The sequence below is a fragment of the Amblyraja radiata genome, chromosome 18 (assembly GCF_010909765.2).
Source record: "Amblyraja radiata isolate CabotCenter1 chromosome 18, sAmbRad1.1.pri, whole genome shotgun sequence".
Classification (NCBI taxonomy): domain Eukaryota; kingdom Metazoa; phylum Chordata; class Chondrichthyes; order Rajiformes; family Rajidae; genus Amblyraja; species Amblyraja radiata.
Window position 1 is genome coordinate 25598448 of NC_045973.1, and position 70457 is coordinate 25668904.

At 53.4% G+C, this 70457-nt stretch overlaps 3 protein-coding genes across 6 annotated transcripts in view; all 3 read right to left on the reverse strand.

Moving 5' to 3' along the window:
• Nucleotides 1–3078: 3078 nt before the first annotated feature.
• qars1 (glutaminyl-tRNA synthetase 1) lies at nucleotides 3079–31003 on the reverse strand. Of its 3 annotated transcripts, none has more exons than XM_033036929.1 (24): nucleotides 30845–31003; nucleotides 26781–26928; nucleotides 26050–26159; nucleotides 24281–24356; nucleotides 22821–22885; nucleotides 22139–22192; nucleotides 20586–20646; nucleotides 17827–17898; nucleotides 16428–16513; nucleotides 15548–15634; nucleotides 14916–15015; nucleotides 14069–14147; nucleotides 13161–13269; nucleotides 12301–12431; nucleotides 11458–11550; nucleotides 9667–9804; nucleotides 9067–9154; nucleotides 8373–8516; nucleotides 7860–7964; nucleotides 6890–6982; nucleotides 5776–5903; nucleotides 5047–5113; nucleotides 4292–4417; nucleotides 3079–3658 (listed from the first exon to the last, which is right to left on the reverse strand). In XM_033036929.1, exons 1-24 carry the CDS (start codon nucleotides 30950–30952, stop codon nucleotides 3608–3610), a joined length of 2319 nt encoding a protein of 772 aa, XP_032892820.1. In that variant the 5' UTR covers nucleotides 30953–31003; the 3' UTR covers nucleotides 3079–3607. The 3 variants fall into 3 exon arrangements, with proteins under 3 accessions (XP_032892820.1, XP_032892819.1, XP_032892821.1); XM_033036928.1 differs by having other exon boundaries at nucleotides 17821–17898; nucleotides 30845–30994; XM_033036930.1 differs by lacking the exon at nucleotides 17827–17898 and having other exon boundaries at nucleotides 30845–30994.
• A 5012-nt stretch (nucleotides 31004–36015) lies between these two features.
• LOC116983250 (G-protein coupled receptor 22-like) lies at nucleotides 36016–38427 on the reverse strand. Its single transcript, XM_033036931.1, has one exon. The coding sequence runs from the start codon at nucleotides 38142–38144 to the stop codon at nucleotides 36816–36818; it is 1329 nt and encodes a 442-aa protein (XP_032892822.1). The 5' UTR covers nucleotides 38145–38427; the 3' UTR covers nucleotides 36016–36815.
• Nucleotides 38428–61527: 23100 nt separating this feature from the next.
• Nucleotides 61528–70457, reverse strand: part of slc6a8 (solute carrier family 6 member 8) — a 35346-nt gene continuing 26416 nt past the window's right edge. The window contains exons 9-15 of one of the 2 annotated variants that reach the window (XM_033036932.1): nucleotides 68761–68885; nucleotides 67061–67173; nucleotides 66465–66602; nucleotides 66060–66162; nucleotides 64631–64731; nucleotides 64024–64194; nucleotides 61528–63559 (exon numbers count right to left, since the gene is read on the reverse strand). In XM_033036932.1, the coding sequence (XP_032892823.1) occupies nucleotides 63431–63559; nucleotides 64024–64194; nucleotides 64631–64731; nucleotides 66060–66162; nucleotides 66465–66602; nucleotides 67061–67173; nucleotides 68761–68885 (880 nt within the window). In that variant the 3' untranslated portion in view covers nucleotides 61528–63430. The remainder of the gene's footprint in view (nucleotides 63560–64023; nucleotides 64195–64630; nucleotides 64732–66059; nucleotides 66163–66464; nucleotides 66603–67060; nucleotides 67174–68760; nucleotides 68886–70457) is intronic. The other variant, XM_033036933.1, reaches the window with a different exon arrangement.

The window sequence follows — 70457 nt, forward strand, 5'->3', positions numbered from 1 at the left end:
TAGGAGTTTACAGTCCGAATGGCCTCTGGGATGAAACTCCTTCTCAACCTCTCCGTTCTCACAGCATGGCAACGGAGGCGTTTGCATGACCGTAGCAGCTGGAACAGTCCGTTGCAGGGGTGGAAGGGATCTTCCATGATTTTATTGGCTCTGGAGTTGCACCTCCTGATGTATAGTTCCTGCAGGGGGGCGAGCGAAGTCCCCATAGTGTTCCCATCTCCTAGATAAAATTTGAACAATGATGAAAGTTGCGTCTCAGAAAATTTAGGACACCTGTTGCTTTCACCGTTGCATGATGAGTCTGACCATTCCAGCGTAGATCGTTCTGTAATTTGATGCCAAGGTACTTGATCTGTTTAAATTCTTCGAGGGTAGCACCAAAGATATTGTATGATGTTTCGCCTGGTTTCCGCTTTCTGGTGACTCGCATGGTTTCACATTTGGAAGGGTTGAACTGCATGCCCCATTGTTGTGACCACTCAACCATAGTATCGAGATCTTTTTGCAGAGCATCTTTATCATCAGCTGACTTAATTGGACGGTACAGCAAACAATCATCAGCGAATAGTCTGGTCGTAGTTGTGACTTTTTCATGAAAGTCATTTATGTAAAGCAAAAACAGATGTGGGCCATGTACTGTGCCCTGAGGTGTACCACTCAACACTGGATGCCAACCAGAGCTTTTTCCATTCACACACACGCACTGAAGACGTTTTGTCAGAAAACTGGAAATCCATCGTTTCGTGTTGGAACGAACACCGTAGAAGTCAAGCTTCCGAAGCAGTCTCTGGTGTGGGATGACATCAAATGCTTTAGCACAAAGTCTAGCACTACTAAATCCCGTGATGACATTGCTATCAAGGTGCTTGGCCAGGTCATTTGTCATCAGGACAAGCTGAGACTCGCATGATCTATGCCTTCTAAATGCATGTTGGTTGTCAGCAAGAATGTTATGTTTGCTAAGGTGTCTCATCAGATTACTATCGATTAAATGCTCCAACAGTTTGCAGCACATGCTTGTTAATGAAACAGGACGATAATTCGCCGGGTTGGTGGTTGAACCCTTCTGAGCAGTGATGTTAGCCTTCCTCCAATCCAGCGGAACATCACCCGAGTCAAGCGACTGTTGGAAAATGAACTGCAAAACAGGAGCCAGTTCTTCGGCCTCGATCTTGAGGGCTTGATTCTGTATCTGATCTGGTCCAATAGCTTTTGTTGTATTGGTGTTGAGCAGTAACTTCTTGACATCTTCAACCTCAATTTTAATAGCAGGCATATCAGCATTCGGGCTGGGAGGTAGATCTGGATGCTCTTGTTTAAGGAAGGACATATATGCCTTGGCATCTACCCAGACTGACTCCTGGGATGAGTGTATTAGTGTCTTAAAATTTTTACTTATTTACTGTGCAGTCCAAATCGTCTTATCTGAAAAATTCATGCTTTCTCGAGTTATTAATGAAAATGTTCAAAACTTTGAAAAAAACAGCTGTCTTTCGCTGATGACATCACAAGTGCTGCGAGTGACATCACCCCCCCCCCCCCCCCACAACTCTCCCTCCCCCCCCCCCTTTACTCAAAAGTCAGGCCATCGACTGAAGATCAAAGATTATAGCTGAAGACTCTGGCGGCCCAACTCGCAGTCCTTCTTTGGTCGACGATCGCCCACTCGCGCCTCGGCTTGGGTCCGATCCTCGGCTCAGGTCTGGTCCTCAGCTCGACCCACGCCTCCCCCCCCCCTCTTTCTCTGTCTGCTCCTCTCTCTGCCCCCTCTTTCCCTACCCCCCTCCCTCAAGGGAGGTGGTTTATTGTGTGTGTGGGGGGTGTGGTTAGTGGGTGTGGGGGTTGGTTAGTGTGTGTGTGTGTGTGTGTGTGGTTAGTGTGTGTTATTTGAGGGGACGGATCCCAATGGGTCCCACTTGGTCTAGTCTCTAGAATTATAAAACACGGATGTTGAGTGTGTGTGTGTGTGTGTGTGTGTAATCACATCTTCTTGAAAAAACGACACGCTAACGGTACATTTTTTACATATTCCTGTAGAGATTTATTTAGAGTCCGAAATTGCCTTATCTGAAAAATGAATGCTTTATTTCTCGAGTTATTAATGAGAATATTCACAAACCTGAAAAACGTTGAAAGAAACCGGCATCTTTCGCTGATGACGTCACAGTGGGTCTGCGCACTGTGTTCCACTCGCTGCGAGTGAAGAACAAGCTCTCGGGTCGGGTCTCTCATCCCCTCTCTCTCACCCCTTCTTTCTCCCCCCCCCCTCTGCCAAGCCTCTCTGCCACCCCTCCCCTCGTATTTATATAAAACAATGAGCCCAGCACCACCTTCTCCAGCCTCTCACTGACCAAGCTCATCACCATCCGTCTGTATGTGTCCATGGGATGTCTTACACTAATGTCCCTTTATAAATTACCATGTTACTGCTGAAGATAAGGTTTCTCATTCCCTTTAGAGAGAGGAGGTACCCATTTGGCCCATCGAGCTCATGCTGGTTCCAGTAGTCCTCTACGTCCTGTTCCCCGCTCCGCTGCAATGTCTCCTCTCTCACGTTCCCATTGAACCTTCTGCTTCCTCCACCAACCGCCTATGCCAGAGGCAATGTACAGTTAACCCAATACCCGCACATATCTAAAACCTCCGGGGTAACTCCGCACAGCCAGCACCTGAGGTCAGAATCGAACCGGGGTATTTGGTACCACGTGGCAGCGGCTCTACCAGCTGTACCACTGCGCACCATCGTACTACGAGTTGTGTTTCTGCAGAAACAAGGTGACTTCAGGAATGGTGCTGATAGCCCAGGGCAGGCCTGTCATAGGGGCTGGGGAATGTGCCAGTTAAAGGCTGGGGCCCCAGAGGCCTGTATTGCCTGCCCCACTGCAGGAGTCAGCACAGAGCACCAGCGACCCACGGACCCCAGCCTGGAACCCCCGCGGTGAGGGAGCCCAGTGCTCCTCATGGTTCCCGGTGGGAGGGAGTCCCCCAGCGGGGAGGGAACCCCCCACGGCCCCGGCACTGTGTGTGGCCCCTTGCCACAGCGTGTTGCAACTCTCATTCCACACAACAAGTCAGGGCTCCAAAAAGCATTGCTTTATTCTCAAAACTGACCACAGCTTGCTGCATGAACCCTAAGCTGAACAGAGGCAGTGAGAGTGGGGGGTAGAGGTGAGAGGCGAGGGAGGGGCAGGAGGAGGAGGAGAATGGGAAGGAGGTAGGCAGGACAGAGAGTGCGGGGTGGGAGGCCATGGGGGGGGCATGGTGACACAGTACAGATCTGTCAATAGAACAATGAAATATCATGAACAAAACACACAGCACACCAGGGATTGCAGTACGATCTCCACTCCTGTTGATCTGCGGCACAGCTGGTCAATGTGTGGGTCAGTTTTCCTGCTGCCAGCTCATGCACTGGGGTGACAGAGTGTGGCCCAGCGTGCCGGGGCTCCAGTTGTGTAGAGGCAGATGCATTGGGATGGTGGGGGTGTGTTCACCGCTCGAGCTCAGATTCTGCAGACGAGTTGTGATTGATGGAGCAAGCACAACCCTCGGTTCTTCCACCCCGCGTGAGACAGTCCAGGCCCGGGGTTGTTCACACCCTCTGCCCTCACATCTTTCCTGGGTCTTCCTTCAGTGTCACTGTTCTGTTAAACACCAACTGCAGAGGGGAGGGGAGGTTGGGGGAAGATGAGAGACACACACACTGGCACCAAAGTTTGGGAATGAGTCGGCCCGGTGTGGGCAAACAATATCACTCGCACACCCTCCCTCCCTCTCCTGCCATGCACAGTAGCTGCACCCTCTATACAGTACGCCACGCTCACAGGCCCAGTCTACTCCAACAGCCTCCCCCAACCACAGTGCCCCCCCACCAGGAGCACAGCACAATCAAGTGCTCATTAAGGGAGACTGCCCTGGAGGGCAGCCTTGCAGAGGTGAGGGGAGGGGACAGGAGAACGGCATTGGGCCAGGGTAGGTAGGTTCTGCCTGGTTTCCCTGCCTCAGCCTGTCATAGGAAGAAGATCCCGATCCGAAACGCCACCTATCCATGTTCTCCAGAGATGCTGCCTGACCCACTGAGTTACTCCAGAGATGCTGCCTGACCCAATGAGTTACTCTGTGTCTGTATTTGGAAGTTACCGCTACCGCTAACTCTCCCCATAAGTCTTGGTTCGCAGCGAGAGGCTTCAGTCGGTTACAGACTAGGGGAAGGTCCAAACCGACACCAACACCACTGATCGCGTGCGTCACCAGCATCCGCCGACACACCGCCTGGTAACGCCACACTCACCCGCTGCTCCGTGCTGTCGGGATCCAGAGAGAAATAACCCACGCGCTCAAACTGGAACTTGTCGAACGGCCGGGCAGCTCGCACAGAAACGTCCAGCAGAGCCGCTGGGATCAGCTGCATGGAGCTCTGGGGAGAGATGGAGGCACGGTGATACCGTGCGTGGAGTGATTAATGGAGGTGTGGGGGTGGTGGGGAGATGGATGACTGACATAGTGCACTGAGAGCTTCCCCCAGCTCCCATGGTGTCTTTCAGGGAGCGTGGGTGGAAGCCATCATGATGAGTCAAGCGATGTACTTTGAGGGGACCAGCAAGGGCAGGGCATGCACAGGGGTATTGAGGGACGTCGGTGTACAGATCCAGGGGTCAGTGGACGAGGCAGCACAGGGCGGAGGAGGGTGCAGGGCATTAGTGGGCACAGAGAGCAGGGAGATGGTGGTATAGCTTCATCAAACACTGGACTGGGTTCACCGTGACCTTGGGCTGTGCTGAGAACTCACCAGTGCCACGGTGACCAGTGCCACGGTGACCAGTGCCACGGTGACCAGTGCCACGGTGACCAGTGCCACGGTGACCAGTGCCACGGTGACCAGTGCCACGGTGACCAGTGCCACGGTGACCAGTGCCACGGTGACCAGTGCCACGGTGACCAGTGCCACGGTGACCAGTGCCACGGTGACCAGTGCCACGGTGACCAGTGCCACGGTGACCAGTGCCAGCCCCATCCGTGGCTCAGGACCTCAGGACCCACACTCACCGGGTTAATGTCGCTCAGGAAGCCACCGGGCACCTCGGCCGAGTCCTCGGGGCACTTGTGGATAAAGCTGCAACACAGTGGGTCATCATGTCAGCTGCGGCACAGAGATACCCCCCCCCCCCCAGCCCGAGACACCACCCACCCCCCACGGGAAATGAGCCCCTCCCCACGGCCGGCTCCTTGGGGCACTTGTGGAGGAAGCTGCAACACAGAGGTTCATCACGTCTGCTCCGGCACAGAGACCCCATGGTAAACAAGATACACCCACCCACCCCTGCCCTCAGTCAGATACCCGGGACAATTGCGGAGGAAGTTGCAACATACCCCAACAGGGACAGCCCCCCCCCCCCCCCCCCCATGAAAGACAACCCCACTCACCCAGGAAACAATGGGGCAGACATCTCACCTCCCACAATGGAGACAGCTCCCACTTGGCACACCCCTGCCCCTATCCGGACCGCCCTCCACACCACTCCCCGGAAACATGCCCCCCTCCCTGCCGGGAGAGCCCACACCCCAGGAGACGTGACCCCCCCCCCATCCAGCCCCCGCCCCACGCAGCCAACACCCAAGAAACATTCCCCCATCCGCCCGCCCTCGCTATCCCCACCCTGGGGAGCTTCCAGACGTGCTGCGTCAGCCTTGGCCACGGCCTCTGGCAGTAAGGCTACAGGCCCCCACCCTCAGCCCACAAACCCCCCCTAACCCAACCCCTCCAGAGCCACTCACAGCCTCTCGTACAGCCGAAGCTCACAAGTCACAGGGTTGGACACCCAGTGAATAAAAGCCTTGGGTTTCTCCACTGACTCGGATTTCTTACAAGTTGCCTCCAGTTCAGTCACCTTCCTGTCGTTATCCTGCGGGATGAAATCTACAGGTGAGTGGGATCGTGTCCAGTAACCACATCTCCCACGCTGCTGCCTCCCACACAGGTGGTGTGCCCCCTTCCCTGCCCACCCTTCCCCACCCTCCTCTCCCACAGCTAGTGCCATCCCCTCCCCCCTCCCCTGCCCACCCTTCCCCAGCCCCCCTCTCCCACACAGCTAGTGCCATCATCTCCCCCTCCCCTCCCCTGCCCACCCTTCCCCACCTCCTCCTCTCCCACACTGCTGCCTCGCAGACAGGACGTGTAGACTGAATGAGCTCCAGACTTTGGGAGACCTGCACAGCTCCATGACTCTGTGACCATTGCTGGATTTTGTTCAGAGGAAGGCTGGTGAAGATTCACCGGCCCGGCTGCTGGGGTGGAGGGAGTTACAACAAGGAATCTGGAGATTATTCTCTGGAGGTTAGAATGAGGGGAGATCCCCCTGAACCGCGGCCAGACCCTGCAGGGCGAGCTGCAGAGAGCACGGGCCCTGGGCTGAAGGTCAGTCACATTTGGGGCCGAGGGTAGAAATCTCCTCACAGAGGCTGGGGCATCTCTGCAATCCAATGCCCCGCCAGCCAGCGGCAAATCTATCCAAGCGAGGGCCGGTGACCTGGATACTGAAGGAATCAAGGGCGGGGGATAGTACACAGAGATGGGTGAGAGGGGTTGAATGGCCTGGTGCTGCTCCAAGACTATCCCTTACCCCGGAGGCAGAGCCGGATCGAGCAGCAGGAGTAGTGGTCCTACACAGAGCAGGCTGGGGGGAGGATGGACCCCACTCCCAGCTTGCAGAACATGCCCCTCTTCTCTTCTCCCCCCCCCCCCCCCCAGGAACAGTCAAATATTTCCCCACCCCCTATCCTGGGAACCATCCCCTCCTCCCAGCCCACCATCCCGGGAATGTCCCCGCTCCCACCCCCCCACCTTGGGAAGCGTCCCCACCTACCCCACCCTGCAGGGGCAGAGACCTACCCGGATCACCCGCTGCACAGACAGGACGTAGCCAGTGTGTCGCAGCCCGACCGGCTGCTCGCAAGTCAATCGCTTGTAACCCTTCTCCATCACCTGCACACAAACACACCACATCAACGCACACACTCAATGGCAGGGCTGAAGCAGATGGACACACCAGCAGACTGGGCCGGTGGAGGCTTCCCAGCAGAGGGACACAGCAGCAGACCAGGTGAGGGGAACTGCCCAGTGATCCTCAGTGCCAGCCACAGCTGACATCTCGTCTTAATCCGAACAGCCAGAGATTGAACAAGGGTCTCGACCTGAAACGTCACCCATTCTCGCCAGAAATGCTGCCTTGTCCCTCCTGTTACTCCTGCATTTTGTGTCTGACTTCCCTGTTCCTAACATCCCCATCGGCCGCACCCGCCCACACCTGCACACACAATCCCCTTTAACCCCCCCTCCTCGCCCCCCACACACAACCCCCTCTAACCCCCCACACACAATCCCATCCCCGCCCCCCCCACACAACCCCATTCCCGCCCCCCACACCCAACCCACTCTTTAACCTCCCCTCCTCGACCCCCACACACAACCCCCTCTAACCCCCCACACACAATCCCATCCCTGCCCCCCCCCCCACACCCAACCCACTCTTTAACCTCCCCTCCTCGACCCCCTCCACACAAACAGACATTCCCAAAGCAGAGTGGTAGCATGTGGCCAAGACTAGACTGATCCACCAGCCCAGAGTCCTTATTCCAGATCCTACAGCAAATAACAACCCATGATCCAGATTCCATGGCCAATCCCGACCCCAATTTGATCCTGAACAGATCCGGATCTTGACCCCATGACCGATTCTAAACTGGATATTAGTCCACGCTGAAAACCCTCCCGATCTGTATCCGATAGCGATGCTGCGGTCCATACAGAGCACCCACACAATTCCCGCACCTCGACCCGGCACAGGGCAGCTGCTACTCACCTCCCGGAAGTCCGCCTGCTCGATGTAGATGGTGCGGCTGAACGGAACCACGTGGAAACCTCTGCTCTCATCCGCTGGGAAATTGGGAACAGACACCTCCAGCGGCTGTGAGCGACAGAAAGCTTCATCAGGGGAGGTAGCACAGTGCTCACAAGTACCCTCCCCCCACCACACACGCCTGTTCTGCCCTCCTTCCCCACACACACACCACCCACGCCCGTCTGCCCCCCCCCCCCCCCCCCCCCCCCCCCCCCCCACGCCAATCTGCCCTCCCCTACACACCATCCACGCCCGTGTGGTGAAATATGGCAGCAACCAGGGATCAGCAAGGCCCCTCGCTCTGCGCCACCCTCCCCTCCCCGGGCTCTGTGTTGTCCGTGAGTGAGGACTGTGACCACAAGGGCAACAGCTCCGTGTAGTTACAGGCTATTCAGCTCTTAGCATCAACACCAGCTGTGGTTCCTTGCAGCACCGTGTACATCGAATGGCCGCCGTGGTGTTGCCGCAGATTACCTGGTTGGATGGGAAATTGGTGATGGTGACTCTCAGTGGCTCCAGGACAGCCATGGCCCGAGGTGCCGTGTCATTGAGAACATCGCGGACGCAGGACTCCAGCAGGTGAGGGGCCATCGTCGTCTGTGCGACCGTCACTCCAACCTGGGCAGCAGAGCAGAGGAGATCAGTAAACCAGGCACTGCAGAGGGGTGCCGGGAGCAGAGGTGGGAGATGGGTCCAGGGGCAGGGCTGGGAGGGCAAGGTAGCGGTGGGCACTGCAGCAAGGGGAGCCAGGAGCAGAGGTGGGAGGTGAGCACAGGGCTAGGATAAGGGCATGAGGGGCAGGGCATCACTGGCAGGGGCAGTAAGGTGGCAGGTGTGCACAGCAGTGGGTGGGTGCAGATTAAGGGAGACAGTGACCGAGTGACCCAGGTAGGGCACAGTGAAGGAGACTGGAGTGTTGTGAAGGGACACCCTGGCTGCACAGTTCCAAACCTCACCAATCAGCACATAAAACCAGCTGTGATCACCACCCTGGAGGGGAGGTGACTGGGGGTATTTAAAGAGGACCTGCCAGAGATGGGGGGCTGGGGGCAAGGACAAATCAGCGATGACAGTGAGTGCTGGGGCAGGCGGGAGGGGCAGAGCAGCACACTGACCAGTGTACCCCCCCCCCGTAGCGGGCAGGGCCATCCAGACGTGGACCCCTCACCTTGGCACAGAAGTTGTTGATGGCCTCCGAAGGGAAGCCTCTCCTGCGCAGCGCGGTCAGCGTGAAGAGGCGCGGGTCATCCCAATCCCTGTGAGAGGCAGAAGGGAAACACCGCGAGTGGCAGGAAACCACCCCTCCCCGCCCCAGGACCACACCCCGTATCCCAGCATCCCCACCCCCCCCCATACAGACACAAGGAAACCCCCCCCTCCCGCACCCCGGCTCACACCAACCCCCTGGACCACTCCCACCATCTCCACCCCCACCCCCCAACCCCGTCCCTGGGCTACACTACACATCCCCCACTGCCAACCCCCTCCCCCCACACCATGCTCCCTCCTCCCCGGCCAGACCAGGGACATCTCGGGTGGAGGAGTTACAAAGGGTGAGCTGATCATTAAATCCAACTTGGAGATTACATGTATGGCAATTTAGTATATTTATTAAAGGTTACGTTTTACTAAAATTAACACCGTGTTTGCGTTAACAAACGTTAATGGATGTTGTCCCTTGCATTGGTGGTGTGCATGCTGAGAGTAGTCGGCTCGTTGCTAACCCGTCAGGGAAACAGCAAGCGGCAGAGCAGGAGATGGGCCTTACCTGACAGCACCGGCCTCCACCAGTTTGATGATCTTCCTCTTGGACACCACAGTATACTGCAGGTTGAGGCGACCATACTCCCACTGCACGGGGCAGTACACGTCCAGGGCATTGCACAGCCAGTAGTAGGATGATCGGCTGCAGGAGGCACAGGTCAGGACCTCGCCCAGCCCGACAGCAATGGCCCCTCCCTCCCCTGCACCTCCCCCCCCCCCCACTCCCATTCTCGCACTTTACTCCCCTGTCCTCGCACCTTACTCCCGTCCCCCGGATCCTACCCCGTCCCCCGCACCCCAACCTACCTCAACCACTGTCCCCCGCACCTTACACCCATGTCCCCTTCACCCCACACGTTACACCCATGTCCCCCGCACCTTACACCCATGTCCCCCGCACCCTACACCCATGTCCCCCGCACCTTACACCCATGTCCCCCGCACCTTACACCCATGTCCCCCGCACCTTACTCCCGTCCTCACATGTGACTTCCCCGACCTCACGTTACTTCCCCATCCCAGAGGTGCTGCCAGCTTATTTAGTAACTGCTTCACTGACCTCAGCATGTCTCAAAGTGCTCGACAACAAAGATAGCTCTTTTCAAATTATTCAAATCAAGGCGTTGAGGCATCACTGTGCACATGGAAATTGCCCAAAACAGCAACGGAAGATATTGTCATGGAAACAGCCTACTTTTAATGAATATCAGTGCATCAGATAACCAACTTCACAGAAAGACTAGACATGGGAGAACAGCTAATCAAAGCCAACGTTGGCAGAGGCAAGAATCAAAGGAGATGTGTGTGTGACTGACAGAATGTTACCAGCAGGGGACTCTGTCCCTGCTATCCCCAACCTGTCTAACAAAGTCAACGTAAAAGCAAGAGATGATGTTTGAAGATGGAACAAAACATGAGGGGGAAGGCAAGTGAAGGTTTAATAAATGTGAGCGTTGAGTGGTGTGGAGAGACAGAGGGACCATGAAGTGCATGCCCACAGATCTTTAAATGCAGCAGGATTGCTCAATGTGGAAGTTAAAATGGTGGGCGGGATTCAGTCTACAGCAATTATAACAGATTTGACATCCATGTTCTCCAGGGCAACTGCCTGACCTGCTGAGTTACACCAGCATCGTTTCTCCTTTGTAAACCAGCACCAGTTCCTTGTGTCCACATGGCAGATTAGTACTGCAGACACCACAAGGTGGATCACAGATTGAGTAATGCACATAGCACTGGTCACCTCCCATACTCCAAAGACTAGCAGGTTTGTAGGTTAATTGGCTTCAGTAAATTGTCCCCAGTGTGCAGGATAGTGTTAATGTACGGGGTGATCACTGGTCAGCGTGGACTCGGTCAGTCAAAGGCTCTGTTACCACACTGTATCTCTAAAGTCTAAAGTACACCGGAGATTAGAATAGAGAGCAAACAGCGGAGACTGACTAGAAGACCAGTTATGGGGAACGTGGGGGAGATAATGTGGACAAGCTCTCCGACTTGGCCTTGATTTCCACGCAACAAGGGCTGCTACCAATCAGCGGCACATTTACCAATGTCTCAAAAATGTTAAAATGCTCATAGCACAGGCTATTTGTCAGTTTAGTAGATTGTCCTATTTCTACCACACTAATCCCACTGCTCCGCTCTCTCCCCACAGCCCTGCATCAACCCCACACTAATCCCACTCACTCCCCACAGTCCTGTATCAATCTCGAGCCAAGTCAAGCACTTTCAGTCATGCCCCATAGGGTCCAGTCATCAATGCTCTGCCTTGACAAAGCAAGGTTGGACTCACCGAGCTTGGAACTCCTTGGTGCAGAGCGAGTGTGTGATGTGCTCGATGGAGTCACACAGGCAGTGGGTGTAGTCGTACGTGGGGTAGATGCACCTGGAACAGACACAAGGGCAGTGAGGAGCGGGGGCATTGAGCGCTGGCAGTGGGGGCCAGTGTTGGGGGAAACATGGGCAGGGCAGGGCTAGGAGAGTTGGGGGTCACAGAATGCAAGGGTCTAAGTGTGGGAGAATGGGCAGTGAGGGCTGGAGCCTTTGGAGAGGGTACAAGAGTCGAGAGTGTTTTATTGTCATATGTCCCAGATAGGACAATGAAATGCTTGCTTGCTGCAGCACAACATTTTCACCAAAAAGCTGCCTGAATGAGGGTGTTTAATACAAGGAGAAATTTGACAAACTTCGATTGTTTTTTTCTGGAGCAATGGAAGCTAAGGGGTGAGCTGAGAGAATTATATAAAATTATGAGAGGCAGAGACAGGGTAGAGAGTGAGAACATTTTTCCCCGGGATGGAAAAGTCAAAGACTAGAGGGCATAGATTTAAGGTTAGCGGTGCAAAGCCTTGAGATGTGCAGAGCAAGTTTTTTTTTACACAGAGGGTGGTGGGTGCCTGGAACGTGGTGCCGGAGGCAGATGTGGTGTGTTCAGAGGCTTTTAGATAGGCACATGGATTTGCAGGGAATGGAAGGATATGGATCACGTGCAGGCAGAGGAGATTAGCTTATCTAGGCATCACGTTTGGCATGGACGTTGTGGGCCGCAGGGCCTGTGGCTGTGCTGTTCTATGTTCATAAGTAGATACTGAACATAGTGACAGGTGTGATGAGGGAGCAAGATGCTGCAAGTTACCATTGATCACCAGTTCGATGGTGAGCTGTGTATTTTATTCTGTAAGCCACTGGGTCCATTTTCCCATCTTCCATGATCAGCTTCATGCGAAGGGTCACCTCTCCTTCCGCAAACATGCCCTTCCTCATTTGCTGCAGGGAAAGACGGAGGGGAGGCTCAGTCACAGACGGAGGGGGATACGGTAACAACGCACAATCCGCATTCCCAGGTTGTCCGGTAACCGCCCCCACCCCCACTGGCATCACCCCTACCCACCCCACCCGCTAACAGCCCCCACCCCCACTGGCATCACCCCTCCCGTTAACAGCCCCCACCCCCACTGGCATCACCCCTACCCACCCCACCCGCTAACAGCCCCCACCCCCACTGGCATCACCCCTACCCACCCCTCCCGTTAACAGCCCCCACCCCCACTGGCATCACCTCTATCCACCCCACTTGGTAACAGCCCTCACCCACTATCGCCCCCTGCCCACTGCATCATGTGGCGACTCCACCACTACTCTGTGCCACTGGCTACAGGCACCTCCACTGGTATTTCCCCCCCCCTCTCCCCAGTAATCTCTGCCCCGGCAACACCCACCCCTGCCACCCGGTGCTTTGACCAGTTCCCGTCGCTGGTGCCGTGGGAGCCAGGGACGGGAAGCTCGGTGCAGACTGCAGCAACGTGAAGCGTCGGTAAATGGCGACTCTCCCCCAAGACAGGCGTACGGCGTTCCTGCACGGTTATAGGTCCTGACACCGACACACACCCCGTGTAACACACTCACACCCACGCTCCCGGCAATCGCGGGAACACTCCGAGTTTACCGGTGGACAGTGAGCCGGGAACCCGGTGCTGACGACCCTCTGCCGCTTACCTGGAAGAGCAGGAGCGAATCCTCAACGGGCCGATCCCTCCAGGGGGACGGGGGCGGGTTGTGGCCTTTGATCTCCTCCACCTTCTGGTGACAGGCGTAGGCCTGCCTCCTGCGGGAAGGGGAGGACAGGGTGTCAGGGGGCTGAGAGTACATGGCCGCACACAACACCACTGCTCTTCAGAGAAGATGCCAGAGCAGCCAAGGACTGGCTCCCGACCCCCCAGCACTGTCACTATAGCCACTGCCCCACAGCCTAACCTAACCCAGTCAATCCCAACCCCCAGCACCCTCACTACAGCCGCTGCCCCACAGCCTAACCCTAACTCAGTCAATCCCGACCTCACCAGAGCAGCCATTGCCCCACAGCACCAGGGACTAGATCTCTCCAACCCTCTGGCACATTGACTGTGGCTGGTGCTCGATTAGCCGGGCTGGGCCCATGACCGAATTGGCTGTGATCACCACCCAATATCTGGGGATGGGTTGGGATTGGCCGATTCCAGGACAGCCTGCCTGAGATCAGTCTGGGGATGTTCCTGATTGGCCTCGGGGAGTGGCCACGGGCAGCGGCCAGCATTATCTGGAGCTGTGAGTGGTGGGCAGCAGCAGCATGGGCGGCGGTGTCCACACACAGGTGATTAATAAACTGGGCCTCAGCATGGGCATAGACACAAACTGGGATACCACACGTGCCACAATGCAGTGGAGAATCCAGGGGAACGGCCGACAGGCGGTGAGCAGGGGTGGAACACACACCCTCAGCACAACTGGAAACATGTTTCAGGGAAAGCGAGCGAGAGGGGAACGTGTAGAAGGGCATGATCAGAGCACCGTGCGGCAGAGACTGGCACGATGCAAAGCGTCAGAGTTGCCTCACTGTGCTGTGCACTACGTTTCACTGCACCCACCTTTTGATGAGCTCCACTGCCCAATCATACAGATGATCAAAATAGTCCGAGGCGTGGGTGATTTTGTACGGTGTGTAGCCTGCAGAGAGTGGAGAGGGAGAGAGGGGTGAGAACGGAGAGAGGTGGGAACAGAGAGTGGAGAGAGATGGGATCAGAGGGAGTGGAGAAGGAGTGGGTGGCAGGCTTGTCATAATGGCAGCTCCTTTCCAGGGTGGAGGGGGAGAGTGGAAGCGGGCAGAGAAAGTCACACGGCAGAAACGGTGGCCACCGAGCAAGGGGAAAGCTGATCTCGGATTCAGAGACAAATTCAACGGCACAGCAGTGCAGCGGTAGAGTTGCTGTCTCACAGCGCCAGAGACCCGGGTTCGATCTTGACTACGGGTGCTGTCTGAGTGGAGGTTGTACGTTCTCCTTGTGACCGTGTGGATTCCCTCTGGGTACTCTGGTTTCCTCCCACATCTCAAAGACGTCCAGGTTTGTAGGTTAATTGGCTCAGGATAGCAGTGAACATTGTCCCCAGTGTGTAGGATAGTGCGAGTGTATGGGGTGATCGCTGGTCGTCACGGACTCGGTGGGCTGCATCTCTAAAGACTAAAGATGGTTGAGCTGAACAACTGGGACCAGCAGGAATTTTGGATCAGCAAGGGAACGTTGCAGATGCTGGGTACCCACTCAAGATTGGTGTCATCTACACTCATTCCTCTGGCCGCCTAGTGTTTGGTACCAATACAACGGGCACTGAACAAACTGTGCCAGTCTGCCCAGGGCTAAACCCACAGCCAGCACTAACACAGCCGGCCACTCCACCATCTCTTAGATACTATCCCCACAGCCAGCACCAACATACCCAGCCACTCCACCATCTCCCGGATGCCCTGGAAATACTTCTCCTCCTCCTTCTCCGGGTTGGTGTCGTCGTACCGGAGGAAGCAGATTCCGTCGTTTGCCTGCAAGGCACGTTTGTCTCCGTCAGTGACGGTCGGTCAGTAAGCGGCACCCTAACCTGCGGTCCCCGGGGCCAGTGGGAGAGGGGCGGCAGGGGCGCACAGCCAGTGTTCACGGCTCCAGAACCGGAGGAGCAGGAGCAGCGGCCATCCGCTTAGAGATGAAGCCACATGGAGCCGCAGCCCACGGCACCGTGGACTCTGGCCACTGGACAGGTGAAAGGCACTGCTCGTAGAGGAACCAGATCATCCAGATACAAGGGCACAGTGACCACTGGACATGGGGATTCACACTGATCGAGCGACCCCTGGATGGTCTTGCCCCACCGTGTCCCCTCCTCCGCGCATGGGGGCTCACCCAGGCCCAGCAACCCCTGGGTGGATCCTTCTCCACCACATCTCCCCCCCCCTCCACACAAGGACACTCACCCTCACCAAGCTGCCCCTGGTCAGGGTCCTTCTCCTAAGCACCTCCCTCACATATGTGGACTCACCCTGTGCCCTCCCTCCACCTCCCAAGCGCATTGGCACTCACCCTGGCATAACCAAAGTTGAAGTTGATGGCCTTGGCGTGGCCGATGTGGAGAATCCCATTGGGCTCTGGTGGAAACCGCGTGCGGACCTGACAAAGAGCAACGGGGCAATGAGCACATTCCCTTCGTATCCGGCATCCGAACGCTCCTCGCTCAATCTGTACCTCATCCCAAACTGTTCCTTGCCAATCATTTGGAAAGTCTGCCCAATCTGGGTAGTCTCTCTCTTCACTGGTGGGGTGGCAGGCTGGGGCCAGACTGGGCTGGGCTGCACTGGGGAGCTTACAATGAGGGCAGGAGAACGGCCAGACCCAGCACCTCATCACCGGCTATAGACACACCTGACTGCAGCACAGGTGGATGAGGGGTGACCTTGTAGAAGTGCATAAGATCATGAGGGGGATAGATAGGGTGAATGCCCAGTGACTTTCATCTTTCACATTGTCCCCAAACCCACACCCTCTTCAAAACTCTGATGGAGCAACCTGAACGAAAACCAGTTCCATTTGCCCGTGTTTGGCCCATATCCCTCTAAATCTATCCATGTGCCTGTCCAAGTGTCTTTGAAATGGTGCTATAGTACCTGCTTCAACTACCTGCTCTGGCAGCTCATTCCATACACCTACCATCCCGTGTGTGACAAAGATGCCCGTCGGGTTCCTAATAAATCTTTCCCCTCTCATCTTAAACCTATGTTCTCTGGTTCTTGATTCCTGCTCACTGCTGTCAGAAAACCAACAGTGACCAAGCCTTGTCACATCCCTGACCCCAGCAAGGAGGAGGTGGTAGCACGACACATTGCCCAGGGCTGCGGGGCCAGGGAGCCAGCTGCCACTGGGGGCAGGCTCAGGGAAAGGGTGGTTGGTGGCAGGGGCATCGTACCTGGCCTCCTGTAATCTCCAGGTGTTTCTGCAAGAGCTCCATGGTGTTGTCTGTCACAACGTAACCTTCCGTCTTAAAGTTTTCACCTTCAGTGAAGAAAGAAAATTAATGACCACCTTCCATGGTGTAAATGACCAGGAGCTGCGGGCCACAACATCCATGCCCAACGTGACTCCAGTCAATTTCAACTAGCCAACCCCCCTCATCTATAAACCAGCCCTCAAACTGGCACTGAAACATCCATGTCTCTCCTAACTCAGTCCACTGCTCTCTCCCCACAGCCCAGAATCAATCACACTACCCTGTTCTCACAGCCCTGTATCCTTCCCCACACTAACCCCACTACCCTGTTCTCACAGCCCTGTATCCTTCCCCACACTAACCCCACTACCCTGTTCTCTCACAGCCCTGTATCCTTCCCCACACTAACCCCACTACCCTGCTCTCTGCCCACAACCCTGTATCAATCATAAGATCAGATAATCAGAGCAGAATTAGGCCATTTGGCCCATCAAGTCTACTCAGCCATTCAATCATGACTGATCGATCTATCTCTCCCCCCTAACCCCATTCTCCTGCCTTCTCCTCATAACCTCTTACCCCCGTACTAATCAAGAGTCTATCTATCTCTGTCTTAAATATAGCCACTGACTTTGACTCCACAGCCTTCTGTGGCAAAGAATTACTCAAATTCACCACCAACTAAAGAAATTCCTCAAAGATAGACACTAACTGCTGGAGTAACTCAGAGGGACAGGCAGCATCTCTGGATAGAAGGAATGGGTGATGTTTCGGGTCAAGACCCTTCGTCAGACTGTTGTAAAGGATCTCGACCCGAAACGTCACCCATTCCTTCTCTCCAGAGATGCTGCCTGTCCCACTGAGTTACTCCAGCAGTTTGTGTCTATCTTCAATTTAAACCAGCATCTGCAGTTCTTTCCTACACATCAAAATAAATTCCTCCTCATCTCCTTCCTAAGAGAATGTCCTTTAATTCTGTGGCGATGACCTCTAGTTCTAGACTCTCCCGCTAGTGGAAACATCCTCTCCACATCCACTCTATCCAGGCCCACACTAACTCCACAGCTCCGCTCTCTCCCCACAGCCCTGTATCCATCTCCACCCTAATCCCACTGCCTCTCTCTCTGCCCAGTGCATACCAGGTACTCGCCCCTCTCTGGTGAATACTGTCCCCCTCGGATCCTCCCCCTCCTGCAGTGTCATTTGCCTGCCCAAGGACCGTTTCCCAGTTCCTCTGCATTCCCTGACCTCAGCTTCCTCCTCCCACCCCCTACTGTCATGCTCCCTGACGTGGAGGCTGGTTTGGTTAAACTGCACAGGGGGGGGGGGGGGGCAGTGGGACAGTTGGTGACTCCTGGGAGGGGGCACAGACACTCACCAGGCCGATGGAACTTTATCGCCTCTCCCCGCAGTTGCTCCAGAACGGATGCAGAGTGCAGCGTCAGCTGATCTGTGGGCGAGAGGAGGAAGACAAACCGTTACCCGCCAGTGACCAACATGGAACACCAGGAGTTTAAGAAGGAACTGCAGATGCTGCAAAATCGAAGGTCGAAACGTTGCCTATTTCCTTCGCTCCATAGATGCTGCTGCATCCGCTGAGTTTCTACAGCTTTTTTGTGTACCATGGAACACCAGGATCCCGCCGATCGCTGATCGTGACCAGCTGTTGCAGAGTGGTGCTTCTATAAAACAGACATTTGGAGGTACGTGGATAGGAAAGGTTTAGAAGGATATGGGCCAATTGTGGGCTAATGGGACATGCTTAGATGAGGTGTGGATGATCAGTGTGGATGGGCTGAGACGAATGGCCTGTTTCCGTGCTGTGAAACCAGGACGTGCAGCCTGGGAGACACTGTTTAGCCAGCCTTGCAGATTTACTGCAGCACACCTGTACATGGTGTACTGACTGGCAATGCACATTGCCAGTCAGTACACCAAGATGAGCTGCATGAGCTGCATGGGTGAGTGAACTTCGCTATGGTGTTAAAATGCTTAGGTGCTGCTGGAACTGCATCCATTGAGGAAAGCGGAGGTGGATGTGTTGTATCGTCAAGCGAGGGCTGCTGGTGAACTAACAGGAGAGTGGGGGTAGGTAGTTGCTTTGTACAGCCCAGCAACTTGGGGGGGGGGGGGGGGCGGGTGGCGAACTGTGAGGAGAGTGGAGGTTGTTGCGTTGTATCAGCCGGAGGCTTAAGGGGGCGGTGGTGAACAGCGGTGGTGTACAGTGAGAATGGGGGTTGGTGGGCGGTACTGGCCGGTGGATGATACTGGCCGGTGGTGAACTATGAGGAGAGAACATGAGGAACTATCACTCTTTAGTCACAAGGTAGTTAATCTGTGGAACTCATTGCCACAGAGGGCTGTGGAGTCCAAGTCAGTGATATTTTTAAGGCAGAGATAGACAAATTCTTGATTAGAACGGATGTCAAGGTTTTTGGGGAAAAGGCAGGAAAATGGGATTAGGGGGCAGAGATGATTGAATGGCAGAGTAGACTCGATGGGCCGAATGGCCTAATTCTACTCCTATAACTAATGAACTTGTGAGTGTGAAGGTTAGCGCGTTGTACCGGCATGAGCTTGGAGAGGCCGGTGGTGAACTATGAGAGTGGGGGTTGGTGCTTGGTACCGGTCGGCTGCTCGGATGGGCGGTGGTGAACTATGAGAGTAGTGGTTGGTGTTTGGTACTGGCCGGCTGCTCGGAAGGGCTGGTGGTGAACAACAAGGAGAGTGGGGGCTGGTGCATTGTACCGGCAGCAGCTTGGAGGGGCCAGTGTTGAAGCCATCACAGTGCACCATCTTTGGCCTGCCTCACACCATTTTTTCGATGAGGCCACTGGAACTTCCGGTCGGGAAGGCCCAAGTGGAGGTGCCCAGTGCCTGTGGGAATAGCTCGCTCGTCAGCCACAGCGGGGCGTCCAGTGCCTTCCAGTGGACAGTGGCCCGGCCAGTAGGAAGGACATTGAAGCCTCTGTACGTTACCACTGCGCACCCCCCTCAATCGCCAATCTTTCTTTGCAACATCGCTCCAAAGGTTAGCCTTACAGAACCGACACTGCTGTCTGCAGCGATACCTCTGTCAGTGTGACTGTGTGACCACAGGGGGGCAGACTGACTCTACACTGGGGCTCCGGCTGACTCACTCCGGCCATTATATCGGACAAGGGGAATTCTTGAAGCTATAATAAAACTGAGCACGTCTGTAGTATGGTTAACCCAAGAGCCCAAATACAGAAGGATGGATGATGGGAACATTGGTGAACACAGTAAAGGTAATTTAGAAGTCACCTTAGGGGAGCAGTCATCACAGTAGGGAAGTGTTTGGATTGCAGGGCATAGCTCTACACATATGCACAGGATGTCAGAGCAATAAAACTCAGCATGCGATTTTACTATTTAACTCAAAAACAAGGACAAATCTCTTTCATGAGGATTTGCAACACTTGGCTTCAGGCGGCAAAGTTTTAGAATACTTTTAAGGCGGAGGTGAACAGATTCTTAAGCAACAGGGTGAAAGGCTACTAGGCAGTCAGAGGTTACAATCACATCAGCAATGCTGCCATTAAGTGGCAGAGAGGGCCAAGGGAATGCGCAGCATTGCTGCTGCTGCTGATTTGCACGTTTAGTTGCGGGCAGTCGAGCGTCACTGGTTAATTAACAAGGAACCACTTCACAGGATGTTATTTTCACAGGGAATGTATTAAGGGCAATTAAATGATTACAGGTCTGGCTGCGGATAATCACAGCGTGCAGCCAAACAGAGCTAGTGATTTAAAACTACCACCGCAAACACTCAGCGGGTCAGGCAGCATCTACAGGAAGGCAGACAGGCAACGCTCCTGGTCAGAGACCCTTCACAGAATCGGATTTTATTTTCACTTATTTGATGCTCAGAGCTGTGTTTTGTGCCTTCTGCTTCTATTTAAGTGTAATTATATTAGTGCTTTTATTTTTGAATCCCCGCTGCCACACATGCAACCCCTGCCTGTCCAAGCCGAGCTTCGTCCCACCGTCACCCACCACCACTGCTACAGGGAACAGATTTGACCTTGTTTCAGAGTGATATACATCCATGACCCCAACCTCCCCCCCCCACCCCTACCACACAGTCCGAGCAGTGGCCTACTATCCAAAGCTCACCATTGTTTGATCCCTCTTCCTTGTCTTTGAGGCCACTTCTTGGTGCCTTCTCCTTTGGAGTCTGTAGGGAACAGAATAACAAGAACCTGCTGAGTCGGATCCCACAGATGCTGCTCTGTGGCAGTCACTGGGAGCTGGAGGACGCACGTGCACTGAGGACTGTGGCCAAAAAATAAAACTGGGAATGCGGCTCAACCATGGCTGACGAGCGAAGTCAAGGATAGTTTTACAGCCATAGAGGTATATAAATTGGCCAGAAGAAGCAGCAAACCAGAGGATCGGGAGAAATTTAGAACTCAACAGAGGAGGACAAAGGGGTTAATTAAGAGAGGCCAAAAAGAGCATGAAAGAAAGCTTGCGGGAAATATAAAAACTGACTAAAAGTTTCTCTAGGTATGTAAAAAGGAAAAGATTAGTGAAGATGAATGTAGGTCCCTTACAGTCAGAGACAGGTGAATTTATAATGGGAAACAGGGAAATGGTAGATCAGTTAAATTACTTTGGTCTGTCTTCACTAAGGAAGACACAAACAATCTCCCGGAAATACTAGGGGACCAAGGATGTAGTGGGAGGGGGGAACTGAAGGAAATCCACATTCATCAGAAAATGGCGTGAAGTAAACTGCTGAGACTGAAGGCTGATAAATCCCCAGGGCCTGATGATCTGCATCCCAGAGGACTCAAGGAGGTGGCCCTAGAAATCCTGGATGCATTGGTGATCATTTTCCAATGTTCTCTCGACTGGATCAGTTCCTGTGGACTGGAGGGTAGCCAATGTAACTCCACTTTTTAAGAAAGGAGGGCGAGAGAAAATGGGGAATTATAGACCAGTTTGCCTTGCATCGGTAGTGGGGAAGATGCTGGAGTCGATTATTAAAGATGTTATAGCAGCGCATTTGAAAAGCAGTGACAGGATCGGTCAAAGTCAGCATGGATTTATGAAGGGGAAATCATGCTTGACTAATCTTTTGGAATTTTTTGAGGATGTAACAAGTAAATGGATAAGGGAGAGCCAGTTGATGTGGTGTATCTGAACTTTCAAAAAGTCTTTGACAAGTCCCACACAAGAGATTAGTGTGCAATATTAGATCACATGGTATAGGGGTAGGGTACTGACATGGTTGGCAAGCAGGAAGCAAAGTGTAGAAATTAACGGGTCCTTTTCAGAATGGCAGGCAGTGACTAGTGGGGTGCTGCAAGACTCAGTGCTTGGACCCCAGTTGTTTACAACGATTTGGATGAGGGAATTAAATGTAATATCTCTAGGTTTGCGGATGACACAAAGCTGGATGGCAGTGTGAGCTGCGAGAAGGATTCTATGAGGTTGCAGGGTAACTTGGATAGGTTGGGCAAGTGGGCAGAAGCATGGCAGATGCAGTATAATGTGGATAAATGTGAGGTTATCCACTTTGGTTGCAAGAACAGGAAAGCAGATTATTCTCTGAATGGTGTTAGATTAAGAGAAGGGGAGGTGCAACGAGACCTGGGTGTGCTTGTACATCAGTCATTGAAACCTCATTCGAAGTTTACACGATGAGCCGAGGGAAGAAATACCTTGGCCTTCTTTTCCAGGTCAGCTTCAGTCTTTGGTCCAAGTAAGTTAAGAACCTGTGAGATGAGAAGGGAGGCATTAAAACGGAGAGAGTGCACAAGCTGCTCAATCACTATAGTTGCCTTGTTTTTGTCAAGTTACTGATTTACAACCGAGCCAGGAAGTTTACTTGCCTTTATGGACGGACATTCATTTGTGACTGCCTTTCCTATAGCGAGCTTCAGCAAAGCAGGGGCGCAAGCATTGGCCAATGATCCCAAGAGAGCAATGCAAGGGCAAGGTCACAAAGGCCGACCGTTAGTCTCCCAGACACAATACAATGTGACGCAGTGTCTCATTGTCACATTTGTAAAGTAGTGAGCTTTTAAAATATGATACCGGCCGAATCAAAACAAGCCCGTTAGTGTCAGATCCAAAAGGGAATCGTAAAAGTATCTCAATTATGTTGCCAAATACAGACCGCCCCGCATTTTTAAACAAGGAAACCAGAATGGCTTGTTGTTTGGTAGTAATCTGAATAGAAACTAGGCCGGTAATAAACCCTGGCATTTGTGTCCTCATAAACCCAACACTGAGCCGGTTTCACGAGGCCTCGGGCGTGACCCAGACTGCCTCTTCGTGGGGTGGCACACTGCAGATACACCAAGCACCACACAAGCAGCTTACACAACTCGTTACACTTGCCTGGAGGTCCACTTCATTCTTGACAATCTTCCCATCTGCCCACTTCAGCTTAGTCCTCACATCACCTGGCGGGGACAACAGTTCACACAGGTTCCATTCCGGACGTGACATTAAAAGCCCTTACATCAGCGCCTCTTCAGAAAACTGAACAGTCACCAACTCCTTCAGAGAGCTGCCTTCTCCACTCAGTGAGAACCACTGAATCCGACAGTGCAGGATGCCATTCAGCCCATCTGCCTGTGCCACGCATCGGCTCTCTAACCTGAACATTTCCCCCCAATTTATCCAATTGAAAATATCCGAGTCTGCATCCAGTGGAATCAAAATCACAGTAACATTGCAGAAAACATTCCTCCTCACCTTCCCTGGGCAAGGGAAACAGATGCCCAGTCAGGTTCCTGATCACTACAAAATATTGACAAGCTGTGGACTGTCTGGTTGCACGGAGGACTCTGGGCCTTTTTGCACTGTATCGGGGTTGTTAATTGAGTTTTTCAGTTCATTATGTTATCTATGGGTATTGTGTTTACAGCACTGTTAAGCTGCACAAGAAAGAATGTCATTGTTCCATTGTTGTTACACATGACAATTAAACACAAGAGATCAATTTTAGCAAGACCGAAAGAGGGCATTGTAAATGGCAGGGCCCTGTAGAGTGTCACACAACACAGAGACCCAGGGGTGTAAGTACATAGTTCCATGAAGTGTCGCCACATGTAGGCAAGGTGGTGAAGGCACCATCATCGGTCAAGGTAGAGTATAGTGGATGAGACGTCATGGTACACAGCAAGGCCTCATTTGAAGTATTGTGTACAGTTCTGGTCACTTGCTCGAGGAAGGATGTTATTATACTGGAAGGGGTAAAAAAAGAGGTAAAAAAAGATTGGTTCTGCATGGATTGTTATGTGGAGAGACTAGAACGGCTGGAACCTTTCTCCCTAGAGTACCTCTCTCCCTGGAGCATAGAAGGCTGTTATAGATAAGCTTATAGATCAGTTATAGATAAGCTGAAGGGCCACATGGTAGGGGGGTCTAAAACTAGAGCGCATAGCTTTAAGGTGAGAGAGGAAATGTTTAAAAGAGACCAGAGAAACAACCTTTTCACACAGAGGTTGGTGGGTATATGGAACACGCTGCCAGAGGGGGTGGTTGAGGCAGGTACAATTACAACATATACAAGACACATGGTCAGGTAGTTGGATAGGAAAGGTTTGATGGGATATGGGGTAAGTGGGACAAGCTTGTTCAGGCAATGGTTGGCATGGGTGAGAGCTGTGCTGTTTAACTCTCCAATACCTCAATTACATTCCAACACTGAAGGTCACAGACCCGCATCAACTCATCCGGAACTAGTTTGAAACATTCCCACCACCACAAGTCAGGACTGAGACAGGTGTCTCCACATGACCCCCAGGGAGATGGGTGAACCACGAGACATCTCACCCCCAGTTCACACTCACCCATAAGCAGCCCCATGTTAAACCTGTATCGTTCCAACATTATGTTGTTAATGTACTTGTTTACTGTTGCTTCGACCTGGGTGGACAGAGACTATGTTAGAATACACAGAGGAAAACTGCTCTATCTGCATCGTCAATACCATGCAAAATATGATCAATACTATTATTATGATTAATATCAGTACTATTGATAACTAGTACCATAAACAATCTGAAGAAGGGTCTCTACCCGAAACATCACCCATTTCTTCTCTTCAGAGATGCTGCTTGTCCCGCTGAGTTACTCCAGCATTTTGTGTCTACCTTCAATTTAAACCAGCATCTGCAGTTCTTTCTTACACACAACTCCTTACTTTCTTCCTTTAAAAAGAGGAACAATTCATGGTCAGAGGACACCACCATAAATCTGCAGACCAGAATAGTGAATCTCCACAACTCGGTCTTCAAGCTTTGAAGAGAGCAGATCGACCTGAAGTTTTGGTTATTTCTATCCCTACAGATGCTGCCTGATCTGTTGAGTGTTTCCAGCTCTTTCCATTTATCCTCAGGTTTTGTACTTGCTCTTGTCTGAGTTTGGTGGCGTCAAACAGTTTGGAAAGGAGCACTGCTGTATAAATCTCAAATAAGAATGGTGGGACATTTAAGTGTAACTTAACAGGAGCAGCATTAACAACAATGTAAAGAGGCTGTACCTGAACACTTGCAACCTCTGGAATTCCCCCCAATCCCTGCACAACCGTCTTCCGCATGAAGGTAGTCCTACTACTATGGCTGGGTTATTATTCTGACTGCACATAGGTCGGTTGCTGTTAAGTTCTGTTTGATAATGTTTCTGTGAATCACTTTGAGATTTTTATCAGGGGTGTGCCTGCAGGGAAATACAGGGACGTTTGCCAATTCACAGGGCACGGGGAGACTGATGAAAAGATGAACCCACACCCGAGAGGGAGACCTCAGTACTTCCCCCTGCACTGGATCTTGGACCTCAGTCAGTGTGGATTGGTAACAGCTCCTCCTCACTCACCATCAACATGTACACCTCAGTTAGACACAAAAAGCTGGAGTAACTCAGTGGGACAGGCAGCATCTCTGGAGAGAAGGAATGGGTGACGTGTCGGCTCCAGACCCTTCAGAACCGAAACTTCACCCATTCCTTCTCTCCGGAGATGCTGCCTGCCCCACAGAGTTAATCCAGCTTTTTGTGTCTATCTTCGGTTTAAACCAGCATCTGCAGTTCCTTCTCAAACATTTTGTGTACATCTCAGTGCTGTGTGTGTGACCCATCTCAGTGCTGTGTGTGTGACCCCCTGCTCTACTCTCCTTACACCCATGACTGTGTGGCTAAGCACAACTCCAATGCCATCTACACATTCACCACTGCACCACTGTGGTTGGCTGCTTCACGGGTAGTGCCTGAAAAAATCTTTCTTAAATGTGTGACTGTCTCTGACTCCACCACTTCTTCTGGCAGCGAGTTCCATATACCAACCACTCTGTAAGAGAAACATTCCCCTCAGATGTCCTTTAAAATTCCCTCTCTCACCTTCAACCTATTCCTTCTGGTTTGTGATTGTTGGTGACATTTACACATGGAAGTTGTAGCTCTCCACCCTCTGCACTGAAGCAGCACTGATATGGACTGGGGTGTGTCCTCCACCCTGAAGCCCATGATCATCTCCATGGTTTTGCTGACACTGAGTAATCAGGTAGTGCGCTAACGTTATCTCCAGTGACCCGTGGACCAGTAGATGCAGCCGAGGTACACTCACCGTCTCCTCGATCTGTTCTGGTGTCACCACCACCCCAATGCCACATTCTCTCTCAAAGTCGGTGCTGTCAATCGAATCCAGACGGTGGTTTTTAATGTATTCCACCGCAGCTAAGGGAAGAAACAGAATGAGTTCTGATTAATTACAGTGGTGATTTCAGGATGGATGCAGATACTGGTGAGAAAGGTTGGCAATATGGGTGTAATGCCACACAGGTAAATACAGCACAGCAAAGTGGAGCCAAAATGGGCACGGATGCAGATTAACAACAACTGACGCAAAGAATAGGCAAAACAATACAAAAATCATCGGAATCAGTTTAAGAAGAGAAATGTCAACAGGTCAGATAAGGAGAAAAGTGTATAGCTGTAGGTAGGAATGTGTGTGGTAGAGGACCGGGGGAGATAAAAGAGGAAAGGGGTCCTTGGGGATGGTAAATGAGCATAGAGGAGGGAAAAGGAGCAGGGTGCCCGGGGTGGGTGGGGGAGGTTGGGAGAAATGTGTGCGCACCAGGTGAGGGAGGTGGTCAGGGGAAAGTGGTGGGTTGAGGTGATAGTATTTGTAATTGGGAAATTCATTGCTCATACCGTTGGGGTGTAAGCATTAGTTGATTGTAGAAATCACCTACAATGGCACGAGCACTTGGTGCCATTAACCCGTACCGTTTCCCATCACTGTCCCAACTGATGGTCTAGTTTAACCCGATAACACAAGCGACCTCCAGCATTTACCGTTGAGCTGCAGGTCAGAGCCGACTCCTTTGGTGGCGATGTACTTGACGAGGAAGGCCAGGTGCTGCTGATCCTTGAGGCGGGTGGCGGCGTTGTATAGCAGTGTACCGGTACACCTGTCCACAGCACAGCCCAGGATTGCCTCTGCCTGAGGATGGGAGAGACGGGTATGGTTATCGGCTTATTACTGTCACGTGTACCGAGATAGTGAAAAACCTTGTACGCTATCCACTCAAATCAAACTTTGTGTACTATCCAGGCAAATAAGTACAATCCAGCCATACACAAGTACAACAGGTAGTACAAAGGGAAAAATACCAGATGTAGTTTTACAGTGTTATACGCTATAGATACAGTGAAAATGTGTACGGTCTGCTATGAGGTAGGTTGGAAGTCGGGATGACACTCTAGCTTATGAGGGTCGGTGAAGAGACTAGCAGCAGGGTGGAAGCTCTTCCAGAATCTGGTGGTACATGCTTTGAAATGTTTCTATCTCTGCCCAATGGGAGGGGGAAGTACGGGTGGGATTAAACTAAAAAATCGGGGGGGGGGGGGTGGGGGTGGAAGTCAACAACGTGGAAGTGTATCTGTGCAGCTAACGGGAAAGAGAGTGTAGGAAAGGTCACGTTTAAACTAACAGGGCAGGGGGATGGGACCCAATGCAAGGAGACTGATGGCCATAAAAGGAGGACAGAAGCAAAAGGTAGAAGGGAGATAAGGAAAACAAACCTGAAAGCTTTGTGCCTTAATGTGAGGAGCATTCGAAATAAGGTGGATGAATTGAATGCACAGTTAGTAGTTAAGGGATATGATATAGTTGGAATTACGGAGACATGGCTCCAGGGTGACCAAGGCTGGGAGCTAAAAAAGCTAAAGAGGAATAAGATTAGGCTTCATTGCCTTCCACAATCTGTAGTGGATTGTTAGGTTAACTTTTATGTAGTTGTGTGTTGTCTTGTTGCTTTTTTTTTTAGTATGGCTGTATGGTAAATTGAATTTCACTGTACCTTAATTGGTACATGTGACAATAAACTGACCTTAACAACATGCAGGGGTATTCTATATTTAGGAATGATAGACAGAAAGGAAGAGGAGGTGGGGTGGCATTGCTGGTTAAAGAGGAGATTAATACAATAGCAAAGACAGACATTAGCTTGGATGCTGTTGAATCGGTATGGGTAGAACTACAAAATAGCAAAGGGCAGAAAACGCTTGTTAGAGTTGTATACAGACCACCAAACAGCAGTAGGGAGGTTGGGGATAGCACAAAGCAGGGAATTAGGAATGCGTGTAGCAAAGGTACAGCGGTTATCATGGGTTACTTTAATCTACATTTAGATTGGGCCAACCAAATTGGTAACAGTGCTGAGGAGGAAGATTTCCTGGAATGTATACGGAATGGGTTTTTAAACCAATATTGAGAGGAACAGACCAGAGGGCAAACCATCCTAGACTGGGTATTGTGTAATGAGGAAGGATTAGTTAGCAATCTTGTTGTGCAAGGCCCCTTGGGCAACAGTGACCACAATATGGTGGAATTCTGCATTAGGATGGAGAGTGGCCTGGTTAATTCAGAGACTAGGGTCCTTTACTTGAATAAAGGCATTGAAGGCATGAGACGGGAATTGGCTAGGATAGACTGGCAAATTATACTTAAAGGGTTGACAGTGGAGATGCAATAGCAAAGATTTAAAGACCACATGGATGAACCCCAGAAATTGTTCATCCCTGTCTGGCGAAGAAATAAAACTGGGAAGGTGGCTCAACCGTGGCTGACGAGGGAAGTCAAGGATAGTGTTAAATCCAAGGAAGAGACACATAAATTGGCCAGAAGAAGCAGCAAGCCAGAGGACTGGGAGAAATTTAGAACTCAACAGAGGACAAATGGGGTTAATTAAGAGGGGAACAAAAGAGCACAGAAGAAAGCTTGAGGGGAATATAAAAACTGAATGTAAAAGTTTATTTTGGTATGTGAAAAGGAAAAGATTAGCGAAGACGAATGTAGGGAGGAACTGAAGGGAATCCACATTAGTCAGAAAATGGTGTTAGGTAAACTGTTGGGACTGAAGACAGATAAATCCCCAGGGCCTGATGATTTGCATCCCAGAGTACACAAGGAGGTGGCCCTAGAAATCCTGGATGCATTGGTGATTATTTTCCAATGTTCTCTCGACTCTGGATCAGTTCCTGTGGACTGGAGGGTAGCCAATTTTTAAGTAACTCTACTTTTTAAGAAAGGAGGGAGAGAGAAAGGAGGGAGAGAGAAAACGGGGAATTATGGACCAGTTAGCCTTATATCGGTAGTGGGGAAGATGCTGGAGTTGATTATTAAAGATATTATAGCAGCGCATTTGGAAAGCAGTGACGGGATCGGTCAAAGACAGCATGGATTAATGAAGGGGAAATCATGCTTGACTAATCTTTTGGAATTTTTTGAGGATGTAACAAGTAGAATGGATAAGGGAGAACCAGTGGATGTGGTGTATCTGGATTTGCAAAAAGACTTTGACAAGGACCCACACAAGAAATTAGTGTGCAAAATTATAGCACATGATATTAGGGGTAGGGTATTGATATGGAGAATTGGATGGCAGACAGGAAGCAAAGAGGAGGAATTAACGGGTCCTTTTCAGAATGGCAGGCAGTGATTAGTGGGATGCCGCAAGGCTCGGTGCTGGGACCCCAGTCGCTTACAATATATATTAACGATTTAGTTGACGGAATTAAATGTAACATCTCTAAGTTTGCGGATGACACAAAGCTTGGTGGCAGTGTGAGCTACGAGGAAGATGCTATGAGGCTGCAGGGTGACTTGGATAGGTTGAATGAGTGGGCATAGGCATGGCAGATGCAATATAATGTGGATAAATGTGAGGTTATCCACTTTGGTTGCAAGAACGGGATGGCAGATTATTATCTGAATAGTGTCAGATTTGGAGAAGGGGAGGTGCAATGAGAACTGGGTGTACATCAGTCACTGAAAGTAAGCATGCAGGTGCCGCAGACAGTGCAGAAAGCCAATGGCATGTTGGCCTTCATTGCAAGAGGATTTGAGTTTAGGAGCAAGGAGGTCCTACTGCAGTTGTACATGGCCCTGGTGAGACCGTACGCTTAACAAACAGTGTAGGAAGGAACTGCAGGTGCTGGTTTAAACTGTAGACATAAAAAGCTGGAATAACTCAGCGGGACAGGCAGGATCTCTGGAGAGAAAGAATGGGTGATGTTTTGGGTTGAGACCTTCAGACTGAAGAGGTTGAAAGCCAACCATATAGATGTAAAACACAATGACTAGAGATGTGTGTTATCCAACTAAGGGCAGAAATCAGAATCATGTGTTCATCTTTATTGACAAGACACCATAATAAATATATTACAGAAAAAATAATTTAATGGGGTGGCATAGTAGTAGAGTTGCTGCCTTACAGCACCACACACCCAGATTTGATCCAAAGGTCATTCATGTGCTGCACGTTGATCAGAGCCTGGCTCTACTGTGGAATGTAATTAGGAATGTAATTTAAACTAACCTTATTCATACCTAATCGAATTTAAAGCATAAATGTTGCATTCAAGTGTCAGTTAAAAGACTCGCTACAGTATGACCCAGATTGCACAATATCAAGCTTAAAAATGCAAAAGCTCCCTACCGTGGGAGGTGGGGGGGGGGGGGGGGGGGGGGGGGGGGGGGAAACACCCCCCTTCCACACTCTCCCCCACCATGGTCGCTAAGCTCCCTCGCAATTTCTCACTCTCAACTCTCACCCAATGTTGGCAGCCCTGATATACACACTGAGCTTTTCTTCATCTCTCTCGTTTGTCACATCATACTATGTTTGCATATCCTGTTGTGCTGCAGCAAGTAAGAATTTCATTCAGATGACAATAAAACACTTGACTCTTCCCTCCTTCGGCCGGCCGCGCTCTCACTCCCTTCCCTTTTCCCTCCACTCCAGTCCTCCTCCTCTCGTCTCCACTCCAGCCATCCCATCTCATCTCATCCCATCCCACCCCTCTCCTCTCCTCTCCACAGGGTCAGTCGCGATCCCCAGCTAGCGTCCTCCCACCTGCTCCACGGCCTGGGCGAGGAGTCCGCTCAGCGCCTCGTTCTTCAGCGTCTCCTTGGCCTTCTGCTCGCTCAGGCCGATCCGGCTAAACAGCGCCAGCGCCGCCATTACTGCCAGCCTCGCTCCGCCAATCACGTCACGTCGGCCGGTGCAGCCACCTGACCCGGCCTGGTCAATCGTGGGGATTGGCCAATGACGCAGGCGGTTACAGCGGCGCCAGACATAAGCCAATCACACTCCGCCATGGGGAGACGCTCGGCCAATGGCAAATCGGCGTCATCACCTGCCTCCAAATCTGCCCCGTGATTGGGCGCGTACGGCTTCCGCTCTCGCTTGGATTATCCAATAGAAACGCCGGGCGGTGTTGCATCAGCCGGCGAATGGTGGCTGCAGATGCTGCAACCCTGAGATAAATCCTGAGATGAACATATTGTGCTGTAGTTGCTGCAAACCTGAGATAAACACAGTGTCACAGATGAAGCAACCTGAGATGAACCCAGAGATGAACCCTTAGATGCTGCAACCTTGAGATAAATATAGAGTGCTGCAGATGGTCTGGCAACATCTAGGGAGAAAATGGTTTAAATTTCAAAAATGAATTTTACTTGTAATGACAAAAATGTGCAAAACTCTTAATATATTCTCATTGTATCCCTGTGACTATTACACTCCATAGAGTCATAGTAACATAGAAATATAGAAAATAGGTGCAGGAGGAGGCCACCATTCATTGTGATCATGGCTGATCGTCCCCAATCAATAACCCGTGCCTGCCTTCTCCCCATATCCCTTGATTCCACTAGCCCCTAGAGCTCTGTCTAACTCTCTCTTAAATCCATCCAGTGATTTGGCCTCCATTGCCCTCTGTGGCAGGGAATTCCACAAATTCACAACTCTCCGGGTGAAAACGTTTTTTCTCACCTCAATCCTAAATGGCCTTCCCTTTATTCTAAGACTGTGGCCCTTGGTTCTGGACTCGTCAAACATTGGGAACATTTTTCCTGCATCTAACCTGTCCAGTAATTTTATAATTTTATATGTTTTGATAAGATCCTCCCCCATCTTTCTAAATTCCAGTGAATACAAGCCTAGTCTTTTCAATCTTTCCTCATATGACAGTCCAGCCATCCCAGGAATCAATCTCGTGAACCTACGCTGCACTGCCTCAATCACAAGGATGTCCTTCCTCAAATTTGGAGACCAAAACTGTACACAATACTCCAGATGTGGTCTTACCAGAGCCCTATACAACTGCAACCTCTCTACTCCTATACTGAAATCCTCTTGATATGAAGGCCAACATTCCATTAGCTTTCTTCACTGCCTGCTGTACCTGCACCCCAACTTTCAGTGACCGGTGTACAAGGACACCCACGTCTCGATGTACCCCCCCCTTACCTAACCTAACCCCATTGAGATAATAATCTGCCCCCTTGTTTTTGCCACCAAAGTGTATAATCTCACATTTATCTATATTGTACTGCATCTGCCATGCATCTGCCCACTCATTCAACCTGTCCAGGTCACCCTGCAACCTCCTAACATCCTCTTCACAGTTCACACTGCCACCCAGCTTTGTGTCATCCGCAAACTTGCTAGTGTTGCTCCTAATTCCCTCTTCCAAATCATTAATATATATGGTAAACAGTTGCGGCCCCAACACCGAACCTTGCGGAACTCCACTCGCCACTGCCTGCCATTCTGAAAAGGACCCGTTCACTCCTACTCTTTGCTTCCTGTCTGCCAACCAATTTTCTATCCACGTCAGCACCCTACCCCCAACACCATGTGTCCTAATTTTAGTCACCAGTCTCCCGTGCGGGACCTTATCAAAGATTTTCTGAAAGTCTCGATACACTTCATCCACTGGCTCCCCTTCATCCATTTTACTTGTCACATCCTCAAAAAATTCCAGAAGATTAGTCAAGCATGATTTTCCTTTCATAAATCCATGCTGACTTGGACTAATCCTTTAACTGCTATCCAAATGCCACATTATTATCTCTTTAATAATTGACTCCAGCATCTTTCCCACCACCGAAGTCAGGCTAACTGATCTGTAATTCCCCGTTTTCTCTCTCGCTCCTTTCTTGAAAAGTGGGATAACATTAGCTATCCTCCAATCCACAGGAACTGATCCTGAATCTATTGAACATTGGAAAATGATCACCAATGCATCCACTATTTCTAGAGCCAACTCCCTGAGGACCCTGGGATGCAGTCCATCAGGCCCAGGGGATTTATCATCCTTCAGTCCCATTAGCCTACCCAATACTATTTCTCGCCTAATGAAAATGTCAGTTCCTCTACCCCCTTAAATCCTCTGCCCTCCAGTACATCTGGGAGATTGTTTGTGTCTTCCTTAGTGAAGACAGATCCGAAGTACCTGTTCAACTCTTCTGCCATTTCCTTGTTCCCCATAATAATTTCACCCGTGTCTGCCTTCAAGGGACTCACATTTGACTTTGCTATTCTTTTTCCTTTAACATATCTAAAGAAGCTTTTACAGTCCTTCTTTATATTCCTGGCCAGCTTCCCCTTGTACTTCATCTTTTCAGTCCGTATTGCCCATTTTGTTTCCTTCTGTTGTCCTATGAAAGTTTCCCAATCCTCTGGCTTCCGCCTACTCTTTGCTGTGTTATACATCTTTTCTTTTCATTTTATTCTATCCCTAACTTCTCTTGTCAGCCACGGTTGCTTCCTACTCCCCTTAGAATCTTTCTTCCTTTTTGGAATGAAATGATCCTGCGTCTTCCGGATTATGCCCAGAAATCCCTGCCATTGCTGTTCCACCGTCATTCCTGCCAGGATCCCTTTCCAGTCAGTATCTGTTTTTACACCCAGCACCATTCCTAGACTGATACCCCTTTCCCTTGTTTGAGGGATGTACCCACTGGGCTCTGCCCCCCAATGTCCAGCAACGGAAGGACCCTAGACTGTGGTCTTCCTCCACAGAGCCTTGGCGTTGTCTACACCGAGCTTCAGTGTGTCCCTCAGCACAACTCCTGTAGTCTGGAGAGGGCCAGTCGGCAACATTCCCTGAAGGACATCTCGATCTGCTGGGTGGTCAACAAGCTTTGGGCAGACCATAGAGCATCTTTCACCAAGTATTCAGCAACACTCGGTGTCTGTATCTGAGTCTATTGGTGGAGGGAATGGAAAGATGACGTTTCATACGGGACCCTTCAGACTTATGGCGCAGGAGAAAAGGCTGGAAAAGAGAGGCGAGGGGAACTGGTGGATCCAGGTGAAGAGCGGTTGATTGGCAGATCAGTCGAGGGTGGGTCGGGGGAGGGGGGAGAGAAAGGTGGAGATAGTGACCGAGTTTGGAGGTGATGAATGGGGAAGACAAAAGAGGGCAGATAGTGGAATCTGTTGAGAGAGAGAGAGAAAGGGAAGTGAAATGTAGAACCAGAGGGAGGGGTGGTGGGTAGATGGGACTCCGGGGGGGTAGAGAAGAGGTGAAGAATCTGAAGTGGGGAGGGGTGGGGGATAGGCGATGGAGGAGGGGAAAGGAACTGGGTTATAGGAAACAAAGATGTGGGGAAAATGGTATGCAGAGTGAGGGGATAAATTGGGATGTAATGGAGCGAAGATGTGGACAGTGTGGAGGGGTGGGTGAAAAGTAGATGGAGGGGAGAATTGAATAGAGGGCGAGGACAGTGACAGAAAATGCACACCAGTGAAGGGGGCAGTGGTGCGAACAGGAGGGAGGGGGTTTTGCTTAAACTTGGAGAATTCAATCTTCATACCGTTGTGTGTAAATAGAATATGAGGTACTGTTCCTTCAGTTTACGTGCGGCCTCACTCTGGCAATGGAGGAATCCCAGGACAGGAAGATTCTGGGCGGGAATGGGAATGGGGGTTAAATGGTCAGTAACTAGGAAATCCAGCCGGCCTTGGTGGACCGAGTGCTCTGTGAAACGGTCAGCAAGTCTACTCTTGGTCTTGCCGATATAGTGGAGGCCACATCGAGAAAACCGGATGCAGCAGATGAGGTTAGAGATGCATATGAATTTGTCTCACCTGGAAGTGCTGCTGGGGTCCCTGGATGGAGGTGAGCGAGGAGGTGTGGGGACAGGTGTTGTTACCTCCTCTGCTTGGTCTCACCATTGTACCGAAGGCCTCACTGTGAGCACCTGATGCACGGGGCGAGGAATGGGGGTTAAGCTTCCCGACACCCAATCCTAGTGTTAACAACACCCCGTCCTTATCCCTCCCCTCCCAACCATCCTTCTCACCAACCCTCTGCCGCCTCCCATCCCTGTTCCCCATCCCTCTTCCACCGCCTCCCCTGTGTCCCTCTGCCCCCCCCCCCCCCTGTGTCCCTCCCCGCCACCAGTTTCTCCCTTTGTTCATGTTATTCCATGCCCCCCACGTCCCCTCCCTTTATTAGACCAGAGGAATAGCTCAAGGGGTACAGGACCCTTGCAGTGAGGACCTATCTTTGTTGACTAGTGTCTCCCAAAGAAGAATCGTGAATCTCTCCCCCACCCTCAGCGCTAACCCTGGAACCAGCACTCTTCCAGCCCCTGGGGAGTGTTGACACGGTGAGTGGGCAGTTGGGGGGAGGGGCTGGCAGTGCCCTCTCCAGTGACAAGGCAACAGGAACGCGTTGTGGAGACTCACTTCTGGGCCGAAGGGCCCATTTCTGTGCAACTCTGACTCTTACATTATTCTCCTGATTAAACTTGTCAGGGGGTAAATATTTAACACACCCGAGGAATAACTATCTTTACACGGTGGAGCAGCGGTAGAGATGTCTTACAGCACCAGAGACCCGGGTTCGATCCTGACTACAGATGCTTGTCTGTACAGAATTTCTAAGTTCTCCCCGTGACTGTGTGAGTTTTCTCCGGGTGCTCCACGTTTCTCTCACGCTCCAAAGATGTGCAAGTTTGTAGGTTAATTGGCTTCAGTAAAGATTCAGTAAATTGTTCCTAGTGTGTAGGATAGTACTAGTGTACCGGGATTGCTGGTCAGTGCGGATTCGGTGGGCCGAAGGGCCTGTTACATCGTTGTATCTCTAAATTAAACTAAAAATCAAATATTTTTTTGTTACTGATTGACATCCCTACATGTTCCAATACTTTTTGTTGCCTTACTCTGAGCAGCCCCACACATGCCCCGCGTCTCATAAATCACCCGCTGTGAAAGAACAGAACTCCTTGTCTCATTGAGTCAGTATTTATTCACACACCCCGGCCCTGGGAAGGTGGAAGCACTGCAGTCCGTGTGGGGAAGGTGCTCCCGCGATGCCGATACGAGGTTAACATCCAACGATGCAGTGACGACAATCTATTTCCCAGCCGAGGTGATGTGTGACCTGGAGGGGAACCTGCAGGCGGCAGTGCTGCCCTGCCATTCCCACTGGCACTGGGCTCCGTGTTGGGGCATCCACGCTGAGCGCAAGGAGGTGCAGGCAGGGGTATCGGGGTGCATTGAGGGGCTCCGGACGGTGTCCAGCTTATCTCTGTCTGACTAATGTCTGATGGGGGAGGCGCGGGGAGTCGGGGTGAGCCACTCACTGTTCACTCGCAGCATCAGTGGGTGCTGAACTAGCGGCTTTGGCTGGGGTGCAGTCCAGCCCCTCAGGAGTTGCTCTGGTCAGAGGGCAGCCTGGAGCTGTGTATCACGGTGACCAGGCCAAGCTGCGACTGGTCAGGGTACCTAGGCTGGTTTAACCATCGAGCCTCCCCTGTGGTGGGGAGGCCCCGTTGGGCTCCTGTGGGAGTAGTTCCCGGGAGGTATCTGCCCAGGTTAGGCCTTGCTCTGGCCCGTGGGAGCAGGGGTTGCACTGGCGTTTGTGCGTGAGCCTGGGCCTGTGGCAGTGTTAGGTCTTGCTCTGGGCTGGGGGTGCAGGGCCTACCGTGGCGGGCGTGACTGGGCCTGGGTTAAGCCTCTCTCTTAGCAGGGGTCGCAGTGCCCGAGGGAGGCTGGGCCTGTGGCTGGGACTCGGGCTGTGCCTGAGTTAGGCCTCACTCTGAGCGGGGGGTGCGGGGCCTGTTGCTGCAGGTGGACCTGAGCCTGGGCCTGGTCCTGGACCAGACTCCAGCCAGGAGTTGTGGATGACGGTGGCACCAGGCAGTGGGTCGACCTGGAGCACGGACAGCACCCGTTTGCGGGCACAGCCCCGCAGTGCGCGGCGCATCTTTTGGCGGGCGAAGGCGTAGAGCAGCGGGTGGAGCAGGGGCCCGGCATAGGCCAGGGCCAGGGCGCAGAGGCGCAGACGACCCCGCTGCTCACTGGGCCCCAACACCAGCTGCAGCAGGTGCAGCGCAGACACCGGGGCCCAGCACAGCACAAAGCCACCCACCGTCACCAGGGACATCCGCAGCACCCGCCGCTGCCGCCGCCTCCTCTCCCGGTGCCGCCGCACTGCCCGTCGCAGCGCCATGATGGCCGACACCGAGGCCCGCATGCCCAGGGCCCGAGGCGGGCCTGGGCCTTGGCCTGGGGGTGGGGGCGCTGCCAGCCGCTGGGCCTCCTGCGGCCCACCCAGACCCCCTCCCACTGCCCCACTCCCTCTGCTGGCCCCAGCTCCACCTCCTCCCCTCCCCCGCCGCTGACACCGTGACCTCCTGCCCCTGGGGCCACGGCCGAAGCGGACGTTGAGGGCCCGCAGGATGCGGGAATAAGTGGCGAGCAGGCCCACGGCTGCCAGGCAGAAGCAGGGCACCTGCAGTAGGAGATGGAGCGAGGCTGTCAGGCCGGGTGGCAGCTCGGCATCACCGCCACACCCCAGCGAGAGGTTGTGGTGGGCCAGGCCGGGCTCGGGGCCCAGCAGCTCAACCTGCAGGAAGGGCAAGGAGAAAGCAAGGAGGGACAAGGTCCAGACAGCGGCGAGCAGCGGCATGGCACGGCCGGCGGTCAGCAGCCGGCGGGACGGCCGCACCGAGATGTCGTAGCGGTCCAGGCCGATCAGCAATACGTTGGCGGCAGTGCCCACCCCAGCCAGCGCCACACAGGCCTCATGGAAGCAGCAGGCCAGGGCCCAGGCAGTGGCGGGGGGCCGTAGCACCATGCTAGTGGTGAAGGGCACACATAGCAGGCAGACCAGCGTGTCCAGCACATGCAGGCTGACCGTCACCACGGTACTGACCGAGTCGGCAAGGCCACTGTGCAGGCCGTACAGAACCAGCACTGTCAGGTTACTAGCTAGGCCCAGCACCAACTCCAGCAGCAGCAAGCTGCCCAGTGACACCTGGAAGCTGAGCGGGTAGGACAAGTACCAGTCTTGGCCCCCATCCCTCTTCTCCAACTCCGGCACAAACTCATCCAACTCCATGGCCCTGTCCATCCGGGGGTCTCAGCATAGTCCTGGAGACCGCAGCGTCCCCGCGCACTTTTGGCAGATCACAGCACACCTGTCGGAGCTTCCAGTACACCTGTAAGAGGACCCAGCACACCTGTAGCAGCTTCCAGTATAGCTGTAGTCGCCCTGATGACTGCCGAGCTCCTGGTATGCCTGTAGCAGTCTTGGCACACCTGTAGGAGCTCCCGGTACACGTGTGGCAGGTCACAGCACACCTGTAATAGTCCTGGCGATCCCAGAGCTCCCGGCACACCTGTCACAGGTCACAGAGTACCTGTAACACAAACCACACTGTTATCTGCAACACCTCTTTTTTTCCAGTCCAATGACTTTATTCAACAATTGCATATTACAGTGTATCAAAAGTACATACACGTTCAATGGTCACAATACATCAAGCAGTCATTATAGTACAATGGTCCAGTCTTTATCTACAATGTTCTCGACCCCCCGCCGCGACTAGACTTCACCGAAGGTCTCTAGAGTCCCGGTGGACACCACATATTCCCTCTCCAGGGACACGCGAGCACGGACATAGACCCGGAAGAGGGGCAGGCAGTCGGCTCTGGTGTGACCATCGACCGCCCGCTGCCTGGACGCACAAATGGCCATCTTAGCCAGGCCCAGGAGCAAAGTGACAGGGAGATCCCACCTTCCCGATCGGCCCTCCCCACTCCTTGCCCTGTGCCCAAATACCAGGATTGTGGGTCTAAAATGCAACCAAAACTTTAGGAGCAGCCCCCTCAGATATTCGTACAGGGGCAGCAACCCCTCACACTCCATGTACGCGTGGAACACGGTCTCTTCCTCGCCACTGGCGAGTCCGTGAACCGACTCAAACGTTTATTACACACCACGGCTCTGTGCAACTCTCTCCACCCCAGGTCCCCGATGTAAAGGAGGACTCCCTTGTGGAGAGGCCTCCACTGGGGACCGCCCCCGCCTCCGGGGTGTCCGTGAAGAAGATGAAGGGAGGAGGTGTAGAGTGTGCAGGAGCACGCTGTACAGTACACGTCTCTCTGTGGCCCATGTTGTGTAGGGCCGGCTCCCGGGAAATATTCCGGAGCCTGGACCCGATGAGCAATTCCTGCTCGGTCAGAATCATTCCGAGCACACGCCTCTGGTCGATATCCACCCACCCACCGTGACAGGATGAGGACCGGCCCCCTCGCAGTTACAACACCCCCCTCCTCCCGAGGAGCAACTAGCTGGCTGAAGATGACCAGATCCCTCACTCTCAACACATCGCGGTAGAAGCTAGGCAGCCCCCAGCCGCGTGGCGGGTCGCCTGATGCCCGCCACCTCCTCCACTATAATTCTCAGCTCCTTTGCCCCACAAGGAAGCTTTCTCGGTTCCTGAACACTCACTGCTGTGCGGGCGAATTCGGCTCGAACTCCATCCACAAATGTGTGTGTGTGTCAGTATTTACAAGGGGTCCCGGTGAGTGGGAGTATATTTGCAGGGGGTCCTCGGCGGACATCTGCAGTTCCTTCCCACACAGAGCCGCGGTGCGTGGAGTTGCTGAAGATAAAGCTGCTGTCAGCGGGCAGTTTGATTTGTCGCAGTGATCCCATAGGGCCGCCAACCGGACCTGTATCTGCAAGTGTACCGAGGCTGTGCAGGGCAAGGTCGCGCTGTGAGCTGACCGGGGTGGGGGGGGCTCAGACATCGCCACCCGGCAACGGAGGGGCAGCCGGTCCCAGTGACCGGGGATACTCTGACCCCCCTCTCTCCTCACAGCCAGTCGGTCAGAAAGCTGTGGGGTGCATTAGGGGCGGCACTGGCGCAGCGGGTAGAGCTGGTGCTTCACAGCGCCAGAGACCTCGGGTGCTGCCTGCGTGGAGTTTGTACGTTCTCCCTGTGACCGCGTGGGTTTCCTCCGGGTACACGGTGCACGGCCCAGGCCCACGGTACAGGGTGCACCTAATCACCGTGAGTGTCTAACACCCCCCCCCCACACACACACACACACACACTGTGCTCCTAGCGTGGTCAGATGCACCTCAAATTCCCGAGGGAGGGAAGGAGTGAGGAGGGAGGGAGGGAGTGGGGAGGGGAGTGGCGGGGGAAGGAGGGAAGGGGGAGAGGGGGTGAAACAATGCTCCATGGTCCCTCAGCCTGCACCACCAATCCTGCTCCTAGAGTCACTCCCTCCTCCCCCCCCTCGCCAACCCCCGCATCTCCATCTCCATCTCCATCCCTGGTTCCCCCACCATAACTCCCTGCCCCCACATCTCACTGTCTCTGGTCCCCTCCACCCCCACTTCCCTGGTTTCTCCACGCCCCCCCTCAACTGCTCCCTGACCCTGGTTTCCTCCCACCCCCCACTTCCCTGGTTTCCCCACCCCCTCCCCTTGTTCCCCGTTCGATGGGGGAGGTGGGATCGCCGATGGGTGTCTGACAGGGGGAGACGGCGACGGAACGAGAATGTGGGTCACCCCGGGCATCGTGGCCGGTGCCTGAGGGTCAGGCAGCATCTGTGTGGAGGGAAGGACTAGTGACGTCTCGGGTCAGCACCCTCCGTGCTGCCCGGCAGCCCAGCCACTGACTGGCCGACGTACCCCCTGTCACCCCGAACCCCAGCTCGGCAACGGGGCTCCAGTCGCCTCCACTGGCCCCGACAGGAGTGTGTGCGCGCGCAGTAATGTGTGAGTTTCACAGTCTTTGTCTTTTCACTGTCTGGCAGCATTTATGTATAATTTATATACAATGTATTTATAATTGATGTTTCTGCGTGTTGTTTATCTCGCTGCCTGTGATGCTGCTGCTACGAGGTTTTCCCTGTACCAGTCCCTCCCCGCTTGTGTGTCTGACAGCAACCTCAACCCAAAACAAACCAGCTTCCAGCATTATCTCTGTGCCACTGACAAGGCCCCAGCATCTGTTATACCTCAGTACGACACAGTGTGCTGAAGTAGTTCAATGGGTCAGGCAACATCTCTGGAGTAACTCAACGGGTCAGGCATCATCTCTGGAGTAACTCAATGGGTCAGGCATCATCTCTGGAGTAACTCAATGGGTCAGGCATCATCTCTGGAGTAACTCAGTGGGTCAGGCATCATCTCTGGAGTAACTCAATGGGTCAGGCAACATCTCTGGAGTAACTCAGTGGGTCAGGCATCATCTCTGGAGTAACTCAGTGGGTCAGGCATCATCTCTGGAGTAACTCAGTGGGTCAGGCAACATATCTGGAGCAACTCAGTGGGTCAGGCAACATCTCTGGAGCAACTCAGTGGGTCAGGCATCATCTCTGGAGTAACTCAGTGGGTCAGGCATTATCTCTGGAGTAACTCAGTGGGTCAGGCATTATCTCTGGAGTAACTCAGTGGGTCAGGCATTATCTCTGGAGTAACTCAGTGGGTCAGGCAACATCTCTGGAGTAACTCAGTGGGTCAGGCATTATCTCTGGAGTAACTCAGTGGGTCAGGCAACATCTCTGGAGTAACTCAGTGGGTCAGGCATCATCTCTGGAGTAACTCAGTGGGTCAGGCAACATCTCTGGAGTAACTCAGTGGGTCAGGCAACATCTCTGGAGCAACTCAGTGGGTCAGGCAACATCTCTGGAGTAACTCAGTGGGTCAGGCAACATCTCTGGAGCAACTCAGTGGGTCAGGCAACATCTCTGGAAAACATGAACCATTCCACATTCTATATTGCTTGTTTTTGGAGAGGGTGACGTGACCGTGAGGTTCCACACAGACCAGGAGAGGACACCACATCCTCCTGCCCACTGAGGGGCCACTGACCCGGGTTTACATTGACCCAGTATCTGGTGACTGCTGGCGACCAGTTTATAAAGTAACCTCTGCAGGTGACCAGCCAGTGAAGCTGGACAAGCGCCGCCCCCGATTTGTCAGCCCAGTGACCAGCTCGGCCACGGGGTGGTCGCAGACCTACGACAAGCCTCAATGTGAATCTCCAACTCACTGCTGCCCGTGGGATCTTGCTGTGCCTGCTCGCTGCGTGCCAACAGTGACAATGCCTCATTAACTCACTGACTAGACTTCAGTCATTCCCAGGCTTCAAGAAGTCTATGTTTCAGACAATCCTGCCCCAATCCGTCGTCACACCGGGTCCGGTCTTTGCTTCTCTCTCTGGGAACAGTGATCGGTATCAGAACTTTATCATTTGGTCAGCACGGTGCCGCAGCGGTGAAGTTGCTGCATTACAGCGCTAGAGACCCGGGGTTGATCCTGACTACGGGTGCTGCCTGTACAGAGTTTGTACGTTCTCCCTGTGACTGCGTGGATTTCCTCCGGGTGCTCCGGTTTCCTCCCACACTCAAAAGCCGTACAGGTTTGTAGGTTAATTGGCTTCCGTGAAAAATGTACATTGTCCCTAGTGTGTTTGATAGTATTAGGATCGCTGATTGGTGTGGACTCGGTGGGACAAAGGGCCCTTCCCGCGCTTTTTCTCTAAACTAAACTAAAATAACAGCCAACCCGCACACGATAATCAGCTGCAGTCACAACTGGCCATTTCACTGTCGCAAGGCATCATACCTATAGCCTGCCACAATAAAGGCCAACACATCTTTATCAATGCCTCAAATTCCTCCGACGATTGGGGAGGTTCGATATGTCTACGAATCCTCTATCAAACATCTACAAGCGTACACTGACTGGTTGCATCACGGCCTGGGTCAGCAATTCGAACGCCCAGGAATGAAGGAGACTACAGAGAGTGGTGGACACTGCCCGGTCCATCACAGGTGCTGACATAGAAACATAGAAAATAGGTGCAGGAGGAGGCCATTCGGCCCTTCGAGCCTGCACCGCCAATATGATCATGGCTGGTCGTCCCCTATCAATGACCCGTGCCTGCCTTCTCCCCATATCCCTTGACTCCACTAGCCCCTAGAGCTCTATCCAACTCTCTCTTAAATCCATCCAGTGATTTGGCCTCCACTGCCCTCTGTGGCAGGGAATTCCATAAATTCACAACTCTCTGGGTGAAAAAGTTTTTTCTCACCTCAGTCTTAAATGATCTCCCCTTTATTCAAATACTGTGGCCCCTGGTTCTGGACTCGCCCAATATCGAAGGGATCTACAGGAGGCGCTGCCTCAAAAAGGCAGCCAGCATCATCACAGACCCACACCACCCTGGCCACGCTCTCATCTCACTACTACCAGCGGGAAGAAGGTACAGGAGCCTGAAAACCGTGACCTCCAGGTTCAAGAACAGCTTCTTCCCAGCAACAATAGGTGCTCAGTTCTCTTGAACTCTGCACAACACTAACCTCAGCAACTGTGATCTACCGTGGACTGTGTCTTTCCTTGCTCTACGGACTACGATTACCTAGTGTGAGGTTGATTAATATTGCATTGATTATTATATCTTTATCTGCATTTTATTGCGTTAATGGGCCGATACGCTGCGGTAAGTGGCAATTTCATTGTCCCGTTGCCAGTACAGCTGACAATTACACTTGCTGCACGTTCCTCGTGGCCAACATCCATCTCCCCCCCCCCCCCCCCCCCTGTAGCAGTGACCCCTGCTCCAGGACACCGCCCCATCGGACATCAGACAGCAACAATATTGATCATCGGGGCGGACAGGTGGAATTTAATACCGGTGAGTGTCAGGTGATGCACTTTGGCAAGAGGGAGGGTGAACCATGGTCACATTAAACGCTGGGGCCGAGGGACTATTGGGGAACAGAGACCTCGTCCACAACTCCCTGGGCCCTTGAAGGATGCAGCAAGGGTAGAGAAGGTGGCGAGGAGGGCGAACGGGAACTCTGAAGCTCTCTCAGTCAATGTTTAGTCCTGGTTTCACATCGAACCACGGTTCTTATAAAGTTAATGCAAGACTGCGTCGTATCACGACCACTTTCTCCCAGATCACCAGATCACACTTTCTCTCCTCTGGTCTCTCCCGCACCCACTCTATCCCCATTACACCGTAACACCATTTCTCTCCCACACCCAGTCTCTAGCTATTACGCCAGAACACACTTTCTCTCTTACACTCACCCACTCCCCCGGTAGCCTCTCACACACCCACACCCTCCCCGTTACACCATTACACCCACTGCCACGTTCTCTCCTGCCCTCCCTCTCACTCTCCACCTCTCCTCCTTCCCCTCCCCTCCCCCCTATCTCCCCCCCTCCCACCCTCCCACCCTCCGCCTTCTCTCCTCCCCTTGGAATACCTGGCATCGGAAAAGTTTACATCCGCTCTCCGGTGAAATGGAAGGAGACAGAGCAAATATTTTCCCTGTTGTCCCCGGAGTGGGAGCAGCTGGTGATCCCTCAGCGTCACCTGGCCCCACAAATAACCCCCTCACTGAGTCCCGTCCTCAGCACCCCCCCCCCCCAAATCCGGCTCCCAGCGCCCTCTCACCCCCTCCCCCCCCCCCCCCCCCCCCCCCCATCCCAGCTCCACGTCCCACCCCGTTCGAGCGAGCTGTCAATGCTGGGGGTGAGCGCTCTAGTACACAGGTGGGAGGGGGCGGAGGAGTGGGGGGGGGGGGGGGTGTTCACCACTTATCCAGGTCCTTCTTTCCTCCCTCAGGTCTACCGCTGGACCTCTCCCTCCCCCTGCCCTCCACCCCCCTCTCCTCACCTCCACCACCCCCTCCTCCTCCATCCCACACGGACACATACCTGACGGCCTCCCTGACTGTTTCCAGAGTCGGGCTCCCAGCCGCTCGTAACCCATGGAAACCAGGAGCACAGTCTCAGCTAATTGATTCCCTCCTGACCTACGCTTTACCCCGGGTCTGCATGGTGTGGGGGGGGGGGGGGGGGGTATAGGGGCGTGGGGTGAAGGGTCTGCATGGGGGGGGGGTATAGGGGCGTGGGGTGAAGGGTCTGCATGGGGGGGGGTATAGGGGCGTGGGGTGTAGGGTCTGCATGGGGGGGGGGAGGCGGGGGCGGACGGAGGATGGAGGGCACGAGAGGGGGGGGGGCTCGGAGAGCGGGGGTGTGTGTGACGGTGAGGTGGAGCTGGGAGAGTGAAGGGTCTGCATGGAATGCAGGTAGAGGGGTTGAGCAGGGGGGTGGGGGTGAAGGATCTGGGCGGGGAGGGGGCAGGACGAGCGAAGCAGGGGGTGGGGTTGTAGTGGGAGTGCACCATGGAGGGGGAAACGGAGGGAGGGGTGAGCGGAGTGGGGGGGGGGGGCAGAGCAGGGGGAGAGGGGAGGGTTAAGCAGAAGGGGTGGAGGGGAAGTGGGGAGGAAGGGGGTTGAAGAGAGGAGGGTGGGAAGCAGAGCGGGTCCCATTAACTGTTTGATCAGCTGTCTACACACCTCCCGCACACATATTCACATGCGTGCACACATGTACACACACACGCCTGCACATGCACACTCATGCACATGCACAGGCACAGGCACATGCCATCACATGTACACACACAGGCACATACCAACATAGACACAATACATACACTAACACATGCACATACCAACATAGACACACCAACACACGCTCACACCAACACATACACACGCCAATACACACTCAACACACACATGCACACACACGCCAACACACACACTAACACACACGCACACTAACACACACGCACACTAACACACACGCACACACACTCAAGGGACCGCAGCAACAGATGGAGCAATATTTACGTACTTCCTCACTGGAAGGAGCCAAGGAGCCAAGGCATTGCAATGGGCCAGGCCGGCCCCTACTACACCGACCCAGTGCCGCCAGGACACCGGCCTTAACGTGAGGAATAGAACAAATCGCACATCTCCTTGGGCTAACATTGGACTTTTCAGAGACTTGGAAGTTGCAAGATGGCGCCAGAATGTGGCGACTCTCTGCGTGCTGTTCCACAAGAGGGTCTATGGTACTCATGTACAGTATGGTCTGACTTGATAGCATGAAGAAAAGGCTTCTCACTCTGTGTGGACAGGTGACAATAAATAACCTAAACTACCCAGGGAAAGGGATGGTAGCCACCCTCCTGATCCACACCTTGCATTATTTTACAAACCTCTATAAAGTCACCCATACACTCCTGGGGGGACCCCCCCCCCCGGCCTATCCAGTCTCCCTCTGTAACTCAACCCCTCAGTTCTCATAACATTCTGCACTGCTCCCAAGGTAATGCCATCTTTCCTGTAGCTGGCTCGCCAGAACTGCACACAACACTCCAAGTTGGTCTCACCAACAAGCTGTGACATCATGACACAGCTGTACAACTCCTTGTTCACCCCATCCCTTGGGGGGGGGGGGGCTGGAGAAGTAGGAACGGGGTACTGATTTTGGATAATCAGCCATGATCATATTGAATGGCGGTGCTGGCTCGAAGGGCCGAATGGCCTATTCCTGCACATATTGTATATGTTAATCCCATAGCCTGCAACAGGCCGGGTCCCTCCACTCCATTCATATCCAAAATGTCCAAACACCTTCTAAACATTGACATTAGCAAAGCCTCCACCACCCTATGTGAAACACTTACGCTCATTACTGCCCCCCACCCCCCACAGTGCGGCTTCCCTCAGTACTGCCCCTCCTACGGTGCGGCGCTCCCTCAATACCGCTTCTCTCACAGTGCGGCGCTCCCTCGGGACAGTTGGGATTGGAGCCGGAGGTGGGAGAGGGGGGAGGGAGGATCTGATGAAGGAGATTCAACCGAGAACCGGGACAAGGGCGCGGGAGGGGCCGAGTGGCCTCGGTGGTTCTGTGGGAGGCGGAGGGGGCGGCGGCTGCAGCAGCCCCCTCCCTATTCCCCACCGTCCCCCAACCTTCCTCCCCCACCGCCGCTCACCCCGGACCCCAGGCTTCGGGTTCCCCCGGTTAGGGATTCGGTTCGGAGGGTCGCTGCCTTGCCGTGGCGCCGGGGACGGTGTGGGCAGCGCCCGGGTCGCAATCTCCGCTTTCCCCACCGGCGGCCGGGACCGTCCCCGTCCCCAGATGCCCGCCCCGATGCCCGCCCCAGTGCCGGTGCCGGTCGCTCACACACACTCACCGCTCAGCTCGGCTGGCGACGCCGCCGCTCCACAGCGCTGCCGCTCCCGCTGCAGTTTAAAGAGCTCGCCGGGTAGGAGGGAAGGAGGGAGGGGGGAGGGAAGGAGGGAGGGGGGAGGGAGGAGCAGGTCCCGGGGGGGCAGCCGTCCTCGCCCACTGTCACCCGCCATCCGCACCGAGGAACGGGACAGACGGTCAGCCTGTGTGTGGGACTGTGAGAGATTATGTGTCAGTGTGTGTGTAATGTTTATAAATGCAGCAATGTGTGTGTGAGAGAGAGAGGCTTGAGTGTCAGGGTATGTCAGTGTGTATGTGAGATGAGGGTGTGTGTGTGTCAATGTGTGCGGGTCAGTGAGGGTGTGCGCTGGTGTGTGTCAGATGTGGGACTGTGTGTATTAATGTGTGTGTATTAGTGTGTGTGTATTAGTGTGTGTGTGAGGATGTGTGTGTCTGGGTGTAAGGGTGTGAGGATGTGTGAGGATGTGTATCAGTGTGTGAGTGTGTGCCAGTGTATGTGAACGTGTGTGCCAGTGTGTGTTAGGGTGCCAGTGTGTGTGAAAGAGTGTGTGTGTCAGTGTGTGTGAGAGCGTGTGTCAGTGTGTGTGTGAGGGCGTGTGAGAGTGTGTGTGTGAGTGTGTGCGAGTGTGTGTCATTGTGTGTGAGGGTTTGTGTGAGAGTGTGTGGCAGCGTGTGTGTGTACGTGTGAGGGTGTGTGAGAGTGTATGTGTGTGAGTGTGTGTTTTTGTGTGTGTCAGAGTGTGTGAGAGTGTGTGTGTGTGTGAGTGTGCATCAGTGTGTGTGAGAGTGTATGAGAGTGTGTGTCCATGTGTGTGAGTGTGTGTGAGTGTGTGTGAGTGTGTGTGTGAGTGTGTCAGTGTGTGTGTCAGTGTGTGTGAGAGTGTGTGTCAGTGTGTGTGAGTGTGTCAGTGTGCATCAGTGTGTGTGAGAGTGTGTGTGAGTGTGTGTGTGAGAGTGTGTCAGTGTGTGTGTGAGTGTGGCAGTGTGTGTGAGTGTGAGAGTGTGTGTGAGTGTGTGTGTCAGTGTGTGTGAGAGTGTGTGTGAGGGTGTGTGAGAGTGTGTGTGTGTTTGTGAGTGTGTGTGTGTGAGTGTGTGTGTGAGAGTGTGTGTCAGTGTGTGTGAGAGTGTGTGTGTGTGTGTGTCAGTGTGTATGTGTGTCAGTGTGTGTGAGTGTGTGTGAGAGTGTGAGAGTGTGTGTGTCAGTGTGTGTGTGTGTGAGTGTGTGTGTGTGTGAGTGTGTGTGTGTGTGAGAGTGTGTGTGTGTGTGAGAGTGTGTGTGTGTGTGTCTCAGTGTGTGTGAGTGTGTGAATGTGTGTGTGTGTGTGAGAGTGTGTCAGTGTGTGTGTCAGTGTGTGTGAGAGTGTGTGTGTGTGTCAGTGTGTGTGAATGTGTGTGTGTGAGTGTGTGTGTGAGAGTGTGTGTCAGTGTGTGTGAGAATGTGTGTGTGTGTGTGTGTGAGTGTGTGTGAGTGTGTCAGTGTGTGTGAGTGTGTGTGTGTGTGTGAGAGTGTGTGAGTGTGTGTGTGTGTGTCAGTGTGTGTGAGTGTGTGTGTGTGTCAGTGTGTGTCAGTGTGTGTGAGAGTGTGTGTCAGTGTGTGTGTGAGAGTGTGTGAGTGTGTGTGAGAGTGTGTCAGTGTGTGTCAGTGTGTGTGTGAGTGTGTGTGAGTGTGTGAGTGTGTGTGCGAGTGTGTGTCACAGTGGGATCGGAACGGAGCCTTAGCCCGAGATTCATCCCCTCGGCTCTGGAGGCGGCACCGACGCCCCCACTCACCCGGTCCGCTCTTGGCTCCTCTGGGCCGGGGTTAAAACTCCATGTGGTGTGGACAGAGCGACCTACTGACACAGAGCCGCTGGTGATGAGGGGGGGGGGGGGGGGGGGGGAGGTGTGATCGGTGCCTCAGGGGTCGGTGCTGGGACCACCGCCGTGTCTCACCTATCACACCATCTGCACGGGAATGTGGAGTTTAGTTTGGAGATACCGCACGGAACAGGCCCTTCAGCCCACCGAGTCCACGCCGACCAGCGACCACCTCATACACTAACACTTTATTACACTCTAGAGACAATTTACAGAAGTCAATTACTACAATTTACTACAAACCTGCACGACTTTTGGATGTTGCTGGAAACCGGAACTCCCGGAGAAAACCCACGCGGTCACAGGGAGAACGTGCAAACTCCACACAGACAACACCCGCGGTTGATCAGACGGTATGTTTTGGTGACGGTGGACAGGAACAAAGGAGATGCAGGATTGAACCAGCATCTAAATGAATCTGAGAGGTGGGGGAAGGAATGACAGAGGGATTTTAACTCCAACAAATGTGAGGTGTGGCACTTTGATCAGTTAAAGCAGGGCAGGACTGCCACCCTGAGTGGCAGGGCCCTAGGGAGTGTTGTAGAGCAGAGAGCCCACAGGTACACAGTTCCCTGAGAGTGCGTGGAGGCAAATAGGGTGGAGTAGGGTTGATCAAAGCATGGATTGGAGGAGTTGGGGCGCTATGTTGCAGCAGTACAAGGCGTCGGTGAGGCTGCCCCTGTACAACATTGGGCAGTTCTGATCACCCAGCTACAGGAGGGATGTCGTTAAGGGTGAAGAAAAGCAGCAAGATGAGAGCGTGGCCAGGGTGGTGTGGGTCTCTGATGATGCAGGCTGCATATCTGAGGCAGTGCCTGCTGTAGATCCCTTCGATGGTGGGGAGGTCAGTGCCTGTGATGGACCGGGCAGTGTCCACCACTCTCTGTAGTCTCCTTCATTCCTGGGACTCTCAGACCGAGGGAACTGCAGGAGTTAGCAGCAGTATCTCCCCACCCGCTCCCCGCCCCTTCCCTATGAGACTCCGTGACTCCATCACTCTGTGACTCTGTGACTCTGTGACTCTGTCACTCCGTGACTCTGTGCCTTGTAAGTGTTGCTGGGTGGTTGGGATCCACATCTGCACACAGCTGTCTCCCTCTCCCCCCTTCCCTGAGCCGATGGCGGTAACTGGAGCTCCACCGGGCGGTCCGTGCCCTCCCCTGTGTGCACAGCTGTACAGTGGTGAGCTCCAGCTGCCCAGAGCTGTCCCACAGCTGGGTCACCTCCGCCTGTCCCGTGATCGCTCCTCCATCTCTGCCAATCTGCCGTGACCGGCTGTACACCACAGACATCATCGAACTGACTGGCCGGCAGTATCCGTGGCTCAGAGACCGAGTCACAGTGTCTGTTCCCCAGTCCAAGCCCCCAGAGTGAGCCCCAGAGTGCAGTGTCTAGAGTCTGAGCCCCAGTGTCCAGTGGCCAGTGAGGACCTGGTCCCCCGGTCCCTGCTCCTGGACGGCCCAGTTTCTCTCCAAGGTCACGTCCTGCTGGATGTGAGAGATCGAACCCTTCCTCTGCTGCCCACTGCTGTCCATCACCTGCTGTTGAGCTGCCCACTGGACATTATCCACCACATCATCGGTCTGAGGGGCAGGAGCCCTGCAGGTCACATCTCCCGCTCCACACTGATGGTCACCAGCAGCCGGTGGTGGGTTATGCTCACGTTCACCTCTCCAGCATGGGTCCAACATAGGCCTTATTTCAGTCACATTATGGGTCGGTTCCAGTGTAGATGGGGCATGTTGGTCGGTGTGGGCAGGTTGGGCCGAAGGGCCTGTTTCCTTGCTGTACGACTCTATGACTTTGAATTGGATTTTATTGTGAAGTGTACAGGTACAGGGAGGTACAGCTATAATGAAGGTCCTGCTCACAGCAGCATCAAAGCACATAGGCAGGCAATATACAGAAACATCAATTATACATAAATCACCTATATTCTGCGAGGCAGAACGTGTGTGACTTTAATGTCTGGATAATCTTCAGTCCAAGATTCCTAGTCCTCGGAATGTTCTCCCAATGATCCAGGTTTACTCCCAGGCTCTGACCGACTACCAGGATTCGTGTTCAGAGATGTGTTGCATCTGTGTAGGAAGGAACTGCAGATGCTGGTTTACACCGAAGTTAGACACAAAATACTGGAGTAACTCAGCGGGACAGGCAGCATCTCTGGAGAGAAGCAATGGGTGATGTTTTGGGTCGAGACCCTTCTGCAGACTGGCAGTTTGATCGGTGAGCTGGGTTTGTGGCTTTGATTTTGTGGTGGGTGTGTTGGGTAAAGTACATGTGTAGTTCTGACTGCCGGTCGTGCCAGGGATGTTGTCACTGGCCAGTAGTCACTGCAATCTGTTAACTTACACAAGGAGCATGGTGTTCATGGACTCCAACTACAGTGTCTGTGTCTGTGTCCATGTGCCAGGCATTTATTTCATACAGTGAACAGCTCTCCTTACTTTGAAAACTAGAATGATTCACATATTCATATCATTGTACAGATTCAACCCATTTTCTGATTTGCGGAATCTCTTTGATCTTCTCGAATCCACTCATGTTGTTGGCTTTGTGTTCACCTCTGGAGAAAAGTTATCAGCTCTTCACTCAGTTCAATAGAACCTAGTGCTGCTTCAGAGAGTGACAGTCACACAGCACGGAAACAGGCCCTTCACCCATTGCTTCTCTCCAGAGATGCTGCCTGTCCCGCTGAGTTACTCCAGTATTTTGTGTCTAACTTCGGTGTAAACCAGCATCTGCAGTTCCTTCCTACACAGATGCAACACATCTCTGAACACGAATCCTGGTGGACGACAGATGGCACAATGGGCTAAGTGTTCGGCTGGCAACCGGAAGGTAGCTGGTTCGAATCCCGCTTGGAGTGCATACTGTCGTTGTGTCCTTGGGCAAGACACTTCACCCACCTTTGCCTGTGTGTGTCCTTGGGCAAGACACTTCACCCACCTTTGCCTGTCTGTATGGAAGTAATTGTGTGAAGCACTTTGGGGTCAATGCAAGTTGACTAAAAATGTGCTATATAAATAAAGACATTATTATTATTATCATTTAGCCCAACTCGTCCACGCCGCCCAACATGCCCATCTGCGCTAGTCCCATTTGCCTGCGTTTGGCCCATATCCCTCGAAACCTTCCCTATCCATGTACTTGTCCAACTGTCTTTAAAATATTGTTGCAGTCCCTGCCTCAACTACTTCCTCTGGCTGCTTGTTCCATATACCTACCACAATTTGTTGGGGTGGTTGATTGCAACCTTCACGTGGTCCACCCTGTTTCCACGAATGCAATCAACCTGGCGTGCACAAACAGAAGATCAAACAGAACAAGTTGTCCTACAACTTTAGGCTGAAGAAGAACACCACAATTTGTGTGAAAACATTGCCTCCCCCCAACTTCCTATTAAACTTTACCCTCTCACCTTAAACCTATGTTGGGAAGTGTCAGAAGAAGGGTCCTCATCTGAAACGTCGCCTGTCCATTCACTGCTCAGATGCTGCCTGACCTGCTGGTTCAGGCAACATTTCACCTCCAGCCTTTGTCACTCACTCACTCCACCCATCTGCAATCACCCCCTCACCTGTATCCACCTATCGCTCACCAGGCTTTGTCCCACCCCCACCTTTTCCAGCTATCTCCCCCCCCTACTCCATCAGTATGAAGAAGAGACACGACCCGAAACATCACCTATCCATGTTCTCCAGTGATGCTGCCTGATCTGCTGAGTTACTTCAGCACCCTGTGGTTTAACGAATTGTTTAATTCTCCCTCTCTCTCTCCCCCCCCCCCCCCCCCCCCCCCCCCCCCCCACACACACACACTTTACCAGCGATGTTGAGATCTTGCTGTTGGCCTCCCTCGTTGGTGAGGAAGGGGGTCTGGCATGAAGGTTGGAGGGGGGGGGGGGGGGGGGGGGGGGGGGGCGTGAGGGTGGGGGGGAGGGGAGGCAGGAGGGCCAGTCGGTGGAGCGGGAGACAAGATCAACCCAGACTGCTAACTGCTTCATGTGACCCCCACCAACCCACAACGAATGTGCCCCTGTCGTACCATGGATATTAATATTGATGCCAGTTATGGGATCATCAGAAGCAGAGAGTGGCCCAGACAGACAGGCAGGTCCAGCACGGCTGGTGACCTTCACTGGGAGGCACACATTCTCCCGTCTGCACCCGGCCACACGGCACCGACTGGCTCCTCCTGGCCACAGCCCGCTCAAGGTCACTGCTCCATCAACACTCACAGCACAGGACAGCTCAGCACCAGGCCCTTCAGCCCACAATCCCCGTGCCAAGCAGCGAGCCAAGACCAACCAGACGGTGGCGCACATTCCTCCCACATTCCAAAGATGTGCAGGTTTGTAGGTTAATTGGCTTCTGTTTACCTGCCTGCACGTGATCCATATCCCTCCATTCCTTGCATATCCACTTGGCTATCGATAACGTCTATCACACCGCTATCATATCTGCCTCCACCACCACCCTGGCAGCACGCTCCAGGCCTCTGCCTGTGAAAGGATTTGCCCCACACATCTCCTTTAATTTTGCCCCATCCAACATTTATCTCCCATCCCTGACTGCCCCTCGGGTGGGGGGCGCCTCCTTGACCCATTGCAAACCCCCTGCGGTGGGGGCTCCCACAATGCTGTCAGGGGACACGAGGGTATATGGGCGGGAGGGAGGGAATGTGGGGAGTGGATGGAGGGAAGGAGTATATAGGAGGGATTGAGGCAGGGATATGTAGAGGGGTGGAGGGAGGGCAATGGAGAGAGGTGGATTGGACATATTATAGGAGAAGCATGGACAAGGGTCCTGCATCCCCGGAAATGATGAATGGTGGTGGGCTGGTGCCCCCCTGGCAATGGAGGGTGGTGTGGCTTCATCGAGCATGGGGCAGGTTAGTTACGGACAATCAGTGTTGCTTTGTTAAAGAGTGTTTATGTCTGACCACATTGAATGCAAGAGGCAGTGAGGTGGTTCGGTGAGGGTGGGGATCCTCTTGTGAATGGTGGTGAGTGTGGCGTGTGCCTCTCGTGAACCACAGTATGTTGAGCACACCTGTCGTGAACAGTGGCGAGTGTGTCAACTCATCTTGTGAGTCTTGGTGAGTGTAAGCACATGTGAGCCATGGTGAGTGTGAGCACACGTGAGCAGTGGTGAGTGTGAGCACATATGAGCCAGGGCAAGTGTGAGCACGTGTGAGAGGCGGTGGGTGTGAGCACATGTGGGCCACGGTGACTGTGAGCACCAGCAGACCACGGTGAGTGTGAGCATGTGTGCTGTGGGTGAGTGTGAGCACACATAGATCATGGTAAGTGTGGACAGACGTAAGGTGTGGTGAGTGTGAGCACACATGAGCTGTGGTGTACGAACACGTACGATCTGCTTTGAGTGTGTGTACGTGTGTGCTGTGGTGAGTGTGAGCAGGCATGAGCTGTGGGGAGTGTGAGCACATTTGGGCCGTGATGAGTGTGAACACACGCGGGCTGTGGTGAATTTGCCCAGTCTCAGCAGGTCTCTGCCAGAGCCGGACTGTGTGTCCACTGTGACCTATTGATGTGGGAGAGGAGTGTGACTGAGTGGAATGTAGATGCTGTGTTAATGTCATGAGCGGTGATGGGCAGTGGCCCTGGGACAGGCAGCAGCCTCATTGAGATTTCACACCTGACTCTGACTCGCATTACTCTGTATCCCAGCCACAGCCACAGCCACAAACTGCCAGCGAGTATTTCATCCAATAACTCCACTCCAATTGCCAGTTTTCCTCTACAATCTGACTTCACAGGCAGTGCGGTGATAGAGGCCGCTGAGACCCCAGTCTCGATCCCAACCTCTGCCACTGTGTGGAGTTTGCACGTTCTCCCCGTGACCCCGTCACCAGTGTGTGGCTGAGGGAGAAATGTGCGGGGAATGTGGGGGAGAATATAATGTCTTCTGCCTGATGGGATGACCGGGATGTGAGTGGTCCTTGATGATGTCGGCCGCTTTCCCAAGGCAGCGTGAAGTGTAGATGTAGTCGATGTCTGGTCTGTGTGACGGACTGGGCTACATCCACAACTCTCTGCGATTTCTTCTGGTCTTGGGCAGAGCAGTTCCCAAACCGAGCTGTGATGCATCCCGATACGATGCACCTGTAGACGTTGGGAAGGGACGTTGGAGACGTGCCGAACCTCCTTGGTCTCCTGAGGAAGTAGAGGCGTTGATGTGTTTTCATGGCCGTAGCCTCAATGTGGTTGGTCCTGGACAGATTGTTGGTGATGTTTCCACCTGGGAACTTGAAGCTCTCGACCATCTCCACTTCACCACCATTGATGCTGACTGGGACAAGTTCCCCACCACCGTCTCTGGTCAATAACTAGCTCCTTCCTCTCGCTGACATCGAGGGAGAGGTTGTTGTCCTGACACCATGTCACTAAGTTCTTGACTAGATACTACAACATGTATCAGCGGGTCAGGCAGCATTTCTGGAGAACCTCCTGGATGACATTTCGTGTTGGGACCCTTCTTCAAACTAAGAAAACACCACACATCCATGTTCTTCAGAGATGCTGCCTGACATGCTGAGTTACTCCAGCACTTTGTAAATTAGCATCTCCAGTACCTTGTTTCTACGTTCATCTGGCCAACGTGCATCAGATCTGGACACTGCCCCCCTACCTTGCCCCCCCCCCCTGCTCATTACCCTGCCCTCCCCCCCCTCCCCCCCCCCCCCATGCCACTGCCACCCCCCCCCCCCTCCCCCCCCCACGGTACTGTATGCTGGTGAGATATGTGTCCAATCTCGACCAGCTGACGCGATTGCATGCAGCCCGCGTGTCTGAACTGTAAGGTGATAAACACTGATGAAAACCAGTCCCCAAACACCAGAGCAACTATCCTCAACGACGTGCCCGTCTCGGCAGCACTTCACGATCCGGGAGTGGGGCCAGGCAGTGGGGGAGAGAGCGGGGCGGTGGGGGCTGGGGGGGGGGGGGGGGGGGGGGGGGGGGGGGGGAGAGAACGGGGGAGTCACAGGTAGCAAATTGAAACTAAGACACACCCCAAGTCACCACCAGATGGAGGCATCGAGCTGCAAATCTGAGTGTTCCTAATAATGTACAGCGGTGAGGGTCAGTGTGTGTGTGACCCGTCCCCCAGTGGGGGTCAGTGTGTGTGTGACCTGTCCCCCAGTGGGGGTCAGTGTGTGTGTGACCCGTCCCCCAGTGGGGGTCAGTGTGTGTGTGACCAGTCCCCCAGTGGGGGTCAGTGTGTGTGTGACCAGTCCCCCAGTGGGGGTCAGTGTGTGTGTGACCTGTCCCCCAGTGGGGGTCAGTATGTGTGTGACCCGTCCCCCAGTGGGGGTCAGTGTGTGTGTGACCCGTCCCCCAGTGGGGGTCAGTGTGTGTGTGACCCGTCCCCCAGTGGGGGTCAGTGTGTGTGTGACCAGTCCCCCAGTGGGGGTCAGTGTGTGTGTGACCTGTCCCCCAGTGGGGGTCAGTGTGTTTATTGTTAGGGACACACATACTGACCTGCACTTGTTGTACACCATTGGGAACTCTGACATGTTTGCAGCTCACTGCGTCCCGCTGGCGGTGACTCAGGATGCGTCTTAGATTCAATTTGTAATTTCATTCCGAGCAAACTTTTCTCTTGAAGGATTTCACACGTGCAACTGTACAGTGAAATTCATTTTGCATATATTACACATACGGGCGCCATTATTCAGTCCAAAATCCGGTCGTCCCACACGCTCGATGTACTGGAGCAGTTCACCAGGACTGAGTTGGCTGGAGAGGCTGGGACTGTATTCCCAGGGGGATGAGGGGGTGATCTGACAGAGATGTCTAAAATCATGAGGAGAATAGATAGGCTGAATGCACAGAGTCTTTCGCCGTCCTGGATTATGGGAATCAAGAACCAGAGGACATAGGTTTAAGGTGAGGGGGGACATTTAATAGACAATAGACAATAGGTGCAGGAGTAGGCCATTCGGCCTTTCGAGCCAGCACCGCCATTCAATGTGATCATGGCTGATCATCCCCAATCAGTACCCCGTTCCTGCATTCTCCCCGTATCCCCTGACTCCGCTATTTTTAAGAGCCCTATCTAGCTCTCTCTTGAAAGCATCCTGAGAACCAGCCTCCACCTGAGGCAGAGAATTCCACAGACTCACCAGTCTCTGTGACAAAAAAAGTGTTTCCTCGTCTCCGTTCTAAATGGCTTACTCCTTATTCTTAAACTGTGGCCCCTGGTTCAGGGCTCCCTCAACATCGGGAACATGTTTCCTGCTTCTAGCTTGTCCAAACCCTTAACAATCTTATATGTTTCAATGAGATACCCTCTCATCCTTCTAAACTCCAGAGTGTACAAGCCCAGCTGCTCCATTCTCTCAGCATATGACAGTCCCGCCATCCCGGGAATTAACCTTGTAAACCTACGCTGCACTCCCTCAATAGCAAGAATGTCCTTCCTCAAATTAGGGGACCAAAACTGCACACAATCCTCCAGGTATGGTCTCACTAGGGCTCTGTACAACTGCAGAAGGACCTCTTTGTTCCTATATTCGACTCCTCTTGTTATAAAGGCCAACATGCCATTCGCTTTCTTCACTGTATCTGCATGCTTATTTTCATAGACTGATGAACAAGGACCCCCCCCCCCCGATCCCGTTGTACTTCCCCTTTCCCCAACTTGACGCCATTTAGATAGGAATCTGCCTTCCTGTTTTTGCTACCAAAGTGGATAACCTCACGTTTATCCGTATTAAACTTCATCTGCCATGCATCTGCCCACTCCCCCAACATGTCCAAGTCACCCTGCATTCTCATAGCATCCTCCTCACAGTTCACACTGCCACCCAGCTTTGTGCCATCTGCAAATTTGCTAATGTTACTTTGCATCCCTTCATCCAAATCATTGATGTAAATTGTAACTTGAGCGCCCTGTGGCAACTTGAGCGCCCTGGAGAGGAAGAGACTAGAAAAAGTAGTAAACACTGCCCAGTCCATCATCGGCTCTGACCTTCCTTCCATCTAGGGGATTTATCGAAGTCGCTGCCTCAAAAAGGCTGGCAGTATCATCAAAGACCCACACCATCCTGGCCACACACTCATCTCCCTGCTACCTTCAGGTCGGCTCGGCCAAAACTCTGAACATTAATAGCCCATTATTTGTTATTTGCACTTTATCAGTTTATTTATTCATGTGTTTTGTAGTCAATGCCTATTATGTTCTGTGTTCTGACGCAAAGCAAGAATTTCATTGTCCTATCAATAAACTTGAACTTGAACTTGAAATAGCTGCGGTCCCAGCACCGAGCCTTGCGGTACCCCACTCGTCACTGCTTGCCATTCTGAAAGGGACCCATTCATCCCTACTCTTTGTTTCCTGTCTGCCAACTAATTTTCTATCCATGTCAACACTCTACCCCCAATACCATGTGCCTTAATTTTGCCCACTAATCTCCTATGTGGGAATTTATCGAATGCTTTCTGGAAGTCCAGGTACACTACTGGCTCTCCCTTGTCCATTTTCCTAGTTACATCTTCAAAAAATTCCAGAAGATTAGTCAAGTATGATTTCCCCTTCGTAAATCTATGCTGACTCGGACCGATCCTGTTACTGCTACCCAAATGTGTGGATATTCTTCTTTTATAATTGACCAGCATCTTCCCCACCACTGATGTCAGGCTAACTGGTCTATAATTCCCTGTTTTCGCTCTCCCGCCTTTCTTAAAAAGTGGGATAACATTAGCTACCCTCCAATTCACAGGAGCTGATCCTGAGTCTATAGAACATTGGAAAATTATCACCAATGCATCCACGATTTCTAGAGCCACTTCCTTAAGTACCCTGGGATGCAGACCATCAGGCCCTGGGGATTTATCAGCCTTCAGTCCCATCAGTCTACCCAACACCATTTCCTGCCCAATGTGGATTTCCTTCAGTTCCTCCGTCACCCCAGATCCTCCGGCCACTACTAGATCAGGAAGATTGTTTGTGTCTTCCTTAGTGAAGACAGATCCAAAGTATCTGTTCAACTCATCTGTCAAATGGTATGTTAGCATTCATAGCAAAAAGATTTGAGTATAAGAGCAGGGAGGTTCTACTGCAGTTGTACAGGGTCTTGGTAAGACCACACCTGGAGTATTGCGTACAGTTTTGGTCTCCTAATCTGAGGAAAGACATTCTTGCCATAGAGGGAGTACAGAGAAGGTTCACCGGACTGATTCCTGGGATGGCAGGACTTTCATATGAAGAAAGGCTGGATAGACTTGGCTTGTACACGCTAGAATTTAGAAGATTGAGGGGGGATCTTATAGAAACTTACAACATTCTTAAGGGGTTGGACAGGCTAGATGCAGGAAGATTATTCCCGATGTTGGGGAAGTCCAGAACTAGGGGTCACAGTTTAAGGATAAGAGGGAAGTCTTTTAGGACCGAGATGAGAAAATCATATTTTACACAGAGAGTGGTGAATCTGTGGAATTCTCTGCCACAGAAGGTAGTTGAGGCCAGTTCATTGGCTATATTTAAGAAGGAGTTAAATGTGGCCCTTGTGGCTAAAGGGATCAGGGGGTATGGAGAGAAGGCAGGGATGGGATACTGAGTTGGATGATCAGCCATGAATGGCCGACTCCTACTCCTGCACCTATTTTCTATGTTTCTATGTCATTTCCTTGTTCCCCATAATAAATTCCCCTTTTTCTGTCTTCAAGGGTCCAACTTTGGTCTTAACTAATTTTTTCCCCTTCACATACCTAAAGAAGCTTTTACTATCCTGCTTTATATTCTTGGCTAGTTTACCTTCGTACCTCATCTTTTCTCCTCGTATTGTCTTTAAAGTTGTCTTCTGTTGTTCTTTAAACATTACCCAATCATCTTGCTTCCTGCTCATCTTTGCTACGTTGTACTTCTTCGCTTTAATTTTTATACTGTCTCTGATGTCCCTAGTCAGCCATGGTCGCCCCATACTTCCCTTGCAATCTTTCTTCCTCCTAGGAATGAACTGATCTTGCGCCTTCTGTATTATTCCTAGAAATGCCTGCCATTTTTGTTCCACTGTCATCCCTGCTAGTGTATCTTTCCCAGCTCCCCCCTCACGGCCAACAGGAACCAGAAGGGTAGCCTTTACACACAGTGGGTGGGGAGTATAGGGAACGAGCTGTCAGAGGAGGTAGTTGAGGCAGGAACTGTAACAATATTTAAAAGACATCGGGACAGTTACATGGATAGGAACGGTTTAGAGTCATTTGGGGCAAATGGGACTAATATAGATGGGGTATCTTTGCCAGCGTGGAAAAGTTGGGCCAAAGGGTCTGTTTCTGTGCTGTCTGACTCATCGATGGGCTTAGACAGGGTAAACTGGCCTCTCCCCAGTAGACACAAAATGCTGGAGTAACTCAGTGGGAACGGCAGCATCTCTGGAGAGAAGAAATGGGCGATGTTTCGGGTCGAGACCCTTCTTCAGACTGATATCAGGGGAGTGGGCGGGATAGAGGTAGAATGTAGTCGGAGACAGTAAGACTGGTGGGTGAACTGGGAAGGGGGAGGGGATGGAGAGAGAGGGAAAGCAAGGGCTATTTGAAGTTGGAGAAGTCAATGTTCATACCGCTGGGGTGTAAACTACCCAAGCAAAATATGAGGTGCTGTTCCTCCAATTTGCGCTGGGCCTCACTCTGGCAATGGAGGAGGCCCAGGACAGAAAGGTCAGATTGGGAATGGGAGGGGGAGTGCTGAGCAACAGGGAGATCAGGTAGGTTAAGGTAGACTGAGTGGAGGTGTTCAGCAAAACGATCGCCGAGCCTGTGCTTGGTCTCACCGATGTACACAAGTTGATACATGGAACAGCAGATACAGTAGATGAGGTGCAAGTGAAAGTCTGCCTCACCTGAAAAAACGGTTGGGGTCCTTGGATGGAGTCGAGGGGGGAGGTAAAGGGACAGGTGTTCTGTGGTTGCAGGGGAAAGCACCTGGGGAGGGGGTGGTTTGGATGGGAAGGGACGAGTTGACCAGGGAGTTGCGGAGTGTACGGTTTCTGCGAAAAGCAGAAAGAAGTGGAGATGGGAAGATGTGGCCAGTAGTGGGATCACGTTGGAGGTGGCACGTGTTGGAGGATTATATGTTGTATGCGACGGCTGATGGGGTGGAAGGTGAGGACAAGGGGGACTCTGTCCTTGTTATGAATGGGGGGGAGGGGGAGCAAGAGCGGAGCTGCGGGATATTGAGGAGACCCTAGTGAGAGCCTCATCTATATTGGAAGAGGGGACAGAAAGGTCAGATTGGGAATGGGAGGGGGAGTTAGTGTTCTTCCTAGTAGGAACAGTACAGCACAGGAATAGGCCCTTCGGCCCAACCGTGTTTCTGTGCCGAGCATAATGCCAAGACCATCTCTTATCTCTCTGTCCGTGATCCATATCCCTGCTCATCCACGTCCTTTCAACGCCAACATCGCATCTGAGCCCAACTAGTGGGCGCAGATTTTAGATGAGAAGGAGAGAGTTAAAGGGAAGCAGAGGGTGGAGTTTTAACACAGGACTGTCCCGGTAAGACAATAAAGAAACAAATACACGTCATGTTCAAAACTTTATTGCATCGTGTAAGCTAGAGCGAGTTTGTTAATGACCGCGGACAGTGAAATGGGAGCGAACGCCCTCCGGCCCCGCGGTCCGTCACAGCCTCACGCCGCTTCCCTCCCCACCCCGACCCCGCCAGTCACCGCGGGATGGTCCTCCCTTCCCTTCCCTTCACTACTCCCCCTCCCCAGGATCTTTGGCACGTTGAACGATTCCAAGCACCGTGTCCGCGCCTTACGCAGACGCACCGCCAAACACTGTAGGTTCTCCGACCGGGGGAGGGGGGGGGGGGGGGGGGGGGGGGGGGGGGGGGGGGGGAGGACTGGAAGGAGGGAGGTGAGTGGAGTGAGTAAAGAGAAGAGGAACGGAGGTGAAGGAGAGGGAGATGAGGAGCGGAAGGGGGGTGGAGTGGGTAAAGGGGTGGGGGAGGGGCAGGGAGTGGAGGGGGGAAGGAACTAACGGAGGGCAGGGGAGGGGGAGGGAATTGGTGGGGAAGGGGAGGAGAGGGAGGGGAGTGGGTAAAGGGAAGGGGGAGGGACGGAACGGGAGGGGGAAGGTGAGGGTGGGGTAAAGGGAGAGGTAAGGGGGGGGGGGCAGAGGGGAACTCCCCCTGGGTCGGTCAGCAGTGACGACCCCCCCCCCCCCCGGAGGCCAACGGCGGCCGGCTCCACACCGACCCCTGTGCTGGGGGGTGAGGGGTGGCGACCCGCCTAGAGGAGGTCGGCGGCCAGACTAACGCAGGGCAGGAGGTGCTGTCCGCCCTCGGCGGGACGGGGAAGACCCGGTGGCACATTGCAAGCGAGCGACGAGCTCCCAGTCCCGCGAATACTTATTCCCCACGACAATATGGTCATAAAAATCTAGCACTAAGTCCGTCCCTCACGGCTCCTGCACACTTCATCTACCCCCCCCCCCCCCATCACACAGTGATCTGTAACCCTGTAATACCCTCGACAGTTGACCCATCAGACACCCCCCACCCTCCCTGCACACGAGTCCCCCCGCCCCCCCCTGACCGGGGCCTCGGGGACCAGACGCCGCTTCTTTCCCCACAGACGCTGCCCGACCCGCCGAGTGTTTTCAAAATTGGGTCTGGTTCGCTTTGCTGATTGTGGCCTCAGAGCTGTGGCGGGGGGAAGGGGGTGTCATAAGGTAATAAATGATAGGAGCAGAATTAGGCCATTCGGCCCATCACGTCTACTCCGCCATTCAATCATGGCTGATCTATCTCTCCCTCCTAACCCCATTCTCCTGCCTTCTCCCCATAACCTCTGACCCCCGGCCCACGGGGTGGGGATGTCCCCAGCTGGCGATGCGGATATAAAACCTCCTGTGTTGAGTGGATGGGAGTCGGTCAGACGGCCAGGGTCCGGGCTGGCCCGGGTCAGACCCAGATGAACTGCAGGGACGAGCAGCGGCCGAGGGGGGCGACAATCTGGACACCCAGAGCTGGTCGGGATAAGCGACCGGTCAGTGGTGATGGTCGCACCGAGTCCTCGCCTCCCCCCCCCCCCCCCGGGTCTGTCCCATCCGCCCACCAACACATTGCCCCGTTCCCGCCCACTCCCCCTAAACTTGCTGCCCCTGCGGCCGCTCCTCATGGGCCCGTCTGGCCCTGGTGACAACCCGCGGGCATCGAGTCAGTGGCGCTAACGCTGACAGGAGGGGCTGGTGGTGGCAGCGGCTCCAGCGGGGACGGGGGGACGGTAGCAATGGGCCGGCACTGGGCAGAGCAACCACTGCCGGGGGCACCTGGTCAGCGCTGATTCACAAAGCAAACATGACTACAACCATTCTGTACAGAACACCGTGAGCAGCGCAGCGCAGTGCGATGGTGGCGGCGGCTGAAGTGGGGAGGGGCGGGTAGGGGAGTGGGTGTCCGGGCTCCCACCTCCCTCGGTCAGATGGTCGTCTCCTTCTGCTTGCCCTGGGCCGCGCCGTCGGCAGCCAGGTACTTGAGGGAGGTTTCCATGGTCATGTATTGTAGATGGTGAGCGCCCCACACCGGCGTTGTCAGATGCTGCCAGCGCTGTGGGCACAGGGGGGGGGGGGAGCTCCGTCACACCAGGGCCCGGCACTGACACCCCCCACCACTGACCCCCAACCCCCCCCCCACTGACCCCCAACCCCCCCCCCCACACTGACCCCCAACCCCCCCCCCACTGACCCCCACCCCCCCCCACCACTGACCCCCCCCCCCACTGACCCCCCCACCACTGACCCCCAACCCCCCCCATTGACCCCAACCCCCATACTGACCCCAACCCCCCATTGACCCTTCACTGACCCCAACCCCCATTGACCCTTCACTGACCCCCCCCCCCCACTGATCCCCAACCCCCATTGACCCCTCACTGACCCCCAGCCACCCCCTGAACCGCCTCCCCTGGACCGCCCCAGTGGCAGAGACAGCTCCACGGCAATGGGGCGCTGGCTGTGGGGGGCGATTAGGGGTGAGGGCGGGCTGGGCTGAGTCTCCCCCGGTGAACTCACCTCTCGTAGGGAGCCGCGGCAGCACAGCATCTTGACGACGACGGTGGCGGGGATACAGACCATGGAGGACAGAGCCAGGGCCCAGCCGAGTGTCTCGGCCCACCACGGGTACACATAGGTCTTGTTGTAGTTCAGCGGCTTGTAGTTCACTATGTGGAACAGGAAGATGCCCTGTGGAGGTAGGAGCGGAGTCACACCCCGCCACATGCCGCACACGCTCCCGCCCCGCGCCCCTAACACACCCTGCACTCACACTCCCTCAACACACCCACGCCCACCAACATGTCCCAACTACACTAGTCCCACCTCCCTTCGTTTGGCCCATATCCCTCTAAACCTTTCCTATCCATGTACCTGTCCACGCGTTTTTAAAATATTGTCACTGCCTCTACTACCTCCTCTGGCAGCTCGTTCCAGAAATCCACCACCCTCGGTGAAAAAAGTTGCCACTCAAGTCCACATTAAACCATTCCTCTCCCACCTTTAACCGATGTCCTCTAGTTCTTGATTCCCCTACCCTGGGTAAAAACACTCTGTGCATCCCCCTGGTGCTGTTACCCCTCTGACCCTCCCTCTGTGCGTGTGTCGGGGGAAGGCAGACACTCACCACACAGACACTGGGAGTGATGAACAGCCAGCACCACTTGATCCAGGGCAGCGGGCGGTAGCCAATCATCCAGGCGATGTCACTGACGAATCGGTCAGCTCCTGCACAGGGAGAGGCCCGTCAGTCGCTCCGATACAACCCGTTACAACACACTACACCCGGCTACACCATGTTATACCGTTCCACCATGTTACCGTTACACTCTGCTACACCACGTTATTCCCCGTTACACCCCACCATACCATATCATACCCTGTTTTGTCCCACTTAGGAAACCTGAACGGAAACGTCTGGAGACTTTGTGCCCCACCCAACGCAACCACCTGCAACCGCACGGAAACCTTGGGTGGGGCGCAAAGTCTCCAGAGGTTTCCGTTCAGGTTTCCTAAGTGGGACAGGGGCATTATATTTACATCCTGTGAAGTCTCCATAGGAATGCCGTGACCACACAGGCATGCGATCAAAGGCGTTATTGGAAAGTCTTTGACCAGCTGGGTTCCGCAGGGATCTATGCTGGGAACATCGTTGGCTGCGATACATATATTTATATATAAATTACAGGATATAAATATAGGTGGTATGAATACTAAGGTTACAGATGGCTCCAAGTTGTGGACTGTGAGGAAGGCTGTCATAGTGGGAAGTGTTGCACTTTGGGAGGTCAAAATGAAATGGGAAAATATACAATTAATGGCAAGACTCTTAACAGCTTTACAGAGTCCATAACTCCCTGAAAGCGGCAACAAAAGTAGATGGTGGTAAAGAAGGCGTATGGTTTGCTTGCCTTCGTTGGTCGGGGGGCAATGATAGGATTGATTATAGGAGCCAGGAAGTCACGGTGCAGCAATGGAGGACTTTGGGAAGACCACATTTGGAATATTGTGTGCAGTTCTGCTCTTCCCCCATATGTGGAGGCTTTGGAGAGAGTGCAGGGGAGGTTCACCAGAATGGTGGACACCAGAATGACGTGTGGATTTGAGGTATTAGCCCCAGGGAGAGGTTGGACAGATTAGGATTGTTGTGTCTGGAGTGATGGTGGCTGAGGAGGGACATGATATAAATATATAAAATCATGAGATGCATAGATAGGGTAGACAGTCACAACCTTTTCCCAGGGTGGAAATGTCAAAAACTAGAGGGCATAGGATAAAGGTGAGAGGGACAAATGTAAATGAGATGTGCGGGCAAGTTGTTTTTTTACACAGGGGCCTGGATGGAGCTGCCGGGGTTGGTGGTGGAGGCAGATACGATAGTGGTGTTTAAGAGGCTTTTGGATAGGCACATAAATATGCTGGGGGTGGAGGGATGTGGATCACGTGCAGGCAGAGGAGATAGTTTGGTGCGGTGATGGTTGGTAAGGGTGGGATAAAGGGTGTGATGCTGGGCTATTTCCCATTCCAGGTAGCGCGGGGCTGGGCTGCAGACTCACCATAAACCCAGGCGACGACGACACACTCCCAGAAGGCCTGCCACAGCAACGTGATGCCGCTGGCAGAGTAGTAGTCAAACAGCTGGAAGATGTACATGCCTCCCTGCCACACAGACAACACACGTCAGCAGGCCTGCCCACAGGTCACTCCCGCCTCTCCCTCCCCCTCCCCTATGCCCCTCCCTTTTCCCCTAGCTTCCTCCCTCCTATTCTACCCCCTCCTTTCCCCTCTCCCTCAAGCCGCTCTCCCCCCTCCCTTCTCTCTGTACACCTCCCACATTTCCCCTCTTCCCTCTCTCCTCCTATCCCCTTCCCCACCCATTCCTCCCTCCCCTCCTCTGCCCCTCTCTTCTGTCCATCACACCTTCCCCTCCCCTCTATTCCCCCTCCCTCTCCCTCACTCACGTTGGTCACCATGGACAGATCGATGATGAAGCAGACCAGGCAGCAGATGGCCACCACCACCTCCCTCCGCACACCTCCCACCATCGAGTTCGGGATCAGGTCCATGATCCCCGTGATGAACCCCTCCACGCCCACAAACTGCCAGATGCGAGACAGATTACTGCATCTCCCCTCCCACAGACCACTCTCCCCGCAACACCCCCGCCCACAGTGCCCCCTCCCACACTGTCCCTCCCAGAGAGACCCCCTCCCAGAGAGCCCCCCTCCCACAATACCCCCTCCCACAGTACCCCCTCCCACAGTACCCCCTCCCACACTGCCCCTCCCAGAGAGCCCCACTCCCACACTGCCCCTCCCAGAGAGCCCCCCTCCCAGTGCTTCTCCTACTTTACCCCACTCCCACAGACCACCCCTCCCTCAATACCCCCTCCCACAGACCACCCCTACCACAGGACTGCCTTTCACACAGTGTGAGGGGGGGGGGGGATTTGGGGGGGAGAGAGAGAGTAGTGTTGAGGGTTGGAGTTAAGGAGGGGGCAAAGGGAAGTGAGGGGTGAGAGGGGGTGGATGGAGGGGGGAGGGGGGGGGTGACCCACCTGACTATCCAGTCCGAGCACGAGCAGCATGAAGAAGAAGAGTGCGGCCCAGAGGGGGGCGATAGGCATCAGGGTGACGGCCTTGGGGTACGCGATGAAGGCCAAGCCCGGCCCTGCAGCGGCAGAGAAATCACCTCAGTCTGGGGGCCACATCCCCTTATGCCTATTCCCTCCCCCCTCCTGCCCCAATCCTCCCCCCATCCTGCCCACCCACCCCCCATCCTGCCCACCCACCCCCCATCCTGCCTACTCCTCCCCCCATCCTGCCCACTCCTCCCCCCATCCTGCCTACTCCTCCCCCCATCCTGCCCCATTCCTCCCCCCATCCTGCCCACTCCTCCCCCCATCCTGCCCACTCCTCCCCCCCCCCCTCCTGCCCACTGCCCACCCACCCCTCTCCACCACCTTGCCCCCCCGCCTTCCTCTCTACCTCTTCCCTCCCTCCTGCTTGACTGGAAACATTGACAGACCATTTTCCTCCACAGATGCTGCCCGACCTGAATTGTTGGAACGCTTGGGATGCTAGTGTATGGGAGTGATGTCAACAGTGTATCCTCGCACCCCCCCCCCCCATCTAAATTTCAGGGATTACAGCCCAGTTTATGATCACAGAGTGTAAGGATATTTTATATAAAAGTCACACAGCACAGAAACAGGTCCGTCAGCCAGTTTGCCCACGCGGACCAACATGCCCCATCTACACTAGACCCACCTGCCCGCAATTGGCCATATCCCTCTAAACCTAACCTATCCATGTGCCTGTCCAAATGTCTTCTAAACGAGCTGCCTCAACTACCTCCTCTGGCAGATCGTTCCAGACACCCACCACCCTCTGTGTGAAAAGGTGCCCCTCGGGTTCCTTCCCCTTCTCACCTTAAACCTGTCCTCTAGTTCTTGATTCCCCTGCCCTTGTGGAAAAAGACCACTTTCCTTCTTCCTCCTCTTTGCTCGTTAGTCAGTCACAAACGGGGGAAACAGGCCATTCGGCCCATCAGGTCTATGCTGACCATTTACATTCTATCCACTTCATTCTCCGCTGGTTCCCATCAACTCCTCCTGATTCTACCTGTCACCCACAGGAGAGATTCACTGGGGTGTTACTTGGAATGGAGGGCTGTGGATATAAGATTCAATAGACTGGGATTATTCTGATTGGAACTTCGGAGGCTGAGGGGAGAACATAGAGTTTTATAAAACTATGAGGGGCATTCATAGGATAGTTAGTCAGAGTAAGACACAAAATGCTGGAGTAACTCAGTGGGACAAGCAGCAACTCTGGGGAGAAGGAATGGCTGACGTTTCGGGCAAAGACCCTTCTTCAGACTGCCTGAGTCTGAAGAAGGGTCTCAATCCTAATCGTAACCCATTCCTTCTCTCCAGAGATGCTGCCTGTCCCACTGAGTTACTCCAGCTTTTTATGTCTATCTTTGGTTTAAACCAGCATCTGCAGTTCCTTCCTACATAGTTAGTCAGTCTTTTTTCCCCATGGCAAGGTTGTCCAGATCTAGAGATTTAAATTAAAACTAGAACGTTTCGGATCAGGTCCCAGCTTCAGAGTCTGAGGAAAGGTCCAAATCCGATACGTCACTCATCCATGTTCTCCAGAGATTCTGCTTGGCCCGCTGAGTTACTCCAGCACTCAATGTGTTTCCTTGGTAAAGCAGCACCTGCAGTTGCTTGTGTCTACACTGAGGTCTCACCGGACTCTGCCACCTTTGAGATGTCCACTCCTTGCTCGGACGCCATGAAGCCCAGGACGGAGAACACAACGAATCCTGAGAAGAAGCTGGTGGTGCTGTTGATCAGAGCCAAGAGGTAGGCATCTCTGCAAAGGAAGCAGGCAGGCACAGGCCAGTCAGGGTGGGCTCCCACTGCTCAGCTCACCACACTTGTAATCAGTCTCCAATCTCAACAATACTTAGCCCAGGAGCTCCTCCTGAAACACAACCATCCGCTCTTCCAGAGTGGGCCACAAGTCAAGAGCCAGAGGTGAGGCATTACGGTCTTACGGGAGGCAGACTCCGAGCACAGCGGAGCTTGGCACACAGAGATGCTCGACAGTCAACGACACAGGAAGCGTAGGGTACACACAAGAGCAAGTTAATAGCAGGCAAATCTCCAGACCTATCGACAGGTAATGCTAGAGCAGTGAAGAGAGAGAGAGAGAGAGAGAGAGAGAGGGTGGTGCAGGGAGCGGCAGAGGGAGGCTTTGACCGACAGAGCTGGACGCAGCGGCTGCTGGGCTGACCGGTGGCAGCAAGGACCGAGGCAGAGGTTCCCCACCCAGACTCACCTTCGGCACCCACCCAAACCTCCTGATGTGACTCCCTACAGCACACAAACCTCACTGGCACATACCTGTAACTACCTGCTGACACAAGTCCGTCTAATGTAACTTCCTACTGGTGCAAAACCATGTTACACGCAACTCCTTACCTGTGCCAGCCCTCGTTACACACAATTCCATACCTGTGTAAACCCATGTTACATGTAACAGTCTCCTGTTGTAATCCCATGTAACTATCTACAGGTGCAGGCCCTGTTGCACGCAAACCCCCAACATGTTACATATAACCCCCTCCATGTGCAAACACGTATTACATGTAACTCTCTCCAGGTGCAAACCCATGTTACATGTAACTCCCATCTGCTGCAATCCCATGTTACATGAAAATCCCTACTGGTACACTCCCGGTTACGTGTAACTCCCTGCGAACACGGTCTGATTGCCTGGTGCCAGGTTATTACAACTCACTTCATTCCAGACTGTGACTGGACCCCAGGTCCACTGGAAGCAGAGGTGGGAGGAGGGGAACAGAAGACAGTTCATATTAGAGATAACCGTGGTCCAAGCCGCTCAATTCTCTTTAAGAACTGGGTCTGTACACTCAGACCCTGGCAATAAATCTTGGCTCCGGTTCTGAAAAAATGTGAGCAGTTAACAGAAAAAGTGTAAATGAACTGTGTGGTCAGTGTGTTGGCGTCAGGTCTGTTGGCCCAAGTGAAACATCATCAATGTAGGACAGAGAATGAGGTCTGATTCCCTGCCCAAAACGGGTGGTCAGAACTCCGAGTGGGCCCACTCCAGAGAGGGTGGGGTGAGGTGACACGGAATGGGATCCATGTCCCATCGAGAGGTGACGTCCTTCCGGTAGTGGGGTGTGGAAGAGCAGGGTGATACCCCAGTTTGGGTAGGGTGCAGGAGTCCGGCCAAGGGGCAGCACAACTCCAGGGCTGGGGGTGGCACAGAGCAGCACTGGGACATCTTTGGCCACGCTGGTGGTGAGGGTGAAGTTAAGACCTTGGAATGCAGACTCCAGGTGTGGTGGCACAGCGATGTGCCCAGTGGCCCGATTGGACAGTCATCTCAGTGACCCCATTGGACAGTTGGCTCGGT

Bases quoted from the DNA above. Each gene is read 5' to 3' on its own strand.
- qars1 (XM_033036928.1), bottom strand. From the start codon at position 30,952: ATGGCGGCGCTGGCGCTGTTTAGCCGGATCGGCCTGAGCGAGCAGAAG. The intron at 13,270-14,068 runs GTGGGTGCAGTG...CCCTTCCCGCAG, and splicing joins GCAGTGGAGCTCATCAAAAG to GAGGCAGGCCTACGCCTGTC. The intron at 12,432-13,160 runs GTAAGCGGCAGA...CTTTCCCTGCAG, and splicing joins ATTCGCTCCTGCTCTTCCAG to CAAATGAGGAAGGGCATGTT.
- LOC116983250 (XM_033036931.1), bottom strand. From the start codon at position 38,144: ATGGACAGGGCCATGGAGTTGGATGAGTTTGTGCCGGAGTTGGAGAAG.